Here is a 69617-nt window from a genome sequence, read left to right on the forward strand (position 1 = left end):
GAAACGAACACAACAAAGATTCTAAACTTCTTTGACCATCATTATATGTCAGTGAAAGATGCAACTATCCATTAAAATAAAATTTTCATATTTTTGAATTTTTTTCAAAATCTGTGGGTTAACCCCTACGAAAGTATTGAGTTTTTGTTAAATTATTTATATAACGAAGCCTATATTTTTTGAGTTTTTTTTAAGTTTTTATAAACTTATTCTATATTGGTATTAATATGTGATAAATTATTTTTCATGGTACATGAACATCGTTTAAATGTTTTCACAATTAATTTTTCACAATTAAATTAGTCGATTAACCATTTTAAAACAACTATCCATTAAAACAAATTTTTCATATTTTTGATTTTTGCTCAAAATCCGTAGGTTAACCCCTACGAAAATATTGAGTTTTTTTTGTTAAATTCTTTATATACCAAGGCCTATACTTTTTGAATATTTTTTAAATTTTAATAAACCTATTATATATTGGTATTAATGTGTGATAAACTATTTTCATGGTACATGAACATCTTTTAAATGTTTTCACAATTAAATTAGTCGATTAACCATTTTAAATCTTTGTTTTCTAGAGAAACGGACACAACAAAGGTTCTTAACTTCTTTGACGATCATCCTATGTCAGTGAAATATGCAACTATGCATTAAAACAAAATTTTCATAATTTTGAATTTTTCTCCAAATCTGTGGGTTAATCCCTACGAAAATATTGAGTGTTTTGAAAAATTATTTATATACCGAAACCTATACTTTTCGACTATTTTTAAGTTTTTATTACCTGATTCTATATCAGTATTAATGTGTGATAAACTCTTTTTCAGGGTACATGCACATTGTTTAAATGTTTTCACAATTAATTTTACAAAATTAAATTATTCGATTAACCATTTTAAATCTTTGTTTTCTAGAGAAACCGACACAACAAAGATTTTAAACCTTTTTAACCATCATCCAACGTCTGTGAAAGATGCAACTATGCATTAAAACAAAATTTTCATATTTTTGATTTTTTCCCAAAATCCGTGGGTTAACCCCTACGAAAATATTGAGTTTTTTGTTAAATTCTTTATATACCGAGGCCTATACTTTTTGAATATTTTTTAAGTTTTTGTAAACTTATTATATATTGGTATTAATGTGTGGTAAACTATTTTTCATGGTACATGAACATCGTTTAAATGTTTTCACAATTAAATGAGTCGATTAACCATTTTAAATCTTTGTTTTTTAGAGAAACGGACACAACAAAGGTTCTAAATTTCTTTGACCATCATCCAATGTCTGTGAAAGATGCAACTATGCATTAAAACAAAATTTTCATATTTTTTAATTTTTCTCAAAATCTGTGGGTTAACCCCCCTACGAAAATATGGAGTTTTTGTAAAATTCGTTATATAACGAAGCCTATACTTTTTGAGTATTTTTTAAGTTTTTTTTAACCTTATTCTATATTGGTATTAATGTGTGATAATCTATTTTTTCGTGGTACATGAACATCGTTTAAATGTTCTCACAATTAATTTTTCAAAATTAAATTAGTCGATTAACCATTTTAAAACTTTGTTCTCTAGTGAAACGTACGCAACAAAGGTACTAAACTTCTTTGACCATCATCATATTTCAGTGAAGTATGCAACTATGCATTAAAACAAAATTTTCATTATTTTGAATTTTTTTCAAAATCTGTGTGTTAAACCCTACGAAAATATTGAGTTTTTTGTTAAATTCTTTATATACCGAGGCCTATACTTTTTGAATATTTGTAGTTTTTATTAACTTATTATATATTGGTATTAATGTGTGTAAATTATTTTTCATGGTACATGAGCATCGTTTAAATGTTTTCAAAATTAAGTTTGCACAATTAAATGAGTCGATTAACCATTTTAAATCTTTGTTTTCTAGAGAAACGAACACAACAAAGATTCTAAACTTCTTTGACCATCTTTATATGTCAGTGAAAGATGCAACTATCCATTAAAATAAAATTTTCATATTTTTGAATTTTTCTCAAAATCTGTGGGTTAACCCCTACGAAAGTATTGAGTTTTTGTTAAATTATTTATATAACGAAGCTTATACTTTTTGAGTATTTTTTTTTGTTTTTATAACCTTATGTCTTTCTTCTTGTGGACTAGTTCATTAGCTTTCTGGTACCAGTTGATGTCTGATTGAAGTGATGATGTAGTGTCTTCAAGTTGTCTCCTTAGGCCTCCAATTTCCCAATTGTAGTTTCCAATCCTATCATTGATCATGTACTTGACCTCTGCTTCAGTGTATGTTTTGCTGACTGGATCTCCTTTGGCAAATTGTTCTGCATGTTCTGGTAGACATAAACAAGATCGTTCCATCATTGAGGCTCTGTATAGCAGCTTTCTGATTTCTTCTTCAGAAACATTGATGATGTCTCCGTCTTCTCCTCTTGCTCTGTAGACTCCATATTCGTCTTTCTTTTCCCAAAAGAAACGACGAACTCCAAATTCGAAAGCTCGTTTCCCAAATTCTCGGCGTATATCGATCAATGCAATAGGTGTGATATCGATCGATGTCTGATGAAAATCTTGTTTTTTCTGAGTTGAGATGATCTCCCTTCTTCACCATCTGGCTCGGCTGATGTGTCTGCAATGTGCTGCTGATGGTGCTGGTGTTCCATAATGTTGGGTTGCTCGGATGGTTGAGGGTTGGTGTCGATCGATGAGGCTGCTGGTGTATCGATCGATGTGTGTGAAGATATGTTGATCGGCTGAGGTTCTGCTGTATCGAGCAATGGGACTGGTTCTGGTTGGGTGTTGTCGGTCAATGATGCGGTTTCTACTGCAAAACTCTCGTGATAATCGTCTGCCCAACTTCCAATAGAATAGTCTCTGTCTCTAGCATCATCGTGTCTTGTATCGAGCGATGCTGGTATTGTAGTATCGGTCGGCGGTGGATAGGACCAATCGAACGATGTCGGTAGGGCTCTGTCGATCGATGGTGGGAAGGCTCTGTCGATCGATGTACCGAAGCTGATTTTGTCTTTGTTTCTCTAGGTAATTGACATTTCGTAGTTCTTAATCCACTGATTTAAGCATGATATGCTCATCTAAAATTAAAGATAGTTTAGAATATATTAATATAATTTTTGGATGTGGTTAGAATTATTAGATAAAACTAAATAAAAAACTCAATATTTTCGAAGGAGGTTCACCTACAAATATTGAATAAAACTAAAAATATGAAAATATTATTTAAAATCTTAGTTGCATCCTCCACTAACATATGATGATGGTTAAAGTGGTTTAGAACCTTATTTTTCTCTGTTTTTCTAGATAATTGACATTCCGTAGTCTTTAATCTACTGATTTAAGCAGGATATGCATTTTAACGAAATTAATTTTGAAAAAATAATTAGAATGCTGCTCATGTACCATGAAAGATAGTCTAGAATATATTAATATAAATTTTAGATGTGGTTAGAATTTTTAAATAATACTAAATAATATAATGATCGGTACATAGATCATTTAACGAAAAAACTTAATATTTTCGTACGGGTTAACCTAGAAATTTTGAGTAAATTTCAAATATAATGAAAATATTATTGAAATGTTTAGTTGCAACATCCACTAACATATGATGATGGTTAAAGAGTTTTGGAACCTTATTTGTCTCTGTTTTTCTAGATAATTGACATTTCGTTGTTGTTAATCCACTTATTTAAGCAGGATATGCATTTTAACTAAATTAATTTAAAAAAAAAATTAGAAAGATGATCATGTAACATGAAAGATAGTTTAAAGTATATTAATGTTAATTTTGGATGTGGTTAGAATTATTAAATAACACTAAATAATATAATATTCGGTATATAGAACATTTAACAAAAAACTCAATATTTTTGTAGGGCGTTAAACTACAACTTTTGAGTAAAATTCAAAAATATGAAAGTATTATTTATATGTTTATGTGAATCCTCCACTAACATATGATTATGGTTAAAGAGGTTTAGTACCTTTTTATCTTTGTTTCTCTAAATAATTGACATTTCGTAGTGGTTAGTCCACTGATTTAAGGTGGATAGGCATTTTAACTAAAATAATTTTTATAAAATTAGAATGATGCTCATGTACCATGAAAAAATAGTGTATAATACTTCAATATAAATTTTTGATGAGGTGAGAATTATTGAATAACACTAAATAATATAATGTTCGGTGTATAGAGCATTTAACGAACTCAGTATTTTTGTAAAAGTTAACCTACAAATTTTGAGTAAAATTCAAAAAACTGAAAATATTATTTAAATATTAAGTTTCATCCTCCACTAACATATGATATGTTAAAGAGTTTTAAACGTTATTTTTCTTTGTTTCTCTAGATAATTGATTCATAGTTGTTAACCCATTTATTTAAGCAGGATATGCAATTTAACTAAATTAATTTAAAATAAATTAGAATGATTTTAATGTACCATGAAATATAGTGTATAATATATTAATATAAAATTTGACGTGGTTAGAATTGTTAAATAACACTAAAGAATATATTGTTCGGTCCATAGAGCATTTAACAAAAAAACTCAATATTTTCGTAGGGGTTAACCTACAAATTATGAGTAAATTCAAAAATATGAAAATATTATATTAATGTTTAGTTACATTCTCCACTAACATATGATGATGGTTAAAGAGTTTTGGAACCTTATTTTCTATATTTCTCTAGATAATTGGCATTTCGTAGCTGTTAATCCACTAATTTAAGTAGGATATGCATTTTAACTAATTTTATTTTTAAAAAAATTAGAATGATCCTCATGTACCATGAAAGATAGTGTAAAATATATTAATATAAATTTTGGATGTGGTTAGTATTATTAAATAACACTAAAAAATATAATGTTCGGTATATAAAGCATTTACCGAAAAACTAAATATTTTCGTAGGGGTTAGTCTACAAATTTTGAGTAAAATTCAAAAACATAGAAATATTATTTAAATGCATAGTTGCATCCTCAATTGACATATTATGATAGTCATAGAGGTACAGAACATTTGGTATTTCTGTTTCTGTTGATAATAGAGATTTCATAGTTGTTAGTCCACTTATTTAAGCATTCTAGATATTTAACTAAATTAGTTATTAAAAATTAAAATGGCAATGTACCATGAAAAAGATGGTTTACTGAATGCAACACTCGGAAAAAGGTCCGTGCAACACTCGGAAAAAGGTCATGTAGAAATGATGATTTAAATGCATAGTTGCATTCTAGATTTTTAACTATGTTAATTGTTAAAAAAAAAACTAAAATGGCAATGTACCATGAAAAAGATGGTGTACTGAATGCAACACTTAGAAAAAGGTCCATGCAACACTCGGAAAAAGGTTATATAGAAATATTGTTTAAATTTGTAGGTTAACCCTTACTAACCTCATAAGTCAACTCAACATGTAATAGAGGACTATTAACTCAAATTTATTATTATGTTTCATCCACTCATTTTGAACTCTTTTGAATGACAAAATTATTGTGTTTCATCCCCACATCTTGAATGGCCCCATCTTCCCTCTGCTCTTTCATTCATGTCACTAATAAAAACAAAAGGGTGTGAAAGCAACTCGTCATTGTAACAGTTTTTTTGGTTATATATGATTTGTCTCATCAGCATTCTGCATGTGAAAATAATGCATCAAATTTCTAACAATCTTAACAAATTCCAAATAATACAATGACGAGTTGCTTTGAGACGATAAAATACTATTGGTTCTGAAAATGGTATGCCCGCCATTAACCATAGTATGGTTCATAGTGAACTGTTCACACCTCATCAACATCTGATCTAAATTGAAGTCGGTCTAACTCAGTCGGGCCAAACACAAAAATCGGCTTGGCGAACGAAGGCCTAAACGCCAAAAAGAGAAGTTCAACTCGCAAGTTCGACGTCTTGTCACCGACCTGCTCCCTGACATAACAGGAGGCATGTCTACCTATGCTAGGACAAACCGAAATAATCACCTATCCACCTACTTGTTGAACCATCAACTAGTTTGGAAGTGGTAGTAGGCAGAATGCATGATTGCCTATCCCTGAACATAAGTAAAAATACCTACTCTCGAATTTCGACCAAAGATCGCTTGCTATAAATACCGAAGACATTCGATGAAGAAAAATACACAAAATATCGGGGAAAGAACTGCTAATCTTGAAATGTAGTGAGACAGAGTCTTAACTTGAATTTAATAGTTAAACTGACCTCGCCACTGATTGTTAGAATCTATACCACCGAGGTAGGGAAGGATCTCTACACTACTCTGCACACGAACCTTGCAGCAAATGCTCCCACCACCCTGGATGCCAAACTCAAGGGAATCTTACATGTCTGTGCTCACTCAGGTGAACCTAATAGGCTCACCAAAATGCATCTCACTTCGTGACACTCAGTTCACAGCATCTTGCTAAACGATCGCCGGATGGAACCATACACCAACTTCAGCCCAACATGCGCCGCAAAACGCCTTCTTGTTAGGCCGCTGCCCAAGGCCCACCTAAGTACGACAATCAGAACCTCCCACGCCCAAGGAAACCAAGTCCGCATAGATCCAAGCCCATCCGCGTATAGCTGGCAAGCATCCACAACCTATAAACGATATAATAATTAATGTAATTATTTATTTGAGGCGTTAGGTTATTGCGACACATCAGTTTTTCACTTTTCTATAATGATTTGTGAAGATGAATATTTAAAAAAGAAAACAACAACAACTTTATTTCACGAATAGGGGATAGAGGTACATCAACCAATCTTTTCGGATGGTTATACAAAATAAAATAAAAAGTACAATGGGCTATAAACCCAAATTATTGAAAACCAAAGATTAAAACATATAACGTAGCGTGGGTGTCTTGATTCTTGAACAATAAACATCAATAAAGCATATTGATAGTTTACCACTAATCTTGGATCTTTTCCATAACCTTAATTCTCGACTCAACGACCAATTTGCTAAGCTTAGCCACAGTTTCGTCAACCTCGTTGATTGAGTCAGTAAAACCTCCCAATTTCTTCTTGATTAGTTTCAGTTCATTTTTCGTGTCTCTCTCGCTAGCCTCGTCAGGAGTATCCGCGATCTCCAACATCGACTCTATCTTATTTAAAAGGGTCTCGACTAAGCTCATTATGGTCGCCATCGCATCTTTGTTGACTTCCAAACCTTTCCCAACCTGTTCTGCTATATCTTTCTGTTTCTTCACAGTGTCCTCCAGTTTCTGCATTGCAATCTTGGTCCCTGCCCATCCCACGGCAACGACTGGTAACGCAAAACCCGCAGCTATTGCACCTTCCACCAGAAATTCGCCCCCGAATGCAAATGTAGCCACCCCTATGAGAGCAACAACACCAAACAACGTGCCGAAAATTATATTCGTAAGTTTGCTATGTGCTTGTGCCGCCTCATATGCCTCATCAATCTTCTTTTTCAGATCACTCACTTGCTCCAGAAGGTTTTCCTGCTCCTTTTTGACCAAGTCGAACTGAGCTATTAACTTGTCGCCATCAAAATCGTGTTTCATGTTTTCAAACTTCTTCAGGTCCTCCAATGCTTTCTCATACTTGTTCATAGTATTCCCACCATTTTCCGCCGACTCTTTGTCAAAGAGATCCACCGCGCGTTGAAGGTAAAGGTCGCCAATTGATGCTTTGTCGGCCAGTTTATCAACACTGTTGAAAAACTGTAAAGTCTTGATGGTATCCTCAAAATAGGCCTCCACTATCTTTTTTAGATCTTCGTTGTCCCACACGTCGCCTTCGATAGAAGTAATGAACTTTGCCACAGCTTGGCATGCATCAAGCAGATACTTGTAGAGCTCCGCGTATGATGTGTGTACGGAATAAGAATCAGTCTCGGCTTGAGCGTTGACCGAGTTCAACACTTTGTTGGCCCCCTCTTGAAGCGAAGCATCAAAGGATTTGAGCTCTGGGTGTTGTTCACAAGCAGCTTTGTAGGAACTAATATTTGCTGAGTGAACTTCGTGTAGCGCCATTGATATTACTGAAAGAGAAAGAAATCATGAATAGGCAGAGATCTTAGAGCAGGTCCATTGGTAATGGTTAAAAAAAATACAAATACCTATGTACATTTTATAGGTATCTATATGGATCCAAAACTTTCCTACCTAAAAACCCAAAACTCGAAAGAATCTGACCCAAACCCGATCCGAATATCCAAATGTCCAAGCCTACGACAGAGTTGTTCATACAAACCGAGCTTCCCAAATTAGAGAAGTTAACATCTACTCCCTAAAAACATCTCTAAATTAGAGAATTTGAAGAAAAACAAAAAGAATTACCATAATATACGAACTTCATAAAAGATAATAATGAAAAATATTCATATTCCTTTCATGTATAAAAAAAATTGACTTTGTTATCAGAAATATGAAACTAGAAAAAGAAAAAAATATATGAGCAAAATCTATGTGTATGTAAAGAAAATGAGAAAATTACCTGAACTTGGACCGGAATTTTGCTCAAGACTGGAGGAGGAAGATGTTTTGGATGATTTGTTAGGCTAGTGATGTACATGTATTTATAGGAGAAACCTGTGGAGACTAGTTACAACTATGCCCTCACTAAATATCTATATATCCCCAAACTCAATGTATGGTCACTCAACCTTTGTAAATGTGATGTAAAACTATTAATCTTTTCGTTGGAATATTATATCCATGACCAAAGACGAGTGGAACATAGCATGATACCACTATGCTACTGAAACACATCCATATTTGAGAGCCGAAAAAAGTAATAACATTTCGGAGGGCTGCAGCTGTCGCGTTTCCCGCGTCTACCACGCGACACTCTGCGCATGAGTGGTAAAAGGGATGATGGTGTGCTTACCGCGAAAGAGCACAATCACATTCATAAATATATTTTCACCAATCACATTCGATTATAACTTTGATATGAAATTGCATATATGAATAAATTATTTACTTTGTATTGACATTAACGTATATGACTAACTCAATATTCTATTGCAGCATATTCCACACAAGTAAAGAAAATGTTTCCACACATTAATTACTAATGATGAGTTGGATGTTGTTAAAGATGAGAGATTCGATAAGTGGTTGCAGTTACACCTTAGTATGAAAATTTTATGACTTCGATTGGTGACCTCTAACCGCTGCGTTTGGAGGTCCATCATTTTTATTGTTACCAATCAGAAAAACGTTATCAAACACTATAGTAAAAGCTTTATTCTTAGCTTTTTCTCACCGTTTTTCTAACAGCTTTTTTCGCACCGTTTTGCACTATTTTACAACCGCTAACCACTTACACTAACAGCTAATAATTCAGTTCCGTTTTTGTTCACCAGTCGGAGTCTATATGTTTTTTTTAACGTCAAACGGTTGTTCTATTACTCAAGCTTGAGGTGGTCTACGTAACCAGACCGGAATAGTTCAACCAAAATAGCAAATCGTTCTATGAAAAGTTCGAGCAAATCGGAGTCTATATGTTTTACTTGATAATATATATATGCATTTTTTAAACTATGAACCATACTTGAGATAAGAGTGGTGAATGTAGGGCTTAAATCTTTTCAGAACCAATAGTATTTTCTCGATTCGATAAGTGGTTGCAGTTACACCTAAGTATGAAAATTTTATGACTCCGATTGGTGATCTCTAACCGCTGCGTTTGGAGGTCCATCACTTTTATTGTTACCAATCACAAAAATGTTATCAAACACTACAGTAAAAGCGTTATTCTCAGCTTTTTCGCACCGTTATCAAACCGCTAACCACTTCCACTAACCGCTAATAATCCGCTCCGCTTTTGTTCACCAATCGGAGCTTATATGTTTTACTTGATTTAATATATATATATATATATATGCATTTTTTTAAAGGATTTTTAACACTAAAACCCCTTAACTAAGTTTGTTTTGGGTTAAAGCCCCCAAACTAAGTATTTAACGAAATAACCCCCAATATATATAATGTTGATTTAAAAAAAATCTGACTCATATATTTATAGAAATTTTTAAAAATGCTAATTTTGAAAATTAAAGTTACTAGATAAGATATAACTTTTTAAATTATATTTACTTGTCTTTTACATTTTTTTAATTTTTAGATAATTTTAATACAAATAAAGCTTTAGATATTTTTTATATTTTTGGGTTTTTACATTTTTAATTTATACATATATAATGTTGATTTTAAACAAAAAAAAAGCAGACTTATATATCTATATAATTTTTTAATGCTAATTTTGAAAATTAAAGTTACTAATTTTTAGTAATGTTATTATATTTTAGATTTTTCTTTTAATGGTAAAACTCCCCAACTATGTTTACTTATTGTAAAAAACCCTAAACTAAAGATTTATCAGTAGTACTGGTAATTATAACCTGAAATGGTTTAATTCATTAAATAAATTTAGTTTAAAGATTATTTCATTAAATATTTAGTTTGGGGGTTTTTATCGAAAACAAATTTAGTTGAGAGTTTTTTATATTAAAAATCATTTTTAAAACTACGAACATACTTAAGAGTGGTGAATGTAGGGCTTAAATCTTTTCAGAACCAATAGTATTTTCTCGTCTCAAAGCAACTCGTTGTTGTATTATTATCTCTTTTTGATTAACCTGCGGTATTTCAGACCAAAATGACTCAAACTAATTCATAAGAAGAGGTGCAGTCCATAGATGGATCCTCTATCCGGATATTCAAATGGACCATAAACAATAAGTCTATATCCATGTGACCACATGATGAAATGTAGTGGTCCTTGTCGTATTATTGGGAATTTGATGTATTATTTTCACGTGCAGAATGCTGATAACAGTTGCAACGACGAGCTGCCTCACACCAATCAAAGATTCAATAAATAAGTAAAGGAAAACTAAAAATAGTGGCCATTCAATTGGAGATAAGATTTCAAAGTCCATATTTTATGGCACGTTTAAAACAAAATAATTCATCAAATTTCTAACCACCTTAAATCATTTGAATAAAAATAATGTTACAGTCACGAGTTGCTTTTATTGGTTCTGAATGAAAGAGAAGAGATCAGAAGATGGGGCGTTAGTTCAAGATGTGGGGATGAAACACAATAATTTTGTTATTCAAAATGAGTGGATGAAACTTAATAATAATCTTGCAATTCAAGATAATTTTGTTTGTTATCTACAGTCCATGAATTTTTGATTTTTTCATCTGAATTTTATTAACTGATCTTTAACAGGGTTTACCGAACTACAAATTCTCTGGAGAATGATAAGAACGATTACAAAGAAACACTTAAAAAAACCAAATTAGAACTATCCTAAAGTTATACTCTGCTTCTTCCTTTTTTTTTTTAACACAACTCTGCTTCTTCCTAATGCTCCATGTCAATACTCCAAAACTGAACCAAATCGACAATGAATCCATCGCTGAAACCGACGAAATAAACAAAAACTTGAGTTAAAAGTCCTCTATTAACTTCTGAGATTAAGTTTAGTGGTACAAACTTCTTGAAAACGGAAAAACCCCTGAAAAGAAAATTTTGATCGTCTATCAATATAGATAGAATGACAATCAATCATACCATATTCAATTCTAACAATAGTTCAACTAAATGAGGCCGCAAGCAGCCGTTAAACCGCTTCACCAAAGAGATGAAGGATGCAATGCAATTTAACCAAGGGGGATCATCAAGGAGTAGACGAAAGCTTTTTGACAGAAAATTTTGGAACCCAAACAAAGACAAACCACGTCGCAAGTCTTTAATGTTATGTTTACACATCAACGATTAGTGAGGGTATAGTTGTAACTAGCCTACACAAGTTTCTCCTATAAATACTTGTACATCACTAACCTAACAAAATCATCCAAAACATCTTCCTCTTGTCTTGAGCAAGATTCTGATCCGGTAATTTTCTTCAAACTCTAGCTCATTTTGATATGTAATTACTGCTTTTTTTTCCCAAATTGAGTATATTGAATAAACGGGCCAAGCCCAACAACAGGCCGAAGCCCAATTACATTAAGATCCATAACAAGCCCAAAAAGCTATGGGCTATACTAAGCAAAAGCTAAACGGGCCCACAGCCCAATAACCAAATCCGACGACTAAGGTCTACGCGATAAAGATAGAGGACACGTGGTCACATCTGATCCGTCCAGACGCTACCGTCTTATCTTGACCGTCTCCACCTCAAATCGTCGCCTGAGCACCACCACCACACGGTTCGTTTCGTCATCGATCTATACCTAAAAGCCTCCGACCGAAACCATCTCTCTTTTTTTCTCCACACTGTCTTTCCGTCGGAGAGATCCATCGCTCCCGCGAGATCAAATCTGACTATGAAGCTTTTCAAATCCTAGACATGCGCACCGAGAACACCACTTCTATCCTTCTCTCAATCATAACTGCCATGAACGGAGAGCTACCTCACACGACCGAGATCTCAACCGCTATGACCAAAACAGATACCAAGACGATAAGATCCACGTCTCTCCTTTAAACATCTCGAACCAGAAAAAAACCCAAAAGTAACCCGAGTTCAAAACCGGCAGATTGGAGCTTTGCGAGCCTCCACTCTCCGGAACCAAAGCCGACGAAGGCGGAGCAGAAGAAATCTCCCCTTCCCGAAAGTTGAAACCGGCGGCGGTGAATCTGAGGAAGCCTCCACCTCCCGGAGAAAACCCGACGGCGACGGAACTAAGGTAGCTTCCATCCCTCGGGAACAAACACAACCTGTGCATGCGAGCGGCTCCCTCTCCACCTTTGACCTCCAAGCAACCGCGTCGTTGCTCCAAAAGCTGAGCCACCGACAGAGGAGACGGCGGAATCAGAGCTCGGACAAGGCGGATAATGACATGACGGCTTGGAGGGAGCAAAGGGAAACTTTTACGACGGACAAGAAGGGGGTCCGACGGAGGCACGGACGCTCACGCGCCGGCCAAACCGCCGATCCCCTGTCTCTCTCACTTTTTTTCTCTCTCTTTTTGCTATGTAATTAATGCTTTACTTTCAAGTATTATTAGATGGGTGTTTTTGCATATACACAGATTTTGCACATATATTTATTCTTTTTCTAGTTTCATATTTCTTATAATAAAATCTATTTTTTATACATGAAAGAAATATAAATATTTTGCATTATTATTTTTTATGATGTTCGTATTTGCTCTTTATTATCATAATTCTTTTTGCTTTTCTTCAAATATTTTTACAATAACCGTGGAATAATGATATGCTTTTAGGGAGTGAATGTTAACTTCTCTAAGATCTCTGCTTTGTTTTCTTTCAGTAATATCAATGGCATTACACGAAGTATACTCGGGACAAATTAGTGCTTACAAAGCTGCTTGTGAAGAACACCCAGAGCTCAAAGCCTTTGATTCTTCGCTCCAAGAGAAGACCAAAAAAGTGTTGAACTCGATCATCGCTCAAGCCAAGACTGGATCTTATTCCATAATCACATCATACGCGGAGGTCTACGGGTATCTACTTGAAGCAATCCTAGATGTGGCAAAGTTCATTATTCGTATTGAAGGCGGTGTGTGGGAGAACGAAGATCTAAGGTCTTTGGTGAAGGCCTATTTTGAGGATACCTTAAAAACTTTAGAGTTTTTCAAAACTGTAGATAACTTGGTCGACAAAGCATCAATTGGCGACGGTTACATTCAACGCGCAGTGGAACTCTTTGACAAAGAGTCGGAAGATGGCGGAAATAATAAGAAGAGGTATGAAAAAACATTGGAGGAGCTGAAGAAGTTTGAAGACATGAAAGAAGATTTTGATGGCGACAAGTTAAAGGCTCAGTTCGACTTGGTCAAAAAGGAGCAAGAATCCCTTCTGGAGAAAGTGAGTAAGCTGAAAACAAAGATTGATGAGGCATATGCTGAGTCAATGATGCTTACTCTGGTTACGAGTGTATTTCTCCCATGTGTGTTTATCGGTGTTGCTCTCATAGAGGTGGCTATAAATGCGCACAACGGCGAAGCTCTAGTGATAGGTGCAAGTTTATTGTTACCATTCGTCATCCTTGGTTACTTGCCGAAACTGGAAGACATTCTGAAGAAACAGGAAGAAATAGCAAAACAGGTGGAGAAAGGTTTGGAAGTCAATAAAGATGCGATGGCGACCATAATGAGCTTAGTCGAGAACCTATTAGAAAAGATCTCGTCGATGTTGGAGATCGCGGATTTTGCTGGGGAGGATAGCGAGATAGACACCAAACTTGCCTTGCAACTAATCAATAAGAAAATGAGTGGATTTACTGACGAAATCAACGAGGTTGGCGAAAATGTGGCTAAGCTTAAAGAATTGGTCACTGGGGCGATTATTAAGGTTCTGGAAAAGATCAAAGGGTAGCGGTAAACTATAAAAATGCGTTTTGAACGTTATTCATGTTTCTTGTTCAAGAATCAAGATCCATACTCATGTGTAATTGTAACCACTTATTGATCTCTTTTCTTTGACAGCATCCAATTCATCTTTAGTAATGTGTGGAAACATTTTCTTACTTTTTTTGGACAACTTTCTTACTTATATGTGGAATATGCTGCAATAGAATATTGAGATAGTTATATATATATATATATATATATTAGGTGATTTTTCCGTGCTCATGCACGGGTATAAATATTTATAAAGTAAATATATATTATAATAATTTATTGCTATTTAATTTTTGATTTTAAATTAATTTATAATTTTTATGCATAATATATATTAATAATATTATATTACTTTAATTAGATATATGATTTTAGATATGTTAGATTAGATCTAGTCGATTTAACTATCATTTGGGTATATTGGATTGCATCTATTTCTCTGAATTCAACTATAATATATTTTTTATTCTAAATCTATTAAAATTTTGATTAATTTTCTTATTTGCATTTAGGTTGCTTGTTTTCTTAGATATGTAAATATATATTAGGAAGATTATGTATAACTTAAGATATATTGTGCTTAGAATGAAATAAAAAAAAAATGTTTGATTCCAAATTACGTAAATTAGTATAATAATATTATTCTGAAGTCTCATGCATATATCTTAATTTAACAAAAAGAACTAAATTGTAACAGTTGGTTAATATTTTATTTTCATTTTTAATGTGTTTGGAGTCTTCCTATAATTTATATTTATAAAATAAATTATTATTATTACAAAATTATATTTTCTTATTGTAGTTAAATCTATGATTTTAGATCTAAGTTGGATTAGTCGAGTTACTCACTTATGAGTATATTGAGTTACATATATTCTTTTAAATTCAAATGGAAGTATAATTATTTTATTATAATTAAGCCAAGTCAAATTAATTTTATTTATCATTAATGTTATTTTTTAAAAGATATTAGAAAATAAAGCGATGATCTATAGGAAGTTACATACATAAGTAACTGATACTTTTTTGGGAAACTCATGAAGACATATCAATATTTACAATAATTAAAATATTTTTATAATTTCTAAATAATTTTATGAATATTTATTAAATTATACTTTTTGCTGTAAATGAAAGATATTACAATCAACTAAATATAAGAAAATAACATTTCAATAATAATAACTATAAACTAATTTTAGTCAACTAAACATATATCAGTTTATGTTACTTAATTATTTTATGTAATCATCTAAAACAGTAGATAGTTATATAAAAAAATATTTCTATTACTTAAAAATATATTGTTGTGCTATTTAAAATTATGTTTTATAAGAAATATTATTTCTTTTATAATATCAAGATTCTGTGAAAATACAATTATAAAGAAAGTATTTTATTAGTATATTTTATGTTATCAAATTTTTTTTTAGAAAAATGGAATATTACTATTTTGTGAACTTTTCTTTTTTATGAAAACTTATTATTTATACATATAATTTCGTTTTTAAATTCGTTTTAGCTTTATAAATGTTTCCTTTTTTATTATATATGTAATTTGGAAATTTTTATAAAGGAAAATAAATAAAAAATACAATAATAGTATTTAAATATTATATTTTTAATTCATTAAAGGTATCAATGTAAACAACCATCGTGAAAGTTAACGTGAGCGCGACACATAGAAACTGATTTCTCAAATAATAGTATAGAGATATATATCAAAGTGAATAATTTATTCATATATGCAATTTTATATCAAAGATATATGGGTCACATTTTGTACATGCACGGTTTATGTTATCTAAAGTGATTTAAAATCAAAATGTACTGGTAAAGAGATCCTTCTTGAGTAAGCTGAAGATTATATCCCAACTTCAATTAAATGTTCACTATCCTACCCACGATGTTTCTAAGAATTTTCTGACGTTTTGGTTTGTTAGAAAATTTTCCATGACGTCTTGGCCGAATTAGAGGGAAGGATCAAATGGCTAAGTAAATTGATAATGGGCGAGCTCAAGGGATCTCATTCAGCTGGTTCGACCAGTTCAGTCAGCTCAGTGGACAGTCGGGTAGCTCAGCTCAGCTGGAAGGACTGTCAGCTAGGTCAAACAGTTGGGGCTAGTGTGTAGCTAGCTCGGGCAGCTGATGGCAAGTCTGTGTGCTAGGTGTAAGGTAGTTATATGAGCAGTTCGCGAACCGGTACGACCAGTCAGGTCGCGACCGTTCGGATCAGAAAGGCACCTATTCGCTGGAAACTGCCCAAAATTGTATAAACTTACATTCTGGGCAGAGTTTCGCAGCCAAGACGTCTAAGGCAGAAAAACTCAGAGATAATCAGTAAGAACAACCGAAAGGAAGGGAAAGAGAAAGGAGAAAGGTTCGTTGGTGACTGGCTTGACCGGAAGGGAGTCTTTGCCGCGATCTAACTTCCGCTTGGGCGGAAATAATCTAAGTTCAGCGGTTAGGGCAAACTAACCGCCTGGCAACGGTGAGTGAGGACCGTGGCTTTATGCTCGCTCGGATAGTGACTGCCGTGATCGGTAGACGGTGGGTCGGACCGGATGGGTGATTCCATCGGGTAATTTCTCTTTACTTCATTATTCTCCATTAACAGAACTTATGGCTGGATTTGGTTCAAGGGTTCACAGGGTGTCTAGTGGCTTGGTGATCGGGTTGATCTCTCAAGGCTAACGGCCCTGAAGACGAATTCCTAGACTAAGTCGGTTCAAACAGTTATGTTAGTTTGATCGTTTACATAGCATGATCTGCATTCATTCATTCATGCATATAGGCCGTTAGACGGGATGAGGCACCACTAAGTAATTGTTGAGTTACTTACGCCTCTTTGGTCTTTCAGGAAAAGATGGTGATCGGGGTAAGGATCTTGCATGAAGCGGAGGACTGGCGGCCTGGGAAGATGGGTGGTGGTGTGAAGAACTCGTTGTTAGGATCTTAATATGATGTAAAGCCTTCGGGCAAACTGATGCATTATGTAACCGAATCCTTAGTATTATCTAAATAAAGTCCAGTTCATTTCTTGCGTTAGACTCTACTATTATGCGTTAGACTCTATCATAATGAATCTCAGAATCAAGCATGAAAAACTGCTAAGTAAAGAATATCAGGCTCTTAAAACGAGTTAATTGGCCGGCCCATTAAGTGGCTCGGCCGGATGGAACCTCACCGGACTTAGTGTCCGGGTTAGGGTGTTTCAAGTGGTATCAGAGCGGAGTTGTTTCTAGGACTGGTTAGATTGGGTAGGGACACACCACTCATCGGGCAGTCAAGTCTTCCGCTATAAGGTACAGTTTCATCGATTAGATGAATATTCGTTGAGACTAACAAATGGTTTTGCAGATGGGTAAGAGTGATAAAACCGGGAAATCAAAGAAGAAGGATCGTGATAAGGGGAGGATGGGAGATCACAGTACAGCGAATAATAATCTGGATGGAACAAACCAGATTGATCTATTGACTGGTCTTCCCTTGATCCAACCAACGGTTGCTGCCGTGAATGTTAATGTTGGGGCAGGAGATAAGCAGATTCCTGACCCTGGTTTATGAATCACTTAAAAAATCTCTTAAATCATTTATAAGAGTCTATAACACTTTAGAAAGGCTTATTAAACAAGTTATAAGAGTTGTTGACAAAAAAACAAGTTATAAAAGTTAATAAAATATTTTTTTTAGGATTTATAAAGGTATGTAAATAATTTATAAGAGTTTATAAAATATTTATAAAAATAATTTATAGGAATATGTTCTAAATAACCGACTTCGTTAACTCTTTAAATGTTGTTCAATTCAGTATTGTGTTTGAATTTCTCTTTTTTTTTGGCAACATTAATCATACAGTTATTAATCATACAGTTATTAATTATACATTAATCATACTAGGTGATTTTCCCGTGCTCATGCACGGGTATAAATATTTTATAAAGTAAATACATTATAATATTTTATTTACATTATGATAGTTTATTAATATTTTTTAAATTTTTTAAATTATTATGTAATTTATATTGTAATCAATATGCATGGTTTGTTTTAAATAACTTTGTGTTATTTTAATTAGATTATAATTTTGGATATATAATATCTCGATTGTTTGGTTATTATTTGGATATATTAAATAACATTTACTTTTTACGATTCAACTAAGATATTTTGTTATACCGATTAAAATTTTGATTAATTTTGTTATTTTTATACAGTTTGATTCTTGCCTTAAATTTATATATATAGTTGTTTTGAAAATCAAATAGTAAAAGTAAACTAAAGTGTTGATCGGTTCAAAATTACATCTTAATTGTAATAGTTGGTTAATATATTTGTAGTATTATTTGAGAATTTCAAATTTATTTAGTAAAATGTTGAGAATAAATGATAATATATTATTTTTATTTAATGTTTGACTTTGTATAAAATAATTTGGATTGGTCTAGTTACTCATTTGTGGGTATATTGTGTTACATATTTCCGTTAAATTCAAGTATAACTATTTCTAATCTTATTCAACCAAATCATATTCATTGCATTAGTTTGGTTTTCATCTTAGATGTGTATATATATTTATGAATTGGCTATTTGTAAATAGCCTATGACTATGTTAATTTTATAGTACTTGGTAATTTGGAATATGATAATTATCACAAATAAAATTATAAAAATAAATGATGATAGGTACGAAATTGCATAAAAATATAATTGATACATTCGAAAAAGGAATATTAATTCTTTATTTAATATCAAGATTATTTTTCTAAAATTTCCTATTTATGAAATCAAATTATATATAAAAGGTATTTTCGGTTTAAGTTTATAAATATTTTCTTTATCATACATGTTATTTGAAAAACATAAAAGGGGACATAAAAAGATTAAATTAAATTTTATTCATTAAAGATATCTTAGTTTATGCTATTTAAATTATTTTGTAATAATATGAGAAATATATTTATTTAAATAAAATGCTTAATACTTTAAAAAAATATATTATATTGTTAAGATTATTTTTAAAAAGGGAAGATTTTTTTTTACTTTAAAATCAAGATTATTTTGTGAAATCTCCTTATTATGAATTACACTATATATAAAAGATATTTTCGTTTTTAAAATTTCTTTATATATAGGTTATTTGAAAAAAAAGAAACATAAATAGAAAAGGAAAAATAAAATAAAATAAATGTTTAATAATGATAATTAGATATATTTGATTCATTAAGGGTATCATCGTAATCAACCACCGTGAGAGTTAACGTGAGCGCGACACGTAGGAAACTGACTTCTCAAATAATATTATAGAGATTGTGTTTGAATTTCTCTCTGCAACATTAATCATACAGTTATTTGCTAAAAGTTCAATTTGTTCCAATTTTTTTACACCTTTATAAAATATAAATCTGGATTCAAGAAAGTCTCTTAAATCATTTATAAGAGTTTATAATAATTTAAAAGACTTATAAAAACAATTTACAAGAGTTTGTAAAATAATTTATAAGAGTTTGCAAAATAATTTAAATAAGTTTATAAGTAATTTATATAAGATTTTTAAGAGTTTATATAAGGTTTTAATGGGGTTTGAAGAGTTTATATAGGGTTTATAAAAAAACATAAAGGTTTCTAAAACCATTTAAATATTTATATAACTATTTATAAAGGCTTATAAAACCATCTATAAATTTTGTAATGATTTATATCATCTTATAAGGGTTTATAAGAGCTTTATATAACTATTTTATAAATCGCTTTATGAAAGTTCATAATTGGTATAACAAATATATCATTTGTAAGAGTTTATAAATAATAATTACAAGAGATTTATATGTCTTTATAAAGATACACCAGATGATCAGATCAAACATTTTCATGGCTTTTACTTCTCCACAAAGTTACAAAGCCTCCGCTGCAAACATACAACATAAACTGTTAAAATTAAACAATCTTTGAATCAAGAAGACAAAGAGAAAGCTTCATTTACACACCTGAAAAGATGAAACAAGCTCATGCACTTGGAGAATGGATGAAGCATACATCAACTCAACAATGAGATCAATAGCAGGTAGACAAGAATCATGAGCACAAACAGAGTCAACACAAGTGGAAACCTCCAAAGGAAATGGCTTTAACCTCCCAGTGTAGATACAATTCAGGAAATAAACAAAACCTTCATACCCAACTGCTCCATAAGTTTATGCCTGAATATGAATCCTGAGATGAAAAGAATCAGAAGCAAACTTAGATACAAACCACAAAAACGTCACAAAAATCATATGTTTCTCTTTTAAGTAAAAGTTACTTGAAGAGTAACTCTTAACATCCTTGAACAAATCATACAACACTGCCCATAAAGCCTCTTTATTTCATGGCTTCGTTAAACCATAACTTCAGATATCAAATTGCAAGTTAATGTGTTGTTCTAATTTCTATCCAAAGACACAAAAAAACTAAAATGATCTTTTGTATAGTAGTAAAGGAACAAAGGAAGTACCCAGTAGCTGTTGGAATCAACGACGCCTGGAAAACCAGTGACTGATTGCGGACCACTGCCAGATCCGTACGGCACATCTTGAGAGTGCAAACGAAACTTAGTCTTCTCGTGCATCAGCTTAATCGCACTTACATATGTTATCTATCACACACCATCACAACTACTAAAGACATTAAAAATCCCAATTCCGAATCTAAATGAAGAAGAGCACCTAATCGATACAATGTATAACACACCTTGACGCCTTCGACGGCGAGAACAACGAACAGCTCTGGCTCGATCAGGTGAGAATTCTTCTTTCTCATCTCCTCGATTAGACTCCAACGGCTCCGTATCGCTGCATCTTGCTTATGATTTTCGTCATCAATCTGTACTGCTCGATGTGAGCTCTCGGAATGAGGAGATGGCGCGAGATGGAAGCAGCAGTGGTTAGGGCGAATGAACGGAGGACACAACTCGAGTTCAGAGACGCAGAATGGCCATGGTCGCAGATGAAGCTTGGTGATTGCAAGGAACAAGATGAAGTCGTACTCTTCTCTTCGTCAAACGTGACTTCGTCGGTGGTTTTAGATTTAATTAATCAGGGACATAGTGGTCATTTTGCTATTAAAAATCTAGTGATATAGTTGGTTAGTGTATAATTAAAAAGTAATACCTTGAAAGTGATATTAGTGGCAATTTCCCAATTTTTTTAATTAATATAAGAAATTTCAAATTAGACTATATCGTACATAACAAACAAAAATTATAAAATTGTTTAAATACAGAAACCCATTGTTTTTGGAAAGTGTCAAATTTTCTTTTATGTTATCTTAGACACCGCCAGAATACAGTTCCCTCGAATCTAACAAAATAGTTTTTATTTGATGAAAAAAACGAAAAAAATTAGCAAAACACAAGCAGAAAAAACAAGAAAAGGATTAAATGATCTTCAATATTCCAGCATTGTTTAAATCTATCCAAAACTGTATTGAAAAACCAGTTTTGGTTAAGTACATATATATATATCAATCAATACTATATTAAAAGGCAAATAAGCTTCATAGATAGAGTGTCCACGTCAGCAGATTAAATTGGCCAATAGGAGAAGAAGTTCTCGCCACGTCAGACGTTACTTAGATCAGTTGGGCTTCAATCGCAGTTTCGTCCAAGCCCAGTAGCTCATCTCACGATCATTTCCTCTTTCTGCGATGAACAAACCCTATCATCGTAAACAATTGTCGATTGGGTTCCTTTCACCTCTTAGCTTCCCCTCCGTAACGTTAAAAATGTGACTAATAAAAAACGCCGATTCTCGAGTTCGCTGTTGTGGAAAAGGATTTGATGGTACATATCTGTTTATCTTCTTAATTCATCGACTCCGATCAATACTATATTAAAAGGCAAATAAGCTTCATAGATAGAGTGTCCACGTCAGCAGATTAAATTGGCCAATAGGAGAAGAAGTTCTCGCCACGTCAGACGTTACTTAGATCAGTTGGGCTTCAATCGCAGTTTCGTCCAAGCCAAGTAGCTCATCTCACGATCATTTCATCTTTCTGCGATGAACAAACCCTATCATCGTAAACAATTGTCGATTGGGTTCCTTTCACCTCTTAGCTTCCCCTCCGTAACGTTAAAAATGTGACTAATAAAAAACGCCGATTCTCGAGTTCGCTGTTGTGGAAAAGGATTTGATGGTACATATCTGTTTATCTTCTTAATTCATCGACTCCGATGATTTTTAAAATCTCCCTCTTTCGTTTATGGATTTTTCTGATCTTTCCTTAGTTTGGTTACTGCAATAAGTCTTATCGGCTAAATCTGTTATGGTGCTCTTTCCTTTGTTTGGTTACTGCAATAATCTGTTATGGTGTTCTTCATGATTACTGTTTAAAAATTTTATATCAATTTTGGAGTCTATTAATGCTCCAATCTTCATGCCTTTCCTTCGTCTCTAATGGTTTTCATGTAAAGTTTATTCCTTTTGTTGGAAATTTCAAGAAAACACACAGAAAGAGTTGGATCAGGGAAAGAATCAGAAGCCGGGGGGCGTGGTAAGAGACGAGTTGAGAGACTAAGCGCAACAACAAAGCGTAATATAACGGAGTGGGTGGTACCACTTGCTTACGAAAGATTAAATCGAGACATTGTTGATCAGGGACATACCTCTTTGGCATGAGTAAACGAATTGACAATCAGGAAATGCTTCCCGTGGCTTCAAGGACTTTTCCTTGGGTTGGACTATCGGTTTCCTCTTTGTCGCCAGCTTTCTTGGTCTCTTCTCTGTTGTTCCCCTGCGAAAGGTGAAAGGTTGGTTTCAGTTTTTCTTTCATGCTTTCACTAATGTGTACCAAAACCTAAGGGACAATGAGTTGAAGAGATCAGTTTCTATTTGTTTGCAGATAATGGTAATAGACTTCAAACTAACATACCCAAGTGGTACTACAACTGCTCATCTTATCAACAGCTTCCATACCCCTCAAGGTACCTTTCATTTCTTCACTTTATGCTTATTAGTTTTGACTTGTCTGCTTTCTTTTTACTCTATACTGCTTCTCTGCATCAGGAAACAAGTGATGATGTTGGGTAGATTCCTCTCCTGTAGCTTCTTTTGGAGTTTCTTCTAATGGTTCTTCACTGAAGGAGAGAATTGTGGGTTCTCAAATTTCCCATCATTTGGACTCAAAGCTGACCAATACAAGTAAGCTCAACAAACAATACGCTGAAGCTGGCTTATTGTTTTTTTTTCCTCTCTGTATCACAATGTTAAAGTCTTGATGTACAAACAGGTTCTACTTTGATTTTCAGCAACATATATGTGGGTGCTGGGATGATATACCCATACATAATCAACATCTCTGTTCTCTTGGGAGGTATTCTCTCTTCGAGGGATAATTTGGCCTCTCACTGAAATAAATAAAAAGGAAATTGGTTTCCTGCAGATGGCGAACCCAGCAGCATGCATGGTCTCCAGTAGGTATACAAAACTCTGCTATTATAAATCCTTCTTTAAGTTTATCTCTCTCTTTGATATTATTGTTCCTTCGCAACAATCTTCGACTCAGCAATGAATTAAGAAGATAAACAGATGCAGATCTCTACCGATATGGTAATTTTTGTTTCTGTGTTTTGCGTGTGATCTTCCTTCTATTGTATACAAAATGCTATGTTTTTTCTTTTTTTTTTGGTATCCTGAGATTGCTTTTCGACTTGCTGCTCTCTTATTTTGTGTTAAATGATGTCAAATGCACAGGACCTCAAATCGCAGCTGCAAGAGTTGAATCCGGAACAATAGGTAAAAGCTTTGTCTCTCCGTTTTTACATGAAATGTAAATTTTCTGATGTTTTGACTCATTTTCCATTGAATTTGTATATTGTGGTTACTTTTGGTTGAGATTGTTTCTGAGAAGTTAAGGCAGACTACTTGCAGTGAACCTATTTAAAACATCACTGTTGATATGGTAAAGACATGATGACCCACGTGTTTTAAAAAAAAAATAATCCTGCCCTTGAATCACTCATTTCAGCCCCCTTCTAAATATAGGTGATTGGTGGGATGAGAGGGATGACTGGATTGCTCTGGGAAACCTCATTGCTTGACCCGGAAGAGGTACTACTGATAACTCTTTGTATATCTTAACAATTAGTTGGTTAATCCTAGGAGATGGTTGATACAATTTCTGCAAAGTGCTTAGCCGGACAATTTCAGGACTATTTAATCTGTACAGCTTCGAGGAACTACAAGAACATCATTCACCATCGAAGAAGACCCAACTGGTTCTCCATTTAGCCCAAAACAATCATACGATGACCAGCGTCGTACAAGGTTCTTCCTCAAACACCAAATCCCCACTTGGTTTGCTATCGGAAGTTACATCATCACTACAGCGATAAAAATCCCTCACAGTTTCTCTGACTTGGCCCCAGTCACCGAACCTTAACCGTAAGAAGAGCAGCAGCAAAATATTAATCTCATCATATCATGAGGTGAAAGCGAAGCATTGTTCTCGACATTGGAGGTAGAATCTTAAATTGAGTAATTTCGTGAGGAGTTCGAATATAAAAATGATCCCAAAGGAAACACCACCAAAGTCTAAAAAGTTTTATGGAAACAATAACAGTGGTCATGAGGAGAGCTAGGTGAGAACTGCGCTCATAATGTGGAGTGAAAAGGAGCTTTGTGAAATCCAAAAATCTGTGAAAATACATTAAAAAGCATTTTAGTAAATTTTTAATAAAAAACATTTTAGTAATTTATAAAAAGGTTCAAATTTATTGCATATTTGCATAACTGAAAAGAATGAAACACAACAAAAATAAACAATGATAAAATCTAATTTCACAACTAAAACACTTTTAATTTATGTATTGTATCTACTTCCTAAAGTAATATTTTTTAGTTTGTAGCAAAAAAAATAGTGCTTTGGAAGTTACAGTAAAAAAAACAAAACAAATAATTCTATTCACTAAATTCTACAGCCAAAAACATAAAGCTACATTCACTGCCAATCATCTCATATATATCCATAATCTTATGAATTTAAATTATAATATTATGTGAGAATAAGTTATTTCCCAAAAATTGAAAAAAAAACTAGATTTAGAATATAATCTTTGCATCACGTAGAAAAAACAACATTTTTGTCGACCGCGTAGGAAAAAAAAACTCAATAAACATAATAAACAAACAACCCCACCTAAACACAATACACAATGGTCACAATGTTTAAACATATTTGAACGTTTGATACCATTCTAAATGATTCAAAAGCTTCATGCTCCATTTTAATAGTTAGACCTAACAGCTTAGATCAAACCCATCTTTCAAAAAATCCAAAATATCAACAATAATAATTAACAACCTTTAACAAGAAAATGCCCAAATTTCAGTCCATAATAATAAATTTTAAAGTAAACATTCACACATATCACCAAAATAGAAAAAGAAAATTAAGATAAAAGGTGTATTTTTCTTATATATTTTTATTGTAAGATAAAATATATTTTATTTAGTTATTTTTTGGTTTAAGCAAAAGGGCTAGGAGTTTCGCGGAGTTATTTTTATTGTATGTTTCAAGCCAAAACAAATATTCCTAGATTATTCAAGAGATAGAGATTCAGTGTACGAAGTATTTGGATGATCATTGTTTTAGTGACATCTATTATCATATGTATAAGTTTCATTTATGATTTTCTGTTTTATCATATGTGTTTTGTGTATAAAGTAAGAAAAGATTATGTTTACCTTTTATACATTAACTAAATTGCATTGATGTAATTTTAATTTAACTTAATATTATTAAATATTATCAAAATTTATAGAAGTGTTAAAAAACAATGGTGTATTACATTTTCAATATAAAACAAATAAAACAATGCTTTATTTCTACTTATATGAATAGTATGTATATAAATTAATGATTTATGAAAATGAAACTATATGTTTAAAAAATCATAAATTTAGTAACCAAATTTCAAAATTTAAATCTGCCAAAAACGGAAAATGGCTGAAAATAAAAAATATGTTGGAGGGAGAGTTCGTACCCTGGTCCAGGCACTTGCACGAAGGATATTCCTATGTCACATCAGGGAAAAAAATTTAGGGGTTTGAAAATATTTTCGGCCAAAGTATATAAACTTCTAACTATGTAAATAAGTGTGTTCCATTTAACAAATGCAGATGACTCAGGCTATGGAGAAACAAAATATTTAAGTTATCATTATAAAGAAATTTTAGTAAACCACGTTTATTCGGAATATTCTGGATAGCGCGGTTTCTTAAAAATCACATCTATTCACTATATTATGTATTACCAAACTAAAACCACTTTTTAATCTCGGCTAGGTTTGATTATAATTAGTTTATTTTTACTGGATTGAGTTCCCCTAAATAATTCACTGACTTTCTCATTGCTTTGAGAAATACAACACTCTCATTCCAAACACAAACATTGAAACATATGATCGGAAAATAAACAATCAACACACTTTTCCGCGCGTAGCGCGGAGAAAGAATCTAGTATATATAATTTATTTGAGAAGTCTGTTTCTAATGTGTTGCATTCATGTTAATTTTTAGAATGATTAGTTACAATTATAACATTAATGAATTCAGTTTATTATTAAAATATCATTACCAATATCTTTTGTTTTACTTTTTCTGTTAATAATTGTTTCTGAATTAACTTACATATATATATATATATATATAATATATATATATATATATCAACTTTATATGTACAACATGCACTTTAACAAAACAAATTTCCTTTTATATAAATTAAAAAGGAACTAATAAAATACAGTATCTCTAATATAGTGTATATATATATATATATATATATATATATATATATATATATATATACATTTATATATTCAAAGCATGTATTTGAACAAAAACGATTTTTATACAAAAATAAAAAGGAAAATAGTATGAAAGATATAGAAAAATATAGAAAAATAAAAAATTATATTTAAAAACCTATAATCTAAGAAAAATAATTATTATATATAAATAAAAAATATAATATAATATCAAAAAGAAAATATTATTAGTGTACAAACACATATATGTTTATGAAAATAAATATCTAATATCTTATTAATAAAGTAAATAAATCAACTTAGTTAGAAATATTATTTTAGGATATTAATTTTCTGTTATTTTAGAAATTTGATAACATTAGTTAAATACATTTTTGTGATACTTTTCTAAAAATTTTATTAATTTTCTGTTATTTTAGAAATTTGATAACATTAGTTAAATACATTTTTGTGATACTTTTCTAAAAATCTTATTTACAAATTTTCATGTTAAAGAATCGTAGTTACTATTTTATATTATTTTTTGCATTTTTAATTTCTAAATAAATGGTTTTTCTTTTAAATAAAAATTCTTAATTTTAATAGTATAGGGATGTCCATATATCTATATAATAAGAAAACTAATTCTTTCAAATATGAACATTCAAAACAAATATTTGAATATCTAAGATTTTACTTTATTCATAAAATCATGTTTTTACTCAGTTAAAAACTACACTCATCATTTTAGTTACATAATTATATTCATCTGATGAAAGATCAGAATGAATATTCATAAAGTGACTATATAATGGAAAAAGATTTCAAAGAAATTATTTGGCTACACATTTTATTGAGGTAGCAGTTATAACATGTAATCGAGTCCAATAAAAGATTTAGTACCTTTAATGTTCGGAGTAGTTACTCCGCCACAAACGCCATAAACATGATTTCAATTTAGAATGAGGTGCATACAACTTCTTCTTAGTGTATATTTCACTAAAATACAATATGTTATTTGTAAGAAACTTTTCTAAAAATATTTAAGTGTTTTTAACTGAATTTATGTTTACATATTTTTTAGAAAAACATTTGAATGTTTTAGATTTATAAATTTGATTAAAATGATAAATTTTCACTTCAAAATGGTAAATTTTTAATTTTTATTTAAAAAATGTAATTTTGCTAGCTTATAAATTTTATAAGTGACTTGTATGTTTTCAAAAATTTACAAACCCTAATAATAATCAAATAATCAAAACATAAAATTATAATTAAAGCGATTACAAAACAATAATAAACTAAGTATACCAGATTAAAGTCAAACTATAATTTATAAAAAGAAAAATAAAAATAAATTTTTGAAAACAATATAATAGAAAATTTTAATATTCTGTAAAATCATTTACGTTAAACATCATAAATCAATAACTCATAAATAAAAGGCTTAACTAAAATATTGAACATAAAACTAAACAAAATAAAAATAAATATTACTAACTATTGCAATTCTTTTTTTTAATATTCATTCCTGCATATAGATGCATGTGAGTAACCTAGTTAATAATAAATGTTATCAAATCATGTAAATAACATACAAAATGAATAACACAAGGAGACTATAAAAATAAGACTTTACTGCAAATTGATTTTCCTATCGGAAAGTGATTCGCGATATCGAGTGATACCAAAACACGGAGAAAAGTCATGTGGTAATTATAAGATCATTAAATAATAATTTCGAGCTTCGAAAAATTAACGACCGACTATCAGATGATATGGAACCCACGGACCGAGAGAGTAGGCGTAGACGATCGGAGCGTTACAGAGCTTTTTTGGAGTTGCCTTGAAGCTTAATGGTAGACTCGTTGTGATAAATGCTCATGTTCAAGATCGACTAGAGCAGAATGATATATAACTTGTATGTTTTGTTCGACTATCTTCGTTTTTTAATTGCCTTAGACTTGTGATCTGATCTCAACTTATAATCAGGACGATGATTGCTATCTCAACTTCTTGATGTTGGAAATCGTAAACACTAACCATGGAGCAAAACCTTTTGGCTCGGTTTGTCTGCTATATATAAATTCTAAATGTTTAGTCAAAAAAGACTCTGTATGCTAATTACTGGCCGCCTAGTCACTGGTATCATATGATTTGAACGAATCTGATACGCCGAAATGCTTTGTATTAGTGATGTTGATGAAATTTTTTAATTATACAAATTTAGACAGCAAACTCCTTTTTAAATTTTATTTCCCTATTACATCTCATAAACTCCCTAATCAATTTTAAAGAGGGTATTATTTTCTCCGATCACTGATAAAAGAACTTTAAAACAGAATTTCACAATTATAAAAAAATACTATTTGAAAGAGGACTTCCCAGAACAAAATGATCCGATCGTCGGACAGTGACACGTGACGCTAATATCAAAAAGTCAAGAAAACTATGGATCCGCATCTATCTCTGTCGAGTTGAAGAGTCAAAGTTCAAACTTAGACAACCGGTGTATACACATATTAATTAATGTATCGCGGACTTTACACTATTTCCAACCCCACTTCATTTTTTTACTTTTTTCTTCATTTTGAAGTGGATTTTTGATATATACTTCAAAATAAAGCCATAAACAGTATTACTTTAAATTTAAAGATCTATTGTGCATATTTTCATTTTTTAAAGATAAACTTTTTAAATTGTAAACTGATCTTTCACTTTTATTTATTCTTATCTTTAACCAAAATAAATTGTATATGTTAATATTATCCAATTAATTTCACAATTTCGACTATTGTTTTTATATAATAAAATTTTATATTGAAAATCATATGAATATTTATTTTAAGAACATTTTTAAAAGAATCAAATATAAATAATCTCATTTCTTATTTTCAAACCCTTTTGTTAATCAATTGTAGAAAAGAATTTTATATATGGTGTTTTTTTACAAATTATGATGTTTTGTGTTTGTTTATTCATGTTATGTAATAAATTTATTATATAACAATTTTTTAATTTATATATAATAATAAATGTGTTGAATTATTGTTAAGATAAAGTAATTAGGTAAAATAAGTAAATAGGAAAAAATATAAAGTTTTTATTAGTAATCAATGATAAAGTGAAGATATAATATATTTGGAAAATGAAACAAACCATTGGAGTGAATGTTGCTTCATTTTTTTTTTCATTTTAAAGAAATGACATATTTGAAAATAAAAATGAAGCCAACCATTGGTGATTCTCTTAAGATGCATACGTACGTTACAATATAGTATATTTTCTTAATAATAATCAGTGTTTGTGAAGAAATATAAACATAGGTACAAAAAAAAAAGATTAGCTTTGTCTGCCATAGCTACGCTACAAGTCTTCATCTTAATGCGATGCGTGCACCAAACCCACAGAAACAAATTAGTGGTAGAATTGGGCATCTACTCGAGTTAAACTTTTGACAAACTAATACACAACTAGCACTATGATCATTAGTAAGTTGGAATGTATTGTTTTCTGGCGAACATTTTTATTAATTAACTAACATCCCAACAATTCGATTACCACTCACAACCTAGGTTTAGCCGAAATTCTTCAATATGGATTATAACTGAAAAGAAACCCAGTAAGGATTTGGTGAGATTAGATTGGCAAAACCGATTTTTGGTGGGTAGTTTAGCAATCCCTTATCATTATCAAAATTATAAATAGAGATCTTTGACTTCACTTTCTGACTTTTCTGATAGCACATTTTTCTTGACGATGAGTGTTGGATGGCCTATAATTAATACCCGCGAATTTTAAAATGTTCGTGTATTTGAATTTAAAGGCTTCTAGATTATTAGCATAATTAGCAATTTAAGCACACTTTACCAGTTTTCTAGAATCGAATATCATATGCGACTAGTTGATGCTTTACGGAGACTCTCTGTTCTTGCCAAATTGAATATATTCGTTTTAGTTTATACCAATATTTTATAGAGTGAAAGTTAAAAAAAAAAAAAATATTTTATAGAGTGAATATTTTGCAAATTCCTACACAGGAGTATTACAGAATAGTCTTACATAAAAAAAAAAAGAATAGTCTTACATAGTTTTTTTTTTAAAAGAAGAATAGTCTTACATAGTTACATATACAAGTATGACAACATTCTTGTTTTTTCCTATACATCCAAAGTTTGCAAAATGTGACAAATCATTATAATTATGAACAATATTCATCAGTCACGGCAATGTTTCTTGAAACTTATCTTTAGATGGATATGTTTAAAACCATACTAAATCAGACGCATACTATTCATTTTGTCGTATATCTGCCTAGTTTAGTATGGTTCCAAAAATATTTACCCAAAGATAAGTTTCGTTAGCTCGTAACCTGAAAATAGGAGAAATATCTATCAGTTGTAAATATTCACAATATTCATCAGAAACAATAAGATTTAATGTATAGGACTTTTAATTTCTACTAGTCTAGAAACAATTCTTTTGATAAGTATTTATAAAAGTCGGTTATTCTTTTTGATAATACAGAGATATACAACGGATCAAAGCCTAAGCGACTAATTGGAAAATCTATTCTGTTAAATAGGATCATGTTCAATTCATAAATATTTGGTTCAATAATGTATTTGATTTATTTAAATGATTATTGTATCAAATAAATTCATGGTATACTTCTGAAGATTAATTCTCAAAAATTTGAATAAACAATAGAAAATTTTAAAAGAAAGTTTTTGTCAATAGAGTATAACTCTTTTTTCAGAACCCCAAGAAGAAAAAAAATTAATATTAAACTTAAATATGATTATTCAAAAAAATATAAAAATAATTCTTTTTAAAAAAACAAATATATAGATATATAGTTGCCTGATCAAAAAAAAATTTCTCATAAACTAGTTGTCTATTAACATTTGACAAATCCGATTATTCGTAATGAAAATTAGATATATACATGTCACCTGATTACAAAAGTGGGTATATATAAAATGGTAAAAACAATTATTTTAACAAAAATCTAGAATTAAAACAAAAATTTGACTAATACTTATCTGTTTATTAAAAAGTATCATTTTGACATTTGCACCATATAAATCAAGAAAACTTATTAAAATTTATTTATACTTGAATAATTACAATTAATAATGGTTATCAAAGATAATTAATGACGACAATCAAAGTTAAAATGAAATTTTTTTGATAAATTGTATTTAATTTTGAGAATGATACTTTTTGTAAAAAGGAAAAATGTTAGTGACAGTTTTTGTGAAAGAGAGGGAGAGATAAGAAATGGAGTATTTTTTGACATCGATAAGAAGTAGAGTTACTTAAACAAAAATGTGTGAAACAAAATTGAAGGATAAAATAATAACTTTTCTACCGATCCATTTCTCTAGATTTTCTGCAAAATAGTTTACACATATTTTCTTCCAAAGTCTGTTCATTTTTCAAAATTTCAAATTATTTGTACATACTTTTTTAACTTAAAAAAAAATAATTTCATCTACTTCTTACTAAATATAAAGATTTTTTTTGAGCAACACTAAATATAAAGATACAATACAAAATTTCACTATTTTTTTCCTCTAAATATATACAACCATACTCAACATTTTTCCAAACAAAAATACCTGTTAACCAAATAAGCTACCAAAAATGAGATACAAACAAAAACAAAATAACACTTTTTTTTTAAACAACATATTCATTTGGTCATACATCTAGATACACAATACATGTTACATGTCTACGTTTACCTATTAAACGATAAAAAAACAAAGAGTAACGTATACCCAAAATCCAAATAACTTTTTTTTGATTAAAACATCCACAGACTTGACCTCACCAAATCACACCATTCACCTTGAAACCACACAATGTTTATAAAAACCTCAGCTTCTTCGAACTTGTGTTCCCATTTAGCAGAGTCAACATTGGCTCCTCGAAACTTCCCGGCAAAAAAAACAAATCAAAATGACCCTTCTACCCTTCCTCCTCTTCTTCCTCACCTCAATCCCCTTAAACGTAATTTCCCAGCTCGACGAACGGTCAACGCTTCTCAACCTGAAACGCCTCCTCGGCCAACCACCGTCTCTCCGCCTATGGAACGCCACATCATCCCCGTGCCAATGGCCGGAAATCACCTGCGTCGCCGGAAACGTCACCGGAATAAACTTCAACAACCAGAACTTCACCGCCGCCGTTCCGACGAGCATCTGCGACTTCCCGAACCTCAATTTTCTCGATCTATCGTACAACTACTTCCCCGGCGAGTTTCCGACGGCTCTCTACAACTGCACGAACCTCCGCCACCTCGATCTCTCCCAGAACAACTTCAACGGCACGCTCCCCGCCGACATCAACCGCCTCTCGCGCCGCCTCGAGTACCTCGACCTCGGAGCCACCGGCTTCTCCGGCGACATCCCGGAGACGATCGGACTCCTCTCGAGCCTCAGGGTGCTGAATCTCTACCAGAGCGAGTACGACGGCGCGATTCCGCCGCGGATCGGAGACTTGACAGAGCTCGAGGAGCTTCGCCTGTCGTACAACGACAAGCTTACGCCGGGGAAGATCCCGGCGGAGTTCGGGAAGCTGAAGAAGCTGAGGTACTTGTGGCTGACGGAGACGAATCTGATCGGGGAAATCTCGGCCGTTGATTTCGGGAGCATGACGGATCTCGAGCACGTGGACTTATCTGTTAACAAACTATCGGGTCGGATCCCGGACGGGTTGTTCGGGTTGAAGAATCTAACCGATCTCTTTCTCTACGCGAATGACTTAACAGGAGAGATCCCGAGATCTATTACCGCGACGGAATTGGTAGCGCTTGATCTCTCCGCTAACAACTTAACCGGTTCGATTCCGGTACAAATCGGTAATCTTAAAAAACTAGAGTATCTAAACCTGTTCAATAACCAGTTAACCGGAGTAATCCCATCGGTTATCGCGAAATTACCGAGATTAAAAGATCTGAAACTCTTCACCAACAAGTTAACCGGAGAAATACCGGCTGACATCGGGTTTAATTCAAAGCTCGCGAGTTTCGAAGTATCAGAGAATCAGTTAACCGGGAAGTTACCGGAGAATCTCTGCAACGGAGGTCGTCTCCTCGGCGTGGTTGCATACTCTAACAAACTCACCGGCGTAGTTCCGGACTCTCTCGGGGACTGTAAGTCACTCCTCACTGTTCAGCTACAGAACAATAACTTCTCCGGCGAGCTTCCTTTCCGGATCTGGAATCTTCCACATATGTACAGTTTACAGATAAGTAACAACTCCTTCACCGGGAAGTTACCGGAGAGAGTCGCTTGGAACCTCTCGAGGATTGAGATAGATAACAACAACTTCTCCGGCGAGATTCCGAGAACGATCGGTACTTGGTCTTCTCTAGCCGAGTTCAAAGCCGGGAACAACGGCTTCTCCGGCGAGATTCCGAAGGAGATTACATCTCTTTCGAATCTCATATCGATATTTCTTGATAAGAACAGTCTCTCCGGTGAGTTACCGGAAGAGATCGTCTCGTGGAAGTCGCTGACGACGATGAATCTGTCGAAGAACAAGCTCTCCGGGAAGATCCCGAGAGGTTTAGGATCGTTGCCGCATTTGCTGAATCTCGATCTGTCGGAGAATGGATTCTCCGGCGTGATTCCGCCGGAGATCGGGAATCTGAAGCTCACGACGCTTAACTTGTCGTCGAACAGGCTCACCGGGGAAGTCCCCGAGCAGCTTGATAATCTCGCTTACGAGAGGAGTTTCTTTAACAACACCAATCTCTGTGCGGACAAACCGGTTCTTAACTTACCGGATTGTCGGAAACTGATCGGGAGATCAAAAGGGTTGCCTGGTAACATCTTCGCGATGATTCTAGTCATCGCGATTCTCCTCCTTGCCATCACTCTGCTCGGGACGTTCTTTGTGGTTCGGGACTACACGAGGAAACGAAGGAGGAGGAGAGGGTTAGAGACGTGGAAGCTAACGTCCTTTCACAGAGTAGATTTTGTAGATTCCGACATCGTGACGAACCTGATGGAACACAACGTGATAGGTAGTGGCGGGTCGGGGAAAATCTACAAGATCTTCATCGAAGGGACGGGAGAGTACGTGGCGGTGAAGAAGATATGGAACAAGAAGAAACTCGACAAGAACCTAGAGAAGGAGTTCTTAGCTGAAGTCGAGATTCTCGGAACGATCAGGCACGCGAATATAGTGAAGCTACTGTGTTGTATATCGAGAGAGGATTCGAAGCTTCTTGTGTATGAGTATCTAGAGAAACGCAGCTTGGATCAGTGGCTACATGGTAAGAAGAAGAGAGGTACTGTAGAGGATAATAGCCTGAGCTGGGCGCAGAGGTTGAATATCGCGGTGGGAGCAGCTCAAGGGCTTTGCTACATGCATCACGATTGTATTCCTGCGATCATACATAGAGATGTCAAGTCGAGCAATATCTTACTTGATTATGTTTTCAACGCCAAGATTGCGGATTTTGGATTGGCTAAATTGTTGGTTAAGCAAAACCAAGAACCTCATACCATGTCAGCTGTTGCTGGATCTTTCGGTTACATTGCTCCAGGTATGGTTTGGTTATATATATATATATATATATATATATATATATGTATATATCTTTAGGATTGTATTTCTAACATATTTAATTTTGCAGAATATGCATATACATCAAAGGTGGATGAGAAGATCGATGTGTACAGCTTCGGGGTAGTTTTGCTAGAGCTGGTGACTGGAAGAGAAGGAAACAACGGAGACGAGCATACAAACTTGGCAGATTGGTCATGGAGACATTACCAATCAGGCAAACCAATCGAAGAGGCTTTTGATGAGGAGATCATGGAAGCTTCCAACGTAGAGGAGATGACAACAGTGTTCAAGCTTGGGCTAATGTGTACTAACACACTCCCTGGTAACAGACCAACCATGAAGGAGATCTTGTACATGCTTCGCCAGCAAGGACATGCGGATACAAAAAAGATTGCAACGGAGGCACATGAGGCGCCTCTACTCGTTAGTTTATCAGGTCGGAGGACGAGTAAAAGGATAGAAGATGAAGAACTAGGTTTTGCGTAATCAATTAATCACAACAACTTTAAGGTTGTTTCCTTTTGGAGATAGAGGCACCACTAGTCGTTGTTTATAGGGTACTGATGTATAACTAGGTTTTGTGTGATCAATAACCACAACTATGAGGTTGCTACTTTTTTTGAGAGAATGTGTACAAATGTAGTTAGGAACCTTTAAGGGTTTTTTTTTTGGTTATCATATGTTGTATAATCCAAAGCAAAGTTTTAGCAATTAAGACTTTATGCTGAGAATAAGTGAATGAAAATGGTTTTTATAAACTTGTTATAAACTCTTATTTTGAATCAAAGCAAAATGCATACATAGACGCAGAAAGAAGTGAATTACATTGAGATACCAAATCATTTAGATTCTTGCTGAGCTTTCTTAAGCTGAGCCTCAGTGTTCCTCCTTGCACCTTGTAGAATAGTTTTATCCGCAGTTATGAAGAAGGCAGCGATGGACGCTGTTCCAAATCATCACCCATTTCAACAAAGATCAAAACTTTCATCGGTCAGGAATCAGAAGAAAACAACTCAATGCTCTCAAGCTTGAATCTTTTTTCTACTTGGAGAGTTGATATAGAGAGAGAGAGAGCTAACCTGAAGATACAATGAGAGCCTGAGCAGTGTAGTTGAGGTTAGCCTTAGCCCATGGGAACACACGAACCGCAGCCAACTGTTAAAACAAAGGCGAAGCCTTTATGTTTTTAATTTCACATATCTTATTATAAAAGAATCTGACTTTATGAATCTAAATCATCAATACATAACATAACATCATCTACATATTATAAAAGAATGTGACTTTATGGATTTACCGTTGGAATCGCACTAGCCACGGCGGCAACGGCGGCTGCTTTAGCTCCGGCGATTGCTCCGGCTACATCATCGTACAAAAAATCAATATTCACTGTGGGCGAAGGAGAGATTTTAATAGGAAAAGGAGAAGAAGGAGACCTTGCTGGGAGGTTTCGGCTCGTTTGATCTTATCGATCTCGTCGGGAGATCCGATGAGGAAGAGGCTCTGCTGACTCCGGTTAACCATTCTCGGACAGGTTTTGTGTTTGGATTCGACTTTTTGGAGGAGAGAATGTGAAAGAGACGGGTCACGATTTGCTTTTTTTATTTTAATTTGTTTCCGTTCGTTTGCCACAAAACTATGTAACGCACATTGTTTTATTATGTGTTATTTACAAAACAAATCTATCTTTCCCAATTGATCATTATTTTGGGCTGATACTTGTTTCATTATCAGAAACTACCACCCTTCCGACTTTTGATTTTATTTAGCTAACTAGTTTAAACTAACTTTAAAAATGATTAGCTCAAATTAAATAAATATATTTTAAATCGATTCAAAATTTCATGATAATGCCTTTTTAAAAAATAAAATTCTAAGATCTATGAATGATTTTGTTGATGTTTAGTATATGGAAGTTAAAAACCAATATGGTATCTATTAGGGGGTGTATTGAATCATTGATTTTAAAAGTTTGAGTGGATTTGAAAAAATATTGGAGTTTAAAGATATTTGGTCTAAATCTCTTTTATATGGGTGGGATTTAGAAAGAGAAAAGAAAATTAGGATGAGAATTTATCTAAAATTTCAGAGTACTTATTAGTAAAAAAAAAATTCGGAGTACTCTAGATCAATTTGATCGTTGAAACAAATAACTTTATCAATTATCAGCTCTCTAGAGTTCAAAAATAACTCGCGTCTCATAGTTACGTGTAAAACCTTAATCCGAAACAAATAACTTGAATGATGTTGTCCAAAAAAGAGTACACAATTATCAGCTCTCTCGTGTTATTGTGCCTGAAAAGAAAAGAACTTCTAAACAAGTTAGGATGACACAGCTCCCACAACTGATTCATCATATACTGAAACTCCTCCCCTAGCTTACATGTGCTAAAGTGCTTCACCGCAAGTGTTGTGCCATCAGGAAGAAGCGACTTATACGTTGTCCCTGTCCTAGTATAATGTTCTCAGAGCTTGCCTCCATTAAGTCCCCAAGTTTAACCTTAACCAAAGGCTTCTAAAACAAAGAAACTTGAGCAAGATTATGGCTACTAAGTCTTTACGCCAAACTACTAACTCAAAGCTTGCATCCATTATGTCTACTTCTCTTCTCTCTGGACACTTCAAATGGCAATACCACCACCAAACCAAAAGCTAACAACATCCATGCAGCGGCACCAATCACGCCAGCTGATAATTACTAGATTATTCTTGCTTAACTCCACAGCTCGAAGATAAAGAACGACCAGAGAGACCTTGATTCTTAGTGAAATCATCAGATGAGTATTAAGGTGAGATAAAGAAAGATGGAATGCGACCTTAGACACAGAGAACGTCGATAATCTACCCAAAGACGACAACTGAACCGGAATTTGGCCAGATAACTGTTTCTCAGCAGAACCAAAGAGTTCACAAACCTACACTCTGCTAAAGTAATCTTATCGTTCAACTATTTGTTCGACATATCAAGAGACACCAAGAACAGTAACCAAGTACACAGTTGTGGAGGGATGTTACCAGACAATTGGTTGCTGGATAGATCCAATTTTTGTAAGCTCCCACCGTACTGAAGAGACACTGGGATCGGACTAGACAAACCCATGTCTGGAAGCTCTAGATTGATAACTATGTTCGCCTGATTGTTCCAAGTTCCAACAAGAGACACCCAAAAACTGAAAGATCTAGAATAGAGCATGTTCGTGTGTCCTACAGCCATCGCAGGATAATATAGAGGAAGAAGATGAACATAGTAGTGTTATCGATAAAGGAAGAAGCTTTATGGGCTTGAGCCAATCTCCATGGATGAAGTGTTCACAGGTTTGAATTTTTGTATCTGCCATTGGAGCAGAGAGACAAAGCTGCAAGTCATATGCGTTGAACGATTGTCTCACGGATTAAATAGATCCAATTGTCTTCTGAATATATTTTCTTTCTCACCGTTAGATGTTTTATTTTTTATTCTGAAGTCACTCCAAATAACACATGTAAAGGTAAGAGTTTTATAACGACATTTTCTAACTTGAACTAATGCAAAGTACCCAGAAATCACAGTCATAGTTTTTTCTTTCAAAATAGTGTTTATATTTCAATAACAGTGGATTTGATTTAGGTTTTGTAAATGATTAATTGAATAATAGGAGATTTGCAAGTGTTTCAAGTGATTTTACATAAGTTTCATATTCAATAACAAGTCATTTGAAAATAAATTTTAAAATCTTTAGTTGAATAACATGGGATTTTAAAACAACCCCAAAACCTTTTAAAATCAATGATTCAATACATTCCCTTTATAGTTTTTTAACATGTAAAACATTCCATTCGACATCATATAATCCCCTACACTATATTTGCGAAGTAATTTTGTCACATGTCCTCAGTCCTCTCTATAATCAATTTCACAAACAAATATGACATGACTATTGAAATTGATGACATGGCTTCCAGGAAATATGACATGGATAATTTCATTTACTGCTGATATATATTTTTGGAAAACTTTTTAGAATATGTCAATAACTCATATATTACATTTAATGTTGATTTATATTTTTAAAAACTTTTTAGAATATGGTAATAACTCATAAATCATCACTAAAATAAATATATTCAAATATGACATTTTTAATTCTGAAATATTATTTAATTTTACTTTTATAACTAGGAGTTTAGACTGCATATACGGGCATAATAATTTAATAATTACTTATTAATATATATTAGTAAAAAAATTGTAGTTCTTATTAATGTTTTCATTGGAAATTTTAAGTATTATATCTTTCTGAAATTTATTTGTACATTCTCTTATATCATTGTTAATAGATAAATCTTCAAAATCACTCAGTATTCTCTTTTTAATTATAGAAAATATTTTTTTTACTTGATAAATATTTAGTTATGTGTGTTCCGTTTTTGAATTTTTAATTTTCTTATTAAAATATACTTTTTGGATAACAACACAATATATATAAAATTATCTTTTTATTTTAAAATATATATTTTAGAGTTTAGATAATTCTGATTATTATTAATTTTAATCAATTATTTAATAAAATAGATTTTAAATTCGTTTTAATTTTTTACTAATTTATATAATTTATTATTAAGGATAAAACCGATATTAACGAGTCTAACTTTTAACGAGAGATTTCCATTGCGAAAATCACTTCTCAAATAATAGTATAGATTATAAATTTTTATTATCTAAAATTTTCAAAATTTTCTGCATTTTAAAAAAAAGTTATAAATTTTTTAAACGTAATATCATTAGTTTCTTTTAGATATATACAATTTTATTTGAATTTTAGTAATTTTGTACAAGTTGAATTAATACATTTAACCAAAATAAATAGATAAAAATTTTATCTAAGATTTTAATTTTAAATATATAATTTATATTCTTAAATGTTTTTTAAAATAAAAAATATTTTATATTATATTTATGCTTAATTAAATGATATTTATATTAATTATTGGTGAAAATAATAAAATATATAATATTGGTAAATTTCATTTTTAAATATAATTTTAAAATTTTAAAATTTATCACTGCACATGGTGCAGAAAAACAACTAGTTTAACATATATACCGAATGGTTTTCCGGGCGGGGATTTTGTGTTTTCCAGTTGTTGAATTGCTATTAGTCTTGTGTTGGTGTGTTTTGTCTAAAGTTTTGTATATGTGAGGAGGTTTTCTTCCAAAGCTAGATGGTGAGGAGTCCCTGCGTATGTCTTCTCTACTAACTCTACGAATCGGTATTTTCCCTACCGGACATTGACCAGATTTGGTCCAAATCTTGGATGTAACCGGTTTAGGAGAACTGTCTGATGGAATATTAGTCTCCTTTGAACCAAGTTCCACACTCGGTTTCATCTGCATGCATAAATGTAGAAGGAGTAAAGAAACAACATGTTGAGTTTTTGTTCTTGTATGTGTTTTGTGCATCCGTGCGTGAGTAGAGGTTGTTTACCTGAATCTTGTGATTTCTTAAGGCGGGATGATCAAAAGCGGGTTGTTTATAGATATCCACACAATCTATTATATCTCCATCTTCGCTCTATAAATAAAATAATCGATTTGAGATTATCAAAAACAAGAAGATATACGCTATAACACAATTAGTAATATATCTGAATTCAAAATCAATTCATACTTTGATCGTCTTCAATGCAGGCTTGTTAAGAGCCTTTAATTTCATATCAATCTCTAGAGAAGCAGTTCCATGGACTCCACTGTAGAAGAAAGAAAAGAAACATAGAATCGTCACGGTTAACAACATTCTCAATGCGACTTGCTTTTCCATTTGTTAATCTCGGTTTAGGAAAAGATTTAGAGTATGTTTGTCATTTAAGATCTTTAAATGTTTCCAAGTCCAACTACATAACTTATAGAGTTTACAAAGCTATCTTGACTAAACATTTTTACATTTTATTTAAATACAAGAAGCACAAAACACGTATCATTAAATTTTTCCTACAATTTCTAGTGCTTACAAACCAAACAGAAATGTTAGAAAATAATTTATTATACATTCAAATTAATAAAACTAGGATAAGATTTGCGCCTTGCGCGGAGTGAAGTTATTATTTTTATTATGTTTTAGAGAATGAAACAATAGTTCGCTTTTATTTGGATTACGGGTGTTCATACCAGATATCAGTTTGGTTTTAATTCATTTGGTTTCCGGTTTTCGGTATTTCGGTTAGTAAAATATAACTAATATGCTAAATCTATATTTACTTCGTTTGGTTCGATTTATATACCATCATTTTTGGTTTATTCTGTTTATGCCTAAAAATATAATTATCTAATTTGAAATCATATTATATATTATAAAAAAATTAGAATCATGTTGTCAAAAAGTCATTTATTAAAAAATATTATATATTTAAATAAAAGAATAGAAATCAAAAAAGACGCTTCTATCATCTAATAAAATAATCAAATTTAGAATTAATATAAAAACTCTAAATTTTGGAAATAAGAATAAAAAATTAAACAGAAGTACGAAAGAATTTTTTTTCTATTCTTCCATATTTATTTTTTTGATGAAATGTTAAATTTATTGATCATCATGGAAAAAATATATGTACATCTATAAAGAGTTTAAAAGAATCAAAAAGCTATAAGAAGTTGAAATTACTCACTGCACAGTAACTAAAAGCATTCTCATGTGTTTCAAATGCTTCTCAAATAATATATAGGGGATCTGCAGAACTGAGGTAAAATCCAGGTGAACTGGCAAAAGATGGATTCTGCATTAACTACTAAAGATGGTCCAAAAGTCATGATTCATTGGTTTTCCTTGATCGCTAGCCAATTGTCACAAGTCGGACTAAATTCATAAATCGGTATTAATGTGTTTTTGCAACATATAAAGAACAACGATTATGAAAAAGAAAAAAACAAGTATTATATTTTGAAGAGAATTAAATTTTAGTTATTTTTCCCCAGTTCTCAATTCAAGAAAAGATGGGCTTGTGGAAAAGAACAAATTCAAAATTTATAACATCTAAACGTCAGATATACTACTAACTAGGATAAGATCCGCGCCTTGCACGGGATGAAGTTGTTATTTTTATTATGTTTTGGAGAATGAAACAATAGTTCGGTTTCATTTAGATTAGGAGTATTCAATCCGGATATCGGGTTGGTTTCAGTTATGTTCGGTTTTTACTGTATTTTGGTTAGTAAAATATAACTACTATTCTAAATTCATTTTTACTTCGGTTCGATTTGGCTTATATACCGTCGATTTTCACTTTATTCGGTTTTATACCAAAAATAATTATTTAGTTTGAGATCATATTATATATTATACGAATTTTAGAGTCATGTTGTCAAAAAATCATTTATTAAAAAATATTATATATTAAATAAAATAATAAAAAACAAAAAAAATGCTTCTATCATCTAATAAAATAATCAAATCTAGAATTAATATCAAAGCTATAAATTTTGAAAATAAAAATAAAAGACAAAACTGAAGCATGAAATAAAAGCTTTTATATTCTTCCATATTTAGTGTTCATCAAATTAATATGTTTTCGATTGAACACGTTCTGTTTGTTTAAAGATAAAAAAAAAGTTGTAAAGAATTTCAACTAATTGTTGATCAAATTTATAATCTTTACTTCAATTTAGTTATTGTTAAAATAAAGCAAAAATATCGAAAAAGAAAGACTAAGAAAATAAGAAGTTTCAGTTGCAGTAAATTGTTACTTAATTATAATTCAAGTGATTCAAGTGATTTACAAATTATAATTATGGTTCAACTCATATAACAAATAGATATTCATGAGTCGTTATAAATATATACATATTTACATGTTTCAGTTTAATCGGTTATAAATCAAACCATATCCAAATCCTACGGTTTTTATAAAATTACATCCATTTGGTTACGACGGTATTTACCAAAACAAAACCATATTATCTATTTCTGTTCGGTTCGATACTCTTCGGTTTAGCATATTGAACAGCCCTAATTTGAATATTAGTTGGTTTTAGATTGTTTTTTATCATATATTAATATCCTATCGTAGAATTGGATTTTAAATTCATATTTTTGGAACCTTACATGTGAATTTTATATTAAAAAAAAACATAAAATACATAGTTTGAACACATTTATGTAGAGTGTGAAAAAATTTGTTAGAGTGTGAATGTTCATTCTTAAATAATTGTGAGATTATCACATTCCATTATAGTGTGAATAAATTTCTTAAAATGTTTCTCCTTTAATATATATATATATATATATATATACAATGAAACTTCAATAAATTAATAAGTTTGGGACTACACCAAAATTATAAATTTTTATTAATTTATAGAGATTATTAGTCATATATATATATATATATATATATATTAGTCATTATGGTAATCCCGTAGGTTTTATTTAAGGAAATAAAATAAAATATTAATTATATCTAGCAGAACAATCATAAATGCTTATATTATAAATATCATATCATATCATCATATCATATAGTTTGACCAATGAATGTATCTAGTAATATATAAAAATCGAATGTGGACCTACTTATTTTTCAATTGAATGTAATTGACTATCTAATTGAATGACACCTAAGCATTTGGGTCTTTTTTAATTATTACAAAATTGAGGTTACAATTTTTCAAATGTTTCTCAATTAATATATAGGGGATTAACTTTTCATAATTCAAGTCTCTTACGAAAACCAGTATTTTGAATTCCTCTCTAATTTCTTGTGTGTGTGCGCGTGAGTGTGTGTGATATTTTATTTAAATTCGTCATTTGTCTTGCTACGTTACTACTTATTTTAGTTCATCACAACAATTAGACTACTTATTTGTGTGGATTTTTGCACAGTAAATTGAAGCCGTCCTTGGTGTTTGATCATTCTTATTGAAATTTTAAATTTCATGATCAACTATGAAACAGAAGCAGTGAAGCTCTATAAAGCGATTGAGATCAAGGACAGAGAGGACCCTGACCAGGCCCTCCAAAGAATAAATACGGCTCCGACTTGTCTGTTTCCTGATGGAACTTTGTAGTATAAAAGTACCCCTCATCCGAGAACTCGACGAGGGGAGGAGGATCCTTGAGCTGCATGGAAGCGTCCTCAATCTTAATGTTGGTGTGGAAACAAGCCTTGCCATAGAGCTGAGCTGGCCACTGTCCACTTCCCATCGGAGTTTTGGTGTGTGGCTTCTTCCTCACGTTAGGGCTATAGACTTCTCCTCCCCACTGCACTACGGTGGCACTCTGTTGTAGGTTTTTAAAGATTGCGCTTGGCCAGTATCCAAACACGATGTCATGGGTTGATAGCCACCAATTCCCGCTTTGCGGATCCTGGAAACACGGTCCATGATAGGTTATTATATCTAATAAAAAAAATTAAAAATATAGTTGGAAGAATAATGATATTAGTAAAGCAGAAAATAATACCCGATATATTTTAACGGTTATGTGATATTGCTCATGCGAGGTTGTCGAGACAGGTTCTATGGCTGCACCTAGGGCTATCTGCTTACTTGTTTGTACAAAGCCTGAGCATAAGAGGTTGATGCAACCTGTTTTACGGTATGCATCATTCTGCAAACCCAAATACTAGTTTGTAAAATCATGAAAGTGAAGTCGATGTTTCTTTGATGTCTACAGTCATGTTATAGTGTTACTTACAGTCCAGTAGGCAAAGAACCGTGTGCGGCTGTCACCGAAAACGAGGGGATTCACCTGAAATGATACATGGAAAACAGTTAATAGTTTACATTGAATCAAGCTATAATTTCTAGGTGTATTTTTTTTTTTTACCATCCAACCAGCTTCTATGCTCTCAGTCATTTCCGAATCAAGCAGCCACATTTGCGCGGAGCTGTAGTCGCCCTCTTGAACTCCTGGTGGATTCCAAAGATTTATATCGGATTGAGCACCGAGATAGTTGGATCCTACCGCGAAAAAGATGGCCTCCTATATCATCAACAAAGAAGAAGAGTATTTTAGCTAAACATAAGAAGATTTTAATTAGTTTCCTGGTTGGCTCTAAGTATAAACTTTAGGCATAGTATATGCAGTTAAAAACTAATTGTGTCATCTCAACTTAATTAATGTGAACTATAACAAGAGCAAAAGCTATATATACGTTCAAAGCAAAAAAAAATAAAAAAATTAAGTTTGTGACCTCCAAAACTAGAAAAAGCATTCCATTCAACAACATATGATTTACATACCGACCGGTTATCCCGACGGGGACTGTGTAAATTTTCAGCGATTAAACTGAAATTAGCCTTATGTTGGTGTTTTTTTTTTAGAATGTTGTGTATGTGAGGAGCTTTTCTTCCAAAGCTAGATGGTGAAGAGACCCTGCTTATGTCTTCTCTACTGACTCTACGAATCGGTATTGTCCCTACCGGACATTGACCAGATTTGGACCAAGTCTGGGATGTAACCGGTTTAGAAAAACCGTTGTTTGGACTACTAGTTTTCTTTGAAACAAGTTCCACACTCGGTTTCATCTGCATGCATAAATGTAGAACAAGTAAGGAAACAGCTTGTAGAGTTATTTTGTTATATATCTGACCTGTGCATGAAGCGCGCCTGAGTAGAGTTTGTTTACCTGAATCTTGTGTTTTCTTAAGGCGGGATGATCAAAAGCAGGTTGTTTATAGATATCCACACAATCTATTATATCTCCATCTTCACTCTATACATAAATAATCGATTTGAGATTATCAAAAACAAGTAAAATAATATACGTAATAAATCAGTTAAAAATATATCTAAACTCAGAATCAGTCCATACTTTGATCGTCTTCAATGCAGGCTTATTAAGAGCCGTTAGTTTCATATCGATCTCCGTAGAAGCTGTCCCGTAGACTCCATAGTAGAAGAAACACAGAATCGTAAAGGTTAATAACATTCTCAATACGGCTTGTTTTTCCATTTGTTTTTCTCAGTTTAGAGAAATATCCAGAATGTATGTTTTGTTATTTCAGATCTCTAAAATAAGAGCATCAGCATCGGTTTACAAGTGAGTGGATCTCTTTAAAAATATTAACAGCTAGTTACACATTTATTTTTTATTTTGTCGTCAACCTCTAAATTAATAAAACGTCTACATGTGGCATGAAAGCTATCTTTATTCGAAGTAACGTCCGCTGCTCCTCCTCTAAAACTAATTTGACTTTGATTTTGTTAAGTTAAAAAAAAATAAAACTAATTTGACTTTACTTTTGTTAGTTTAAAAATAAAAATTGTCTTGACAAAAAATAAAAAATAAAAGCTGACAATGAAACACAAAACACGTATTATACACATTAAATGTTTCCTACAACTCATACTGCTTACAAGCCAAACAGAAATCTTTAAAGTTTATATATATATACTAGATTCTGACCCACTTTTAAAAGGGCAGATATATTTTTTGTTTTATATTTTATAAGAAATTTAAATTTTATATTTATGTTTTTAGTCATATTTATGTTTTTAATTATACAATATCGATACTATTAAAACAGGAATATAACCTATTGATAAATATGTGGTCTAACTATTTTAATATAATTATTAAAACTTATTATTAATTATTTAAAAGGAATATTATACAAAGGAAAACATAGATATGATTAAAATATAAAATTAAAATTTTGAAACAGTGCATCATGTACTTTTTGAGTGCCCACCAGCCTTACAAACATGGGTCTTATCAAGGATCCCGTCTTCTCCAGGAGTTTTTCCCTCAACATCAGTTTTTACAAGTCTGGATTACTTATTTTGGAGGCTACCGAAAGAAGTGGATTCAAACTATTTTCCTTGGATTATGTGGTATATTTGGAAGAACAGAAATAACAAGATCTATACAAATAGGAATGGGAATCCCCAGGAGATACTGCGGATAGCGGATCTTGAGGAAACACTATGGACAGAGGCACAATTATTGGTACCGCCTCCTACTGGAAATGTTCAGTCTCCCACCGATTGGCAAACTTTGGGATCAACCAGGGTATGTTTTGTCGATGGATCTTGGAAGGAACAAGATGTGTTTACTGGACAGGGATGGTACTGCCGACAGATAAACTCAGAAGACAAGATGATGGGGGCAATGAATCTCCGACGTAGCCTATCTCCTTTACATGCAGAATGTGAAGCGCTGATTTGGGCAATGGAGTGCATGAAGACCCTGCAGTTCTCAGATGTGGTTTTTGCTACGGATTGTTCTCAATTGGTGACGATGGTGTCCTCACCCGAAGAATGGCCAGCATTTACTACGCACATGGAGGAATTTCGCCGAAGTAAGACTTTCTTCCCTAATTTCAAGATTAGACATATTCCAAGGGCGCAAAATACAATGGCTGACAAGCTTGCTCATGGGGCAAGGAGTTCACCTTCAGCTATGTTATATGTCGATTCGATACCTCCGGTTTGGCTTTCCGAATCGGTGGAATCACGTTAGAGTAGTTCATTGTTGTCAAAAAAAAAAAAAAAAAAATTTTGAAATATGTAAAACAAAAAATATACCCACCTTTTTAAGGACATGTATTTAATGAAACATGAAAAATAAAATATTTAATCATTATTGTAATTTAATTATATATTTGTGTGTTTGTATAATCATATTTATGTATGATATGAATTTAATGGAATAGATAATTTTATGTAATTATATTAAATAAATCAAGTTTCATAAGTATGTACCTATGTTATATAATGGTAAGGCTTGCTCCTTTTGTCAATATTCAACCCAAATTATTATAATTTTTTAACTGAATTCAGCCCAAAATGATTTGGTGTGGTATTCAATAGTTTCAACCTTTAGTTGATAAATATAACCTTTAGGCGTCCCACCCATATCGTTGTTTCCTATGAAAATAAAGAAAGTTACGAACGGTTATCAATATTGTATATATAATTATATTTTACGTTATATTTTAGATGCAGTTATATTTTAATTTAGACCTAACCTTTTATCAATTGTCATGATCCAACTTTAATAGTATTAGTTCGATTAAAAATATTTATTAAATGTAATTTTACTTAAAGTTAATGAAGTCCATATTAACCCATTTACAAATATATATATATATATATAATGGAATATGTTAGATATTAAATTTTAAAATATTTTTCAGAACATTTTGTTTGCTTTTTAGATGCCGGTTAAATTTGATATTAGTTATGTTAGGTAACTACTAAGTAAATATAATATGTTGCAAATTTTAGGAATAAATTTTTAAAATAGTTTCTGAAATACATATGACATAAATGTATAGTTATGTAACTTGACATATTGAATATAGTCACAAAAATATATTAAATTGAATTAATATTAAAAATGATTATGAAAAAACACAAAAACTAAATTAAATTATTTAAAAAAAAAATAAAATAAAACATATACCCGCCCTTTGAAGGGCGGGTCAAAATCTAGTGTTTTCTTAAAATTGGATGTAATATATCTTTTGATTAAGACAATTGTGGAGTTCTAATCGTTTTACAGTACCAGATTTTAGCAGTTTAACCAAATGTTAAGTTTTGCAGATATTGGCCACTAAATCTGGGTTTGTGTTACAATTATGAGCTCTATTAAGGTTGTATTTCATTCTATGGTGTACGTTTTCTGTAAAAGTTCATTTTTTTAGACAAAGTTTTGTGTGCATTTTCCATTTTTTTTGTTTAGGTTATTGAAGTCTACCACACGACTCCTTCCTCTTAACATTTTTTCGTTGTTTGGTAGTTTGTACTTAGTATAACTGAACTTCATAACATTACAAAAATATAAAAGGACGAAGAACAAATATTATCCCAAGTAAATGTTATTATCATACGCTAAACTTCCAAACTTTAGATTACTTGTCCTCCTTTGTGATTCATCTCCCTACTGATATCTTGATCATGAAGACCTTGCATGTAAGTGTAACAGTGTCTGATTGGTCCTGAAAACTAAGTTGAAAACATAAGGTCATAGATTGAGCTTCTGAGCGCAGAAGAAGATGCTATAGTTTAAACAAAAAACTTCAATCATCAAAACACCTTATGAGAAGATGTTGTAAAAGTTAATGATCAAAGCCGATTGTATTAAAAAGTTTTTGATCATTAGACAGAAGGTAAGATACAAAATCAGAACTTTGGATGGAAAAAAATTAAGAAATAAGACATACAACAGCTACGGATCCAAGCATTGTGGCAGGTCACTGACTCACTGATGTCCAAGTTGTCAAGATTGGTATCAAATCTTTCAACAAAGCTTTTTGAGTTTCTCTCCCGCTCTTCTCATTGTTTACAATCTTGAAGGTTTCTCTTAGACTGTGAATCTCTTCTTCGGAAGGCCAAATGCTCTCGCTTAGCTCTAATCACTTCAGCAGCTTGCATATACAGAGCATATGCACGGGTCGCGGCAACTGCTACTTCTGACGATTTAGCCATTTTTTCATCCTTCCCAAAGCTGGAAGACACAGCGGGTGCTCCTGCGACAGCAGTAACATGCATCCATACCAGCTACAGAGACAGCAGCGTGAATCTGAGCCTTGTGTGCTCTGAGTCTCCAATTTCTTCTTCTCCAGTGAACTGTTGTTTGCTCGTCAAAACTGTTGCATAGCAAGTCTAACCTGCAAACAGATAATGGTGAGAACCTTTTGTTTCACCGAAAGAATCAAATAATGGTGAGTATTTTAGTATAATACATCTCTGTTACAATTAATTAAAAATTTAATAGGCACTCATATCTAAACAACCAAAGCTTATTTTCTCGTATAGGAGAATCAGTGATACACAAAAGCCTTCAGTGAAACTAAAAAGCATAACCAAAATCATCTAAAGCTTTTCTCATAACATTAACAAACGAAAACAAAATCAATAAACGAAATCAAAATCATCTAAAGCTTTCTAAATGTAACAGAACCAAATCATCTTACATTAACAAATAAAAACAAAATCAAAAGCTAAATCAAAATCATCTAAACTCAAGATTGTAGGGAGAAATGTTCATGGGGCGAAGCCTCACATATTTATAGTTGAAGAACCACCGATTAGAAAATGGAAGATGAGTGGGTCAAAGAAGTTAAGACAGTCGTTAATAACAATGAATCAATGCATCCCGTAACGGTTCTGGAACCACTCAAGCGAAACGACACGAAGGCATCTAGATTCAGAGATTCGTCACATAACCCTTCTGAATCTCTATTGTCGGTTGAACTGATCAGAGCTCAGAGAAGGCGATGAAACCTAGATGTCGATGGTCGCCATTGATGAAGAAGTTGTAAGATCGTTTGTGCAATGCTAATCGATACACAAGATGCGGAGAAGAAGATGGATCTCTTATGATATGGGCTCTAAGAAGTTAAAGACACTATCCAACTACAACTAAAGCCCAAATATATTGCTGAACATAATAAATGAAACGGTGAGTATTAGAAACAGGACGTCAGCTTTACAGAGAGCGAATTTGTGACGTGGCTGCTGACGTGGCACGCCCTGGAGTGATTAAACTGTACTTTATATAAATAGATATTCAATTAAATAAGAATCTGCAGCTAGCTGGTCAACATACTAAAGATTTCTGTTTCAAAATTTTTTTTTACTAAAGATGGATTCTGAATTTACTACTAAAATCCTGGCCAACTTACTAAGATTGTCCAAAAAGGTCATGATTCATTGTGTTTCCTTGATTGCTAACCATTTGTCACAAGGCGAAAAAATCTAACTTATCTTTATATTTTGAAAATTTTGAATTTGTAATTCATTTTTTCCCAGTTCCCGATTCAAGATGGACTTATGGAAAGAACAAATTCAAAGTGTATCATCTAAAAGGCAGATTTACTACTAGCTTTTCATAATTTGTCTCTTAGGAAAACCAGTATTTTGAATTTTATCTCTAATTTTTTTTTTTTGATGATGGAAGTTCATTAGTTTTTATTTTTATTTTGCACTATGTTGATTTATATATCCTATATATAAGTTGACATTTGCAATTCCAATATATAAGTACGACCAACAAAAAAAAAAGAGAATGAACATTGAAAGCATCAAACATCAAGGACATAGAGGATTCTGGCCAGGTCCTCCGAAGTAAAAACGCGGCTCTGACTTGTAGGTATCCCGGTGGAGCTTTGTAGAATAACAGTTGTGCTCATCCACGTACTCGCCTAGATACTGAGGATACTTGATCTGCAAGGAAAAGTCTTTGATCCTAAGGTTGGTGTGGTAACAAGCATGTTTCCAGAGGCTAGATGCCCAATTTCCACTCCCCATTGGAGTTTTTGTGTGTGGCTTCTTCATTATCCCATTAGGGCTATAGACTTCTCCACCCCACTGCACTGCCGTTGCGCTGTGTTTGAGACCGTTGAAGAGTGTCCCTGGCCAGTAACCCATCACGTTGTTTCCGCAAGTCAGCCACCAGTTCCCACTGTTTGGATCCTGCAAACAAGGTCGAGGATGAAGTTTAAGTTAGATTAAGAGAGAAAAAAATATGACAAAAGTTACTTAAAACCATATTATATAAACCATAAAATGTTACCAAATACATGCTAACGGCGATGTAATATTGTTCACCCCAGGCACGCGAAACGGGTTCAATGGCTGCACCCAGGGAGAACTTAGTAGTTGTTTGCACAAATCCAGAGCATAAGAGGTTGATGCATCCTGTTTTAGTGTATGCATCTTTCTGCAGATCCAAATATAAAGAAAGAGTAGTGATGAACTCGTTGAAGTGTTTGAGATGGCGTTCCAAAATCAGTTTTTATGTAAATTATGTAATGATGTTACTTACAGTCCAGTAGGCGAACAAACGAGTGCGAGAGTCTCCAAAAACGCTTGGATTCACCTGAAATGGTTTAATGGCCACAGGTTTACGGTTTACTACTAACGAAAAGTGTAACACTTTTAAAGATGAAAAATACTTATGTACCATCCAACCAGCTTCTATGCTCTCAAATGAATTTGAAATGCCACCTATTAGCGAGATCTGAGCAGAACTGTAGTCCCCAGCCTGAACTCCCGGAGGGTTCCAGATGTTTATATCAGATTGAGCGCCAAGATAATTGAACCCTAGAGCCACAATCATCGCTTCCTAAATGATCAACAAAGATGAAGTGTTTCTTGTGGTAACCATATCCATATGAAGTTACATGATTATATATTTAACTAAATTATTTAGTTTTGATACGTTTCCCTTTGACTTTGGTGATTTTTTTTGCATTAATTATTCTTTCAAACCAATATTCAAAATAAAGATAATGAATAACCTTCCTTTTTTTTTTCTTTTTTGGTCAAAATGTAAATTTATTTCATTGAAATGGCAAAGAGATAAAAGTGAAATTGAATCTAAAGTTGCTTAAGAGAGCAAAGTGTACGTACCGATCGGTTGTTTGAGCCGGGTTCGCGTAATCTTTCAGCAGTTAAATTGAAATTAGCCTTGTGTTGAAGTGCGTTGTCCAGAAAACTGTATCTGTGATGAGCTTTTCTTCCAAAATGAGACGGTGAAGAGGCTCTCATTATGTCTTCTCTATTGACTCTACGAACTGGTATTGTGCCTACGGGACAGTTTCCATATTTGGACCAAATCTGGGACGTGATTGGTTTAGAAGAACCGTTGTTTGAAAAAGTGGTCTTCTTTGTATCAATCTCCACACTAGGTTTCATCTGCGTAACATCAGTGTAGAATTTGTAAGTATTTAGGACTGAAAATTCATGAATAATCCAATTATAAATACTCTCTCTCTTCGAACAGGAGCGATCAAAAGAGCGACTTTTCTGGTTTTTTACAACTTCCTCTTTCGCGGTGGCTACGGCCGCCGCTTTTGCTTTATATTTTCTGTTTTGTTTCGTGTCTTAGTCTAGATCGAGTCAATAAGTATGATTTCGTTGAAATCATTGTCGTCCGCTTGGTATCAAATCAAGCGATGTGTATTATCGTCACCCTGTCTCTCCGTTTCATGTAGCCTTCGTGTGATGTCGTCATGGGAAAATAGGTTCCTGTGTATCCATTGGTTCATTAGGCGGTTATGGAGTTTGAATCAGATCTGTGATGAATGTATTTTCTCCCTAATTGGTGAGGCTATTTTCTCCATAGTTGTTGAGTGTGATCTTCCGGCAAACAAAACGTGGCGGTTCTGCGTTGTCGACGTATTTTTGTGGCTTGCTACGCACAGCATTTTAATCTCTCCCAAGAATTTCTTGAGAAGAATGCAAGTTCTGTGGAACAAGAAAAGAAATCTTAAACCGCCATGGATATGGAGAAGATTGCAGACATCGTGTTCTTTTACCATGGTAACTCCACTATTTCAAAGGAATATGTTTTATTTGGTCTACGGTGTGATGAAGGCAACACTGGTATTTACTTTCATCAAGATCGTGACTTTAGTAAAACAAATATTATTCTATGGTCTGTGGACAACAAGAAGAACAAGGGATTGCTTATATGAGGATATGGAGAAGAAGACAATGAGGTTACGTAATTATCAATGTCAATCCGAGGAATTATGTATAGTATGGATATGGACTACAACAAAGCATGTTATCTCCTGCAGCGGGAGTGTATGGAATGGGCAACGATGTAACAGATGGATCGTGTCTCCTGATCTATTAAGTGGTAAAAGGTGTTGGATCACAATGGATGATAGCCAAACACAAGATCATATAAGACCGAGAACAACAATAGAAAGATTAGCGAATCAGTCTATCCTGCAAAGTGAGTTAGGAAGCATCGTGTTATTATTTTTCTATTATCATGTTCAGCTTAAAAATGTATTTGTTGTAATTTCCGATTCTAATATTTTGTTAAACTTCGGTTGATATTAATAAAAATAAGGTGTTATAAAAAAAAAATCCAATTATAAATAATTTAATTGTACTATGAGTATGAAAACCAAATGTCATTTTTTTATCACAAAAAAAAAACAAAAAACAAATGTCATTAATGTGTGGAATATGTTTACCTGGATCTTATGGTTTCTTAAGGCAGGATGATCAAAAGCATGTTGTTTGTAGATATCTATACAGTCGATTACATCTCCATCTTCACTCTACAAATATATTACAATCGATTTTCGGAACTCAGAAACCGAACAAATTCTACACATGAAATATTATAGTGTGCCTTCAGATCCCATACATACCTTGATGGTCTTTAAAGCTGGCTTATTAAGGGTCCTCAATTTCTTGTCGATATCTAACGAAACTTTCCCATATGTTCCACTGTAGAAGCCACACAAAATCGCAAATATTAGGATCAGTCTCATTGCGGCTCTTTATCTATAGTTTTCCGATGATGCAAATAATATTTATAGATATTGGCTTTGATTCTTGAGCCTTCATACTTATAAAGCTGACGAGACCAAATGCATTTGTTCTGTTGTCAATTAATTAATGTGATTAAATACCCAACAATTGAAAAACAGAAGTCCACAAAAGAAATTGAAAAACGGAAATCTCATAGAATCAAATATGAACGCTCAAGCAATACTTTCCGAAATTAATTTATTTTTTTATTTTAAGTCCGTGCAGAACTTCAATATGTTACATTTGTATTTAGATTCTTGTTTGACTATTATTATTTTTTCTTCATTGATTCTTCTTTGACTATTTTAGTTAATTGTTACTATTTTATCCTGTTGGTTTTCCAGTCCATTTTCTTTTAATTAATCCACCCAATACGATTTGTTTCATCTTGCTCTCGAAATAAGTGAAACCTCTATAAATTAATAATGTTGAGAGTATACCAAAACTATAATTTTTTATTAATTTATAAAGTTTATTAATTTATTGAGATACTAATTAAACTAAAAATTCAATTTGAGACTATGAAATTATATTAATTTATAGAGATATTAATTTATAAATTATTAATTTAAAAAGTTATAGTGTATAAAGTATTTGAAATTTCTCAAGTCAACATGTTTTTATATCTATGGGGATTCCTTCCAGAAAAGACTTGTCAAGTTGAAATCAACCAGTATTAAATTGGATGGTTTTCCAATTCAAACTAATTGGCAATAAATGAAATGATTTACTATATGTTTTAAAGGATTGTGTTTTTTTTTTAATGTTGTGAAAATTTAGTATTAATGTTTCTTTTCGACGTAACGGCCTTTTATCAATGATCTCAGTATAATGGCTTTTATAATGAAATTATTTTTATTTTCTATGTATCTTCTTATATTCTAAACGAAAACACTGAGACTTATTTAAAATATATGGTATATAGGGCACCGGCTCTAAATATGAGAAAAGGAAACATTCATGAATACAAAAATTGCTATTAGCTTCTTTTGGTTTTATTGATTCTATAAAAACCAAAAAAATGTATGATAATTTTCTTTAAAAAATAAAATGTAAAAATTTAGTTAGTTTCATATGAGGATGATGGAACTTTAGTTTAATTAGTTAAGGTTTACTCTGTTAAAGATACATTTTATTATATAAATTTAAACTTATTAAACTATAATTAGTGAATTTTAGGATAATCGGTCGTCAATATTTATTTTACACTAAATTAGTTAAGGTTTTTATTTTGTTTGTTTGTCTGCCTGTTTTCTGTTTAAATTGCATTATTTTCTCGCATTCCTTTGACTTGGCATAATGTAGTTGTAGAAAATTATTTTTATTTTTCATGAGTTGATCATCTTTTTATTTAGACTTTTTATTTATTACATTATTATAGGTAGAAGAAGCTCCTTATCTATGGAGCAAGTAGAAAGAGTGAGAGAGAGACATGGAGATGATCTTGAGGAGTAAAAGTGTTTCATGCATCAGCAAGCCTCTTCTGACTCTGGGAAGAGAGGCTTGAGCGGAGGAAATCTTGTTTTGCAGGATTCTTGACAGTCCCGTTAATGAATCTCTGGTACCATTGACCAGATTCTTTGAGGTTTCTGTCGTCGAGATCATCCCAATTAACGTAACTGAGTCCAAATCTGACCGTAAAACCTTTACAGAATTCATAATTATCACCAAGAGCCCATGCGAAGTATCCTCTCACGTTGACACCCTTCTCCCTGAAAACAAGAGCAATCATATGAATAAATACTTAAAAAGAAGTTGAAACAAATATTAGAAGAAAAGCATGTATAGTATCATCCACTCACTTGATGACTTTGCGGAGAAAACATAGATGGCTGCATAGATAATCAATTCGCTTGTAATCGGCAATAGCTTGCTCACGTTTTTCTGAACCGGGGGTGCTAAATCCTGATTACCACCACAACATGAAAAATTACACAGTATTTGAAAGTCAGTTTCTTGGATTTATTTCGAAATACACTAATTAGTATATGTTATAGATGAAAAACTGAGTAGTAGTATTATGTAGAACTCACCATTCTCGGTGACATAGATTAATGGGTTGCCGTATTTGGTTTTAAAGTAGTCCATTACGTAATAAATCCCTTTTGGGTAGTAATAGCTGTTGCCGTTGTCTTTGTCTTCAACGAACTGAGAAAGGGAGGCAAACACATATATATCAATAAGGAGACCAAAAGTGGTGTTATATTGCAAATATAAAAAATAATGAAAGAGAAATCATAGGGGTGGATGATCATTCATATATACCAGTGGACCAATAAGTTCACCACGTGAATTCTCATCTGTAAACACAAGGATGAAATAATTGATGGTCACTCACAAAGTATGCTGTAACAAAAAGAAGATATATATATAAAGGCTGTAACTAGGTGGTAATGTTGTAGTACATGTGAGCTTTACGCCAGCGTCCATCATGGCAGTGTGTGTCTCTGAAGGATATGGGTTAGGTTTCGGCTGGGTGTACTGAGCGACATAATAGTTGAGACCAAGAAAATCATATGAACCAGCGACGAGTGCGGCTTCTTCCTCTGTGAAGTTGGGAAGCCGACTACCCACAATCTGTCTCATGATGTCTGGATATCTACCCTTTGTTAGCGGCTCCATGTACCTGATCCATGTATATTTTTGTTTCATTATAAATACATAAAATACACACTGATACATTTTTAGTAATATATAAAATTATATATACCATCCATGGAAGAATTGGTTCATCCTCTCGGCTGCTTCTATGGAGGCAGGATCAGAATCATCATATGGAAGAAACCATCTTGTTATCATCACAGGTCCAATCTTTCCCTTTTGGAACTGTTGGTCACGTGATATATAGATATATATAACTATACATTATAATCATATATGTTACATTTACACCACCTTAATTTTCACATATGGAGACAGCACTCACCTTATATTTGGTTCTGTAAAGATCGACGGCCGCAGCATGAGCAAGAAGCTGGTTATGTGCAACGATGTAGGGTTCTGTTGAAGAATTTCCGCCGTAACACCTGTGCTTGGTATCAACCATAGGAGAACATCGACCAGGTGCATCTGTTCCAATCGCATAGCCTCTTGTAGGCACTGTGTATAGCTGGTTGATCGTGATCCAATGCTTTACCTTTCCACCAAATTCTTTGAAACACAGATCCGCGTAATCTTTGAAATCTTGGCTGTGCATATTAGTATAGAATCATTTCAGTAATACATGTCATTAAGACTAAATGTTCTTCTTCTATCACTAATAATTTTTACTCTCTTCGAAATATAATTAAGAAGCACAGCACATACATGATCTGGCGGTCCAAGAAACCTTCATACTCATCTTGGAGTGTTTGAGGAAGGTCCCAGTGAAAGAGGGTAACAAAAGGAGTTATATTCTTTTCGAGGAGTGCATCTATGAGTTTGTGATAGTATTCAAGACCTCCTTGGTTCACTCCCCTACTCACCTTTCCTTCTGCTCATTTATATCGTACAGTAATTAGTACTCTTCCAACTAATTAAATGATGCCAATTAAAATACAAACAACATACTTGGAATGATTCTTGACCACGCAAAGGAGAATCTGTAGCCAGTAGCATTGATTTCGCCCATCACGTCTACATCTTTCTGCAGTTCACATATTTAATCGCATGTCAACAATCCACACGTATAGTTTTTTAGTACATAGTTCAGTCACATGAGTATCAATGTACTGACCTGCCATCTCGTATATGACTCACAAGTAGTGTCTCCATTCTTCAAATCTGACCCAGATTTCTCTGGTAAAAATTACAAATGCATTAATATGTGTACATATAAACCGATATTCATCTCATGTATATATATGTCAATGTGACATACCTGGATATCGGTGACTGAAGCCATCCCAAATGTTAACACCACGACCTCTCCCTCCTTCGATCTGAAATGAAAAGAGACAACCATGCAACGTTGCATTTTAGTGTTCTTGATTTGTATATTATTTATTCATCAAAAAGTATTGTTACATGCCTGGTAAGCAGAAGATGCAACACCGAAGATGAAGTCTTTTCCAAAGCTTTTACTGCTTAATTTAGCAGTGTTACTACATGTGAATGGTTCGTTCTCTTCGCAAGTAATTTCTTCACCAGCTTTGCAACTGGCAGCAGCTAATAGTAAAACTAAAGCGAGCCCTAGAAGCTTCATGGTTAATATGTTGATGTATGTGTTGTGTTGTATGAAACCTTGTGCCAGTCTAGGGTTTATATAGCCATTCCTAAAGAAGAGAGATGCATGTATGCATTTTCTTGTCTTAGTATTTTGATATTTTGGGGAGGTTTAGGTGGTATCATGAGTCCCGTGGGTTCACTTACTTTAGCTCAATGTTCACCGATTTTTGTTATATTTAATTATTGTGTCCTTTCCACTTTTAAGTTTTTCATTATCTATTGCCAATATTTGTTTTTGTTAATTGTTATATAGCACATATTTGTGTTCCTTAACCGGAACACACGAGTTTTTTCACATCTTCAAATTGATCCGTCGTAATGCAGAATGTATATCTTGAAGGTTTGCGCAAAACTAAAACGCCATCGTCAAGGTTCGTTAATGAAAATTTGTATCGAACTATTATCAAGTGTTAAAAAAGTTGCAAAAAATATTATCAAGTGTTGAATCTATAGTAACACTTATCCAAAGCCACAATTATCACGAGCCTCACCGCTCATAATCACATCATACCTTCTTGGTTTTGACCGCTCTATATCTGCTTAATCACATGAGACCGTTGTCTCAGAAAAGACAAAAAGAAAACTAAAACCACCACACTTTTTGCTCTTATACTTTGTATCGTTTTTAAATGATTGGAAGGGTTGGGGCGGATACGGAACCGTGACCTCCAGATAGATAAGAGTGATACTTGTGTTTTAAACTATTGTTTGTTCATAGTTTTACTGGCGAAATGGCCTGTCTTAAATTCTTTGATGGCGACTAAGGTTCTTTGATGATTATCATGCAGAATCTTTTTTTTTTGTCACTGCAAATACTCCCTCTGTTCCATATTACTTGATGTTTTACCTCAATGCACAAATATTAAGGAAAACTATTTTTTATTTAAAATATTACTAAATTACAATTTAAAACTAATTTATTTAATTATAAATAGAAATAATAAAAATTCAATTGGTTACACAGTTTTTGATAAAGTTAAAGTTACATAGATTTGTACAAACATCATCTATTATGAAACAACAAAACTTCTCTAAAACATCAAGTATATTGAAACGGAGGGAGTATTACTTAGAAAATTAAAGAGTCAAGAGAGCAGGGGCCTAGCCCAACCCAGGCCCATTACACAGAGAGTCTCAGAGAAGATTTTGCCGACTGATCGGCATCCTCATTGTTTTCTCGAGCGATATGAAAAAACGAAATTGAAACAAATGCAGATGATAGAAGGTGGATATCCTTGACGATTCCCAGTAGATCCTTCTTCTGCTTCTTGTTGATAATAGCTCCTAAGAGCGTTCGGTTGTCAGAGCAAGCCCTGAGATTCGGGATCCCAAGTTCTCCAGCCATGCGAAGTCCTTGCCTAACTGCCAGAGCTTCAGCGATCAGTGGCGAATCAACGTGGTCTTGTATCGATGATCCTCTCTCTATCTCAACCCCTTTTCATCCCAGAGGATCCAAGCTGAGCCGGCTCTTCGTCGATTGGAGTCCCAAGCTGCATTTGATTTGATTGTTGCCAGCGGAGAGAGAGCTAGATTCGGAGTCAGCGTGATTATCGGTCCTACTGGCTTGTAGGATTGTTGCTTTGTCGGGGCTAGAGCTTGTGCATATCCCCATTCTCTTGCAAGTGCTAAACTTCGATATGCTATATCTTCAGGGTGAGAGGTTATCCCTTCGAAGATGATCAAGTTACGGTCTTTCCATAGTGACCAACAAACCCAAGGGAAGATAGCTGTTGTAACTCCTAAAGGGGGAAGGCGGATAGCTGATCTGAAACGGATTAGAGCTGTGGAGAAACTGTCTGATGCAGCTATGTGAACTGCTTCTTTTAGAGGTATTTTTGACCATACTTCCTTAGCTACAGGGCATAAAAGAAAGGCATGTAGGGGAGTTTCAGTTTCCTTACATCTCGGACAGTAGACCTCTGATGTCACTCCTCTACGTCGTAGGTTTTCTCCTAGTGGTAGGGAGTCTTGGAGGGCTGACCATAGAAACGTTTTCATCTTTGGTGAGCAATCTAGCATCCATACATCTTTAACCCAGTTGAACTCGTTTGTTGTCTCATTACTGACGTTCCTTTTGATGTCAGAGCTTACTGAATTATACCCTGATTTGGTTGTATAGGTTCCTGACGATAGTGGGAGCCATATAAAGCTGTCTTCTGCTCCTGTTTGACTTGGGTGTAGCCTCAAGATTTTCTCTTTGAACTCCGGTAAGAATCTTTCGATTCTCGCTGTGTTCCATTTCATATCATCTGTCAGCAGGTCTGAGACTCGTAAGTCTAAAGCTTCTTCTTTCACAGGTCCAAATATCTTGATGTGTTCATCCAGTGAAACCCAAGCATCTTTCCACACTTTTATGGTCATCCCGTTACCGATGGCCTTTCCCAAGTTATCTCTGAGCAGATTCCTTCCTTGGATGATTCCCCTCCAACCGTGTGAGCAGGCTGATGGGAGTTCCACCTCCAGGAAACTCTTCTTGTGGCAGTACTTGCCTTTGAGAATTCTTGCCAATAAGCACTCAGGTACTGTGATTATTCTCCAAGCAATCTTAGCGAGTAGCGCATGATTAAATAGCTGGATGTCTCTAAAGCCTAAGCATCCCTCTGCTTTTGATTTTATCATTTTCTTCCAGGCCATCCAGCTCATCTTCCTTGTGTTATCAGGTCCGTCCCACCAGAATCGTGTCAACACCGATTGGATCCTTTTATACATGCTCATCAGGAGCTCAAAACAAGACATTGTATAAGTTGGAATTGCCGTTAGAACGGCTTTCAACATTGTCAACTTCCCAGCTTTTGACAGACGCTTCGTTGCCCAACTCGCTGCTCGTTGTCGGATTCTATCAACCAGATTCGTGAAAAGGTCTCTCTTACGCCTTCCGAAGTGCTCAGGTACTCCTAAGTACTTACCTTCACCTCCCTCTTTTGTGATTCCTAAGATTTTCTTTGCTTCTTCTTTGATGTCTGGAGGTGTAAGTCTTGAGAAAGTGATTGCTGATTTAGACTTGTTTATCTGTTGTCCTGAAGCTGCTTCATATTTCAACAGGATTTCTGCTAGCTTTTGGCATGAGGTTGTTGATACTGAGCAGAAGAACATAGTATCGTCAGCAAAAAGCAAGTGATTGACCCGTGGACAGCCTCTTGCAACCTGCACTCCCTTTAAGGTACCCTCTGTAGCTGCTTGCTTGCATAATCCCGATAGCACTTCGCCACAGAGTATGAATAGATAAGGAGAAATGGGATCTCCTTGTCTGATTCCTCTACTCGGTTTCAGTACTTCATAGACACTATCATTGATTAGATAGAAATAGGAGACTGTTGAGATACACTCCATGATCCATTGGATCCATTTGCTGTGAAAACCAAGTCTCTCCATAACTTGTTTTATAAAACTCCATTCAATCCTATCATAGGCTTTAGACATATCTGTTTTGACTGCCATGGAGCATTGGTTAGCCGCTGTAGAAGACTTTAGGTAGTGTAGAACTTCATGAGTAATTAGCACATTGTCTGTGATAGATCTCCCGGGAATGAAAGCAGATTGGTTTTCAGAAATAATGTAGTTGAGGACCTTCTTTAGCCGTAGAGATAGCAGCTTTGATATAATCTTGTAGTATATATTGCACAGTGCTATCATGCAGAATCTATATTCATAAATAACGTTCTTTCTCATTTCCACAGTTTTATAAAGTTGAATTTGTTTTTATTAACAAGATACAGACTCAAACATCAATACATTGTTACGAACCTCACACTGATCAACATCGCCAAGTTGTTGGCTCCATGCTTTCTTGAGGGCAAATCAAATGATTGTTCGTCTATTGAACGATTTCACCATTCATTTAACTAAGGGAGGTCTTTGTTTTTCTCCAAACCAAAAAGGTTGTATTCGCAACATGTCTAAAAGTTATTAATCTGGTCTACATAATAATTCATAATTAATTTGTAGGTTTGATAATCTAAAAAAAAAAAGAAGTTAGTACCACTGGTTAAACAAATAAGCAAGCCAACTAATTAGAGGGACGGCTCAATAAGCAGAAGAAGAAAGATTTTGAAAATGCAAACAACATTTAAATGAATCAATTGTAATGTTATTCAGAAACATCGATCTTAACACGAAACCCCAATGATTCATATTAGTTTAATGGTTTAGCCTTATGTGCACCAAATCATTGTGAGCCCCCAGGGCGACGTTGGCTCTCCTGGGCCACGGTGCCGCGTCGTGGCCAAGGTTTCCACTTAGCTTCAAGGTATCTCCTCGGTATCAGCCTTGGATACCTCTCCTGAAAATCCCACTCCTTACCATCGAAAATTATCCCTTCCGGTGTGACCTCATGGATTGCACATGCCTTCTTATAATTACACATCTCGGCATCGATCGCGGTCATACGGATATCAACGTTCGCTGTGCCGAGAACAGACCTGAAATGGCAGCGGTGAATCTCCTCCTCCAGCTTTTGGCCACCTTCAAGGAGTACATTGAAGGTATGGCCCAATGGTGGCTTCTTGGCTCGTCGCCATCCGTATTCGAGGCCGCTGTTTATAGCTTGACAGAAGTAAACGATCTCTGGACGTTTGAAGCCTTGCATATCATTACGTATGTTTAGCTCCGTTGTGACGAAATGTGACCTCCCGGCGTAGGAGAATGTGGTGAAGTGCACCACAAGGAACCATGCTAGGGTTTTTATGAATTTATCAATGTTAAACGTCATTTTTTGTTCTCTTGTCGTGATGATTTGCCTCGTGTCGTTTGCCTTGGGATTTTGAGATTTGGTTTGTTCTTCATACTTAGTTTTTAAAAACGTTTTCTTTTTTTAACTAAATTTGTTGCAAAGTCCATATAATTGTTTTTTTGTTATTTTTATGTGGACAGCTTTGTTATAACAATAAATAAACCATTAATAATAGTAGTCCATGAGAAACTTGAATAACGGAATCGGTACTTCGTAAAATTTAACTTTTTAGTTGGAAAACTATGTTCAAGCCAGATTGTTTCAATGTTTTCAAACATCCAAATTAATTTCTTCATAATTTTGTGATTTTTATTTATTTATCTTGATTTTTATTTATTTATCTTGATTTTTGATCATTCAATAATTTTTTTTCTAAATACATTTTCAAAACAACAATTTAATTAAATAGTTTCCCTCCATTCATATTAAACATATTGTGGGTTTAATGGTCAGAACATCAAGTTTCTCAAGATGAATCTCTTAAAATGTAAATATAAATTATATTACTATTTAATTAAAAATATTTTAATATAGATTTCTCAAATTTTTGATATATTTTCTAATTGAATTTTAATATAATTTGTGTCTAAATTTCAAGTGATTCAATTTAAGAAAATTCTTCCAATACAAATAATAATCTTAATACCATAAAGCCCGCAATTATTATTTCACTAGCTACTAGTCTACTGGTAAGCTTCTTATCTGAAGAATAGAGGTATTAGAGCATCATTAACCCTAGCACTTCTAATGGGGTGCTTAATCATTTTTTTAACAATAAATAGGTGATAAACAATTTTCTTAAGCAACCTCTAATTAATGTCCTCCAATGCAAGTATTTTATTTAGGAGTTTTTAAAAATAAAACAGAGACTTATGGAACAAGTTACACTTACATAAACTCCATGCACAAAAACAAGTAATTTATCATCGACAATTCAAACAAAAGCAAGTCACTATCTCCCCAACGGATTCAAGAAGTTTGTTGTTCACAACTCTGCTGATCTTGAGTTACTCATGATGCACAACAGGACTTACTGTGCGAAGATTGCTCACAATGTATCAACAAAGAAGAGGAAAGCCATTGTGGAGAGAGCTTCCCAGCTTGACATCGTCGTTATCAACAGGCTTGCTAGGTCGCGTAGCCAGGGAGACGAGTAACTAACGAGTTGACATCATCGTCAGTTGATCATAACTTATTTTTTTGCGTATTAAAGAGTTATGACTGAATGTTTTTATGGGTTTCTGTTTTCAATACCTAGCACATCCTAACTAATTAGACCATCAATGCAAACAGACCAAACACATTACCTACCTAACGTATCCATAACGCTTTCAACGACTTCAAAAAGATTAAAACGTTTACCTGTTTTTATCCATACATGGAAAGCACTCCTCTGCTTGCAAACGATCCTTCCTGTTTTGCTCCATCGAATGCACTACTCCTCTACAGAAGGAAATCGAAAATGTGTTACAGAGCAAAGATTCAAATTTAACACAATAATCACACAACCATACACTCAATTCAAAAACAACCAACCATAAAACACAAAGCTTTTTTAAGAATAGTTCAGTCAATATCAAAAAACAAACACAAGAGGCAGAGACTAATCTATGTGAATAAAACACAACTATACACTCAATTGATAACCGACCAACAAATAAAACACAATGACAGATCCAAAAAATACTATATGTTCCATTCGAGATTGAGTTTTATTCGAACACAACAAACTAATAAAAATATCAATGAACGATTCATAGCTTTATTTTTCTTTTGATTTCGTAGAGGAGAGATGGAGGATTTTCATCCTCGAGGAGATCGACACCGCGAGACGCCGAGAGATTCATCGTCCAGGAGAGCGAGAGAGACGAGTCGTTGATCATCGACGAGGAGGTCGAGAGGAGAACGAGAGAGACGAGGTTGGATCAAAATCGACGAGGAGGCCGAGAGGAGAGCGGGAGAGACGAGGAGAGATCATCGTCGATTGATTACGAGGAGGAGGCCGAGAGGAGAGCGAGAGAGACGAGGACATCATCGTCGATTGATAACAGAGCCGTCAAGGAGGCGAGGAGAGATCGATTTCGTCGAGGGAGAGAGAGAAAGGGAAGCCGAATGGACAACACATGTCCAATAAGCACCGCATCATCTAGTGCTTAATTAAGCACCGTATTCTTTCTAATTAATCATTTTTTCTTTTTTTTTTAAATCAAAAAATCATTAAGCACTCCTTTAAGCGTCTGCGTTGATGATGCTCTTAGATTCGAATCTCAGCAGTTTTAGCAACTGATTTTTTGTTCCTGATCCAAAAAAAGTTATGGACTTCGGTCAAAAAAATTTGAATTAAAAAATAATATATTTTTTCACTATGATTAAAGGTTTTTTTATTTGGTCATATGGATGCTTTTTTTTATCTATATGAATGTTGTTTCAAGTCATTTGGTCGTATATATATCTGGGTGATCAGCAGGAATTGTTGTTCCAATGTTATTTTTTTCACCTACTCATTGTTCTCAATTCTCATTACTCTCATCCTATATGTATGGTATTTAACGGGGCTTACAAATCCAAGTAGCAGAAGAAAATTCTTATAAACATCTCACTAATAAACAAAGTAACAAAACCCATACTGTTTAAAATTATGTGGACATTCTTGAAAACATATATATATCAACTCAACCCTTTAAAATCCACGATTCAATACATCCCTCCATAGTCTCAACTTTTGTTAGTGTAATGAACAAGTAGTGAATTAGAGCTAGCCTTGTAATGTAATATTTAATAACAATATGGTTCAGCATTATATGGGTTACTCCCTCCGTTTCGATTTAATTGTCGTTGTAGAGAAAAAAATTCGTTTCAAAATAAGTGTCGTTTTAGAGTTTTAATACAAAATTTATTAAAAAGATTCTCCATTTTATTTTTTTATTGGTTGAAATATGGTTAGGTGTATAGGTAATTATGTTTTTATTTTGAAAATATACAAAATCATATGTTTTCTTAATCTGTATGCATAAACCTAGAACGACAAATAAAATGAAACGGAAAGAGTATTATTTAGGGATAATTTATAGTATTAGTCTTCTCTTGTTCCTTTGATAAAAAAAAATCTTCTCTCATGACTTGCATTATACATGTAACATGCTTTATGGGTTCATAACTTCATAGTATTACATGTCTCCACTTAAAGGTTAACCTGAATGTCAACACAATATTGGTATGTTGTGAAAACATAAAGATAAAATTTTACTAGAATTTTTTTCTTAAAAAACAAGGAATATGAGAGACACTTGGTTCGAAATACTAACATTAGCCATTATTTTTAATTTTTAAATTAAATTTATAAATAAAAACAAGGAATATGAGAGACACTTGGTTCAAATTCTAACATGAGCCATTATATTTAATTTAAAATTATTTATAAATAAAAAAACAATAACATCTTAAATCATATCTTTAAATGTACAAAGATCTTTGTCATATCCATACGTTAGCTCTCGTCAGCACGAGTTAGACCAGCATCATTACCTAAGTTCTTTAACCGAATAAGAAGTGGGACTACATCCTTCCCAAGATCCGGTCTATCTTTTTTTCTGAGCTCCGCGCATCTCAACGACATAGCTGCAAAAGCTTGAGCCTCTTGTAGAGGCCAATCTGGCACGGTCGGATCAAGCATATCCTTCAAAGTTCCTCTACTGATTGCCCTCGAGACATGGTGAGCCAGCCCCATGGGAGGCCTTGCGGTTATGATCTGAAGCAGCATTATCCCCAACGAGTATATATCTGACTTTGTGGTTAACATTCCTGTTTGTTGATACTCAGGGTCTATGTAACAGAATGTCCCTGCTGCAGATGTCATGTGGTATTGCGTGACGTTATCAGCTACTGATGCAGGGACTAACCTTGCTAAACCAACGTCGCTGATCTTGCTCACGTAGTTTTTGTCTAAGAGTATGTTGGCTGGTTTGAGGTCGCGGTGAACCAAAGGTTCTGGTTTAGCTTGATGGAGGAATGATAAGGCGGTAGCAATCTCTGCCGCTATTTCGAAACGTTTCCTCCAAGAAAGCGGTTTAGAGTTTCCTCTGCGGACGAGTATGTCCTCTAAGCTCCCGTTTTCCATTAACTCGTAAACCAAGCATCCATATTCTGGACATGCACCTAGGAGGAGGACCATGTGAGGATGCCTTATGCTACTTAGAACTTCAACCTGTAACATGATAGTATACAAACCATGAGACTAAAGCCATCTGCACCTGAGGCTTCTTAACTAAATCTCTCACCAAAAGTAATAATATTTTAGTAAGAGAATTTCTTAAGTATTTAAAAAATATTTATACTTAAATATTATTATTTTTAGCGGGAGCCTTTTGTTGAAAAATAAATAATTCGGATGCCCTAAACTAAGCAGAGAATCTTGGATAACAAGAAATATAAAAATAGAAACCCTACCTCTTGTTGAAATTGTTTTTTTCCTTGAGCAGCATCAGGTCTCAAGACTTTAATGGCAACAGGAGTGTGGTCAAGTTCGCCTTTGTACACTGGTCCATAACCTCCTTCTCCAATTTTTCTATGATTTGCAAAGTTCTCTGTGGCTTCTTCGATCTCTTCTATGGAATATCTTCTGTAACGAACATCGTTATGTGCTAAAGCATTCATTGCACGGTCTTTGTCCTCTGATTCATTTCTTGCTTTTATCTCTGCTTGCTTTCTTCTTTGTCCTTCTAGCTCTGCCATTCTCTGAGCTTTCTCAGCTGCCTCTAAGGCCGTTCTACACTTTGCCTTCTCCATTTCTGCCACTGCCAATGCTGCTTCTTCAGATAGCTTGGCTTTCTCGAATTTAAGAGCTTCTTCTATTTTCCACTGATTTAGCTCGTTGGCCTAGAAAAAAAGACATGAATATCATGTGTTGATTCTTGGTATACTTTCTAGGATTAGGAAAAACAACTTTTAATAGATTAAAAAAACTTCTAAAAGGAAAAAGATATTGGGTTATGGATCAAAAAGGCTTATAAATTAGTCATTCAAAAAACCAATATACAATCTCTTAAACATATATTTGTCTCAATCATGTTTTCTTGAGAGTTCTTGCTTTCTTAGTACTTGATTCGCGTTTGTGCACAACATCACGCAACAAACATTTTTTAAGAGATTTTTGAGATTTTAAATTTTTCATACTTTAGGCCAAACATCTTCTAAGAAAACAGAAGGAATACCTTTCTTTTTGCTGTAAGTGCTTCTTTACAGGCTGAGCTATACATATCCATAGTTTGCTTTAGTTCAAGCTTCAGCCTCCTCATTTCAGCTTCAATATCTTTCTGTTAATAGAGAGTAACAACCGAGAACTTAAGTCTTAGAGCTTCTAGTCTTATTTCTTAAAACTCATGAGAAAGAAAATCATTTTCTAGAAAACGTACAGTTGTTTGAGCATTTGACTCATCTGAAGAACTTGATGCCCCATAGAAATCTGAATTATGAGAGGAGATATCAACGGAGCCCCTCATACCACCTTCAGATTCATCAGAAAACGAACTTTGTATAGTGGGGTTCCTTTGGAACGCAACTTGGGTAAAGGCATTGTTGAAATCCATCGACCCATTTATAGGGGTTTTGGGCCTTTCTTGCGTGGTATTGAAGGCACGATTGTGTGGATACATCTCTGTGGGTTTTCTCCTT

The 69617-nt window shown here is 33.4% G+C and overlaps 12 protein-coding genes across 13 annotated transcripts in view; 3 read left to right on the forward strand and 9 right to left on the reverse strand.

Annotated features, from left to right (window-relative positions):
• Window positions 1-6735: 6735 nt before the first annotated feature.
• On the reverse strand, window positions 6736-8533 carry LOC108813699 (UPF0496 protein At3g28270). The gene is made up of 3 exons (XM_018586330.2): window positions 8493-8533; window positions 8162-8224; window positions 6736-8037 (listed from the first exon to the last, which is right to left on the reverse strand). The coding sequence occupies exon 3, from the start codon at window positions 8027-8029 to the stop codon at window positions 6941-6943; it is 1089 nt and encodes a 362-aa protein (XP_018441832.1). The 5' UTR covers window positions 8030-8037; window positions 8162-8224; window positions 8493-8533; the 3' UTR covers window positions 6736-6940.
• Window positions 8534-11792: 3259 nt separating this feature from the next.
• LOC108813872 (UPF0496 protein At3g28270) lies at window positions 11793-14487 on the forward strand. Of its 2 annotated transcripts, XM_018586552.2 has the most exons (3): window positions 11872-11909; window positions 12007-12995; window positions 13294-14487. In XM_018586552.2, exons 2-3 carry the CDS (start codon window positions 12860-12862, stop codon window positions 14358-14360), a joined length of 1203 nt encoding a protein of 400 aa, XP_018442054.1. In that variant the 5' UTR covers window positions 11872-11909; window positions 12007-12859; the 3' UTR covers window positions 14361-14487. The 2 variants fall into 2 exon arrangements, with proteins under 2 accessions (XP_018442055.1, XP_018442054.1); XM_018586553.2 differs by lacking the exon at window positions 12007-12995 and having other exon boundaries at window positions 11793-11909.
• A 6805-nt stretch (window positions 14488-21292) lies between these two features.
• LOC130495575 (probable metal-nicotianamine transporter YSL5) lies at window positions 21293-24802 on the forward strand. Its single transcript, XM_056986984.1, has 9 exons — window positions 21293-21435; window positions 22863-22954; window positions 23061-23164; window positions 23264-23345; window positions 23452-23562; window positions 23651-23734; window positions 24115-24167; window positions 24406-24471; window positions 24590-24802. Exons 1-9 carry the CDS (start codon window positions 21293-21295, stop codon window positions 24800-24802), a joined length of 948 nt encoding a protein of 315 aa, XP_056842964.1.
• Window positions 24803-32893: 8091 nt separating this feature from the next.
• On the forward strand, window positions 32894-36467 carry LOC130496499 (receptor-like protein 52). Its single transcript, XM_056988604.1, has 2 exons — window positions 32894-35733; window positions 35824-36467. Exons 1-2 carry the CDS (start codon window positions 33138-33140, stop codon window positions 36240-36242), a joined length of 3015 nt encoding a protein of 1004 aa, XP_056844584.1. The 5' UTR covers window positions 32894-33137; the 3' UTR covers window positions 36243-36467.
• Window positions 36468-36491: 24 nt separating this feature from the next.
• On the reverse strand, window positions 36492-37353 carry LOC130496500 (early nodulin-93-like). The gene is made up of 4 exons (XM_056988605.1): window positions 37193-37353; window positions 37054-37115; window positions 36836-36911; window positions 36492-36699 (listed from the first exon to the last, which is right to left on the reverse strand). The coding sequence occupies exons 1-4, from the start codon at window positions 37278-37280 to the stop codon at window positions 36596-36598; spliced, it is 330 nt and encodes a 109-aa protein (XP_056844585.1). The 5' UTR covers window positions 37281-37353; the 3' UTR covers window positions 36492-36595.
• A 1350-nt stretch (window positions 37354-38703) lies between these two features.
• On the reverse strand, window positions 38704-41554 carry LOC130495576 (uncharacterized). Its single transcript, XM_056986985.1, has 4 exons — window positions 41405-41554; window positions 41222-41308; window positions 40996-41124; window positions 38704-38889 (listed from the first exon to the last, which is right to left on the reverse strand). The coding sequence occupies exons 1-4, from the start codon at window positions 41552-41554 to the stop codon at window positions 38704-38706; spliced, it is 552 nt and encodes a 183-aa protein (XP_056842965.1).
• A 3156-nt stretch (window positions 41555-44710) lies between these two features.
• Window positions 44711-46682, reverse strand: LOC108807884 (uncharacterized). The gene is made up of 7 exons (XM_018580111.2): window positions 46542-46682; window positions 46356-46442; window positions 46126-46254; window positions 45554-45709; window positions 45422-45475; window positions 45188-45334; window positions 44711-45091 (listed from the first exon to the last, which is right to left on the reverse strand). The coding sequence occupies exons 1-7, from the start codon at window positions 46680-46682 to the stop codon at window positions 44711-44713; spliced, it is 1095 nt and encodes a 364-aa protein (XP_018435613.1).
• A 5037-nt stretch (window positions 46683-51719) lies between these two features.
• Window positions 51720-54979, reverse strand: LOC108838597 (uncharacterized). Its single transcript, XM_056987706.1, has 7 exons — window positions 54850-54979; window positions 54670-54756; window positions 53090-53374; window positions 52641-52802; window positions 52503-52556; window positions 52251-52397; window positions 51720-52150 (listed from the first exon to the last, which is right to left on the reverse strand). Exons 1-7 carry the CDS (start codon window positions 54970-54972, stop codon window positions 51767-51769), a joined length of 1242 nt encoding a protein of 413 aa, XP_056843686.1. The 5' UTR covers window positions 54973-54979; the 3' UTR covers window positions 51720-51766.
• A 1338-nt stretch (window positions 54980-56317) lies between these two features.
• On the reverse strand, window positions 56318-59236 carry LOC108813040 (myrosinase). Its single transcript, XM_018585470.2, has 12 exons — window positions 59022-59236; window positions 58872-58932; window positions 58728-58789; window positions 58562-58637; window positions 58319-58484; window positions 57939-58200; window positions 57723-57838; window positions 57418-57638; window positions 57278-57312; window positions 57046-57160; window positions 56815-56917; window positions 56318-56724 (listed from the first exon to the last, which is right to left on the reverse strand). Exons 1-12 carry the CDS (start codon window positions 59193-59195, stop codon window positions 56475-56477), a joined length of 1641 nt encoding a protein of 546 aa, XP_018440972.2. The 5' UTR covers window positions 59196-59236; the 3' UTR covers window positions 56318-56474.
• A 1404-nt stretch (window positions 59237-60640) lies between these two features.
• On the reverse strand, window positions 60641-62887 carry LOC130495577 (uncharacterized). The gene has a single exon (XM_056986987.1). It carries the CDS (start codon window positions 62885-62887, stop codon window positions 60641-60643), a length of 2247 nt encoding a protein of 748 aa, XP_056842967.1.
• Window positions 62888-63383: 496 nt separating this feature from the next.
• On the reverse strand, window positions 63384-63926 carry LOC108835130 (uncharacterized). The gene has a single exon (XM_018608421.2). The coding sequence runs from the start codon at window positions 63924-63926 to the stop codon at window positions 63384-63386; it is 543 nt and encodes a 180-aa protein (XP_018463923.2).
• A 3508-nt stretch (window positions 63927-67434) lies between these two features.
• The window catches only part of LOC108835129 (U-box domain-containing protein 35-like), a 3352-nt gene continuing 1169 nt past the window's right edge, over window positions 67435-69617 (reverse strand). The window contains exons 5-8 of the mRNA XM_056988178.1: window positions 69359-69617; window positions 69158-69259; window positions 68394-68822; window positions 67435-68151 (exon numbers count right to left, since the gene is read on the reverse strand). The exon at window positions 69359-69617 is cut by the window's right edge and continues 15 nt beyond it. Coding sequence (XP_056844158.1) covers window positions 67435-68151; window positions 68394-68822; window positions 69158-69259; window positions 69359-69617 — 1507 coding nt within the window. The remainder of the gene's footprint in view (window positions 68152-68393; window positions 68823-69157; window positions 69260-69358) is intronic.

The sequence above is a fragment of the Raphanus sativus genome, chromosome 6 (genome assembly GCF_000801105.2).
Source record: "Raphanus sativus cultivar WK10039 chromosome 6, ASM80110v3, whole genome shotgun sequence".
NCBI lineage: Eukaryota > Viridiplantae > Streptophyta > Magnoliopsida > Brassicales > Brassicaceae > Raphanus > Raphanus sativus.

Excerpts from the sequence above, each read along its gene's own strand:
- LOC108813699 (XM_018586330.2), bottom strand. The coding sequence starts at position 8,029 with ATGGCGCTACACGAAGTTCACTCAGCAAATATTAGTTCCTACAAAGCT.
- LOC108813872 (XM_018586552.2), top strand. The coding sequence starts at position 12,860 with ATGACGGCTTGGAGGGAGCAAAGGGAAACTTTTACGACGGACAAGAAG. Across the intron at positions 12,996-13,293 it reads TTTCTCTCTCTTTTTGCTAT|TAATATCAATGGCATTACAC; the intron begins GTAATTAATGCT and ends GTTTTCTTTCAG.
- LOC130495575 (XM_056986984.1), top strand. The coding sequence starts at position 21,293 with ATGGAAGCAGCAGTGGTTAGGGCGAATGAACGGAGGACACAACTCGAG. Across the intron at positions 22,955-23,060 it reads ACTAAGCGCAACAACAAAGC|GAAATGCTTCCCGTGGCTTC; the intron begins GTAATATAACGG and ends ATTGACAATCAG. Across the intron at positions 24,168-24,405 it reads GAACAATAGGTAAAAGCTTT|GTGATTGGTGGGATGAGAGG; the intron begins GTCTCTCCGTTT and ends TTCTAAATATAG.
- LOC130496499 (XM_056988604.1), top strand. The coding sequence starts at position 33,138 with ATGACCCTTCTACCCTTCCTCCTCTTCTTCCTCACCTCAATCCCCTTA. Across the intron at positions 35,734-35,823 it reads TTTCGGTTACATTGCTCCAG|AATATGCATATACATCAAAG; the intron begins GTATGGTTTGGT and ends TTAATTTTGCAG.
- LOC130496500 (XM_056988605.1), bottom strand. The coding sequence starts at position 37,280 with ATGGTTAACCGGAGTCAGCAGAGCCTCTTCCTCATCGGATCTCCCGAC. Across the intron at positions 37,116-37,192 it reads AGCCGAAACCTCCCAGCAAG|CCGGAGCAATCGCCGGAGCT; the intron begins GTCTCCTTCTTC and ends ACGATGATGTAG. Across the intron at positions 36,912-37,053 it reads TGGCTAGTGCGATTCCAACG|TTGGCTGCGGTTCGTGTGTT; the intron begins GTAAATCCATAA and ends TTGTTTTAACAG.
- LOC130495576 (XM_056986985.1), bottom strand. The coding sequence starts at position 41,554 with ATGGAAAAGCAAGTCGCATTGAGAATGTTGTTAACCGTGACGATTCTA. Across the intron at positions 41,125-41,221 it reads TAAGAAATCACAAGATTCAG|ATGAAACCGAGTGTGGAACT; the intron begins GTAAACAACCTC and ends TTATGCATGCAG. Across the intron at positions 38,890-40,995 it reads GGAAAATACCGATTCGTAGA|GCGAACATAGTTATCAATCT; the intron begins GTTAGTAGAGAA and ends TGGAACAATCAG.
- LOC108807884 (XM_018580111.2), bottom strand. The coding sequence starts at position 46,682 with ATGGAAAAACAAGCCGTATTGAGAATGTTATTAACCTTTACGATTCTG. Across the intron at positions 45,710-46,125 it reads GGACAATACCGATTCGTAGA|GAGGCCATCTTTTTCGCGGT; the intron begins GTCAGTAGAGAA and ends TTGATGATATAG. Across the intron at positions 45,335-45,421 it reads GGTTCTTTGCCTACTGGACT|AATGATGCATACCGTAAAAC; the intron begins GTAAGTAACACT and ends TTGGGTTTGCAG.
- LOC108838597 (XM_056987706.1), bottom strand. The coding sequence starts at position 54,972 with ATGAGACTGATCCTAATATTTGCGATTTTGTGTGGCTTCTACAGTGGA. Across the intron at positions 52,557-52,640 it reads GCATAGAAGCTGGTTGGATG|GTGAATCCAAGCGTTTTTGG; the intron begins GTACATAAGTAT and ends AAACCATTTCAG. Across the intron at positions 52,398-52,502 it reads GTTTGTTCGCCTACTGGACT|AAAGATGCATACACTAAAAC; the intron begins GTAAGTAACATC and ends TTGGATCTGCAG.
- LOC108813040 (XM_018585470.2), bottom strand. The coding sequence starts at position 59,195 with ATGAAGCTTCTAGGGCTCGCTTTAGTTTTACTATTAGCTGCTGCCAGT. Across the intron at positions 57,161-57,277 it reads GTGAACTTATTGGTCCACTG|TTCGTTGAAGACAAAGACAA; the intron begins GTATATATGAAT and ends TCCCTTTCTCAG. Across the intron at positions 56,918-57,045 it reads AATCTATGTCACCGAGAATG|GATTTAGCACCCCCGGTTCA; the intron begins GTGAGTTCTACA and ends GGTGGTAATCAG.
- LOC130495577 (XM_056986987.1), bottom strand. The coding sequence starts at position 62,887 with ATGAGAAAGAACGTTATTTATGAATATAGATTCTGCATGATAGCACTG.
- LOC108835130 (XM_018608421.2), bottom strand. The coding sequence starts at position 63,926 with ATGACGTTTAACATTGATAAATTCATAAAAACCCTAGCATGGTTCCTT.